Source organism: Juglans microcarpa x Juglans regia, chromosome 2S (assembly GCF_004785595.1).
Source record: "Juglans microcarpa x Juglans regia isolate MS1-56 chromosome 2S, Jm3101_v1.0, whole genome shotgun sequence".
NCBI classification, from domain to species: Eukaryota; Viridiplantae; Streptophyta; class Magnoliopsida; order Fagales; family Juglandaceae; genus Juglans; species Juglans microcarpa x Juglans regia.
Window position 1 is genome coordinate 30,342,762 of NC_054597.1, and position 72,089 is coordinate 30,414,850.

Genomic DNA, 72,089 nt, shown 5'->3' on the forward strand with positions numbered 1-72,089 from the left:
ATAATGGAAATTGCATGATGCAAGGAACAAGGATATCTGATAATTGTTATGGCATTGCCCCTAAACCTCAGCATAGTTGCAATAGTGCTAAGAATGAGGCTACTGACCTCTGGCATCAAAAACTTGGACATGTGAATCACAAAAATCTGTCTAAGATTGCCAAGAAAGAGATGGTGGTAGGATTGCCTGAGCTGGGTAAAGTAGAGACTCCTGTTTGTGGGTCATGTCAATTGGGAAAACAAGTTAGAACAGCTCACAAGAACACAACGGCTATTCTGACCGAACGACCATTAGAGTTGCTGCACATTAATCTTATGGGACCCTCTAGAACTGAGAGCCTGGGGGGAAAGAAATACATATTGGTAATGGTAGATGATTTCACCAGATACTCCTGGGTAGAATTTCTGAGAGAAAAAGGTGAAGCTCCTAATGTGATTAGAACTTTGTGCAAGAAACTTCAGAATGAGCAAGGGAAAGCAATAGTCAGAATTAAGAGTGATCATGGAAGAGAGTTTGAAAACTCAAATCTTGAGAGTTTTTGTGATGAAAAAGGTATCAGTCAAGAATTTTCTGCCCCTATCACTCTACAACAAAATGGAGTGGTCGAAAGAAAGAACAGAGTTATTCAAGAAATGGCACGGGTCATGATTTACAGTAAAAATGTACCTACTCACTTCTAGGGAGAAGCTGTGAACACAGCATGTCATATTGTGAATAGAGTCTATCAACGACCAAACACTTCCAAAATACCATATGAGATGTGGAAAGGAAATAAACCAAATGTGAAATACTTCCGGGTGTTTGGTAGTAAATGCTACATTTTGAGAGATAGGAAAAACTTAGCTAAGTTTGACCCTAAGAGTGATGAGGGAATTTTTCTTGGATATTCCAGAAACAGTCGTGAGTATAGGAGCTACAATCTACACACCCAAACCGTCATGGAATCCATAAATGTGGTGGTCAATGATGCTCCTGGAGAGGAGTTGAACAAGGAAGAGCAAACTCACACACCGAGTGAAACTGGACAAGAAGATTTTGGTACTCTAAATGAGAACTTAGAGACCTCATCAAATAAAAAAGTGAGTTACCAAAGGAGCCCTCTTCAAGAGTAAAGTTAAATCATCCTCAGGATAACATCATAGGACACATTGATGAAGGAATAAGACTGAGGAGGAAAGTGATAAATCAATTGGCTTACTCAAGCTACATCTCACAACTTGAACCAAAAAGAATCGAAGAAGCCTTAAATGATGAGAATTGGTTGAATGCTATGCATGAAGAAATAAACCAATTTGTGAGGAATAATGTGTGGTACTTGGTGCCAAGACCAGAGAATCACAATGTCGTGGGTACTAAGTGGATATTTAAGAATAAGTCGGATGAGAATGGTACAATAGTGAGAAATAAAGCAAGATTAGTTGCTCAAGGGTATGCACAGATGGAAGGAATAGACTTTGACGAGACCTTTGCTCCAGTTGCCAGACTTGAATCTATCCGGATATTATTAAGCATTGCATGCCACATGTGTTTCAAGCTGTATCAAATGGATGTCAAGAGTGCATTTCTGAATGGGATCCTCTAAGAAGAAGTGTACGTCGAACAACCAAAGGCTTTAATGATCCAAAATATCCTAATCATGTCTATAGGTTGAAGAAAGCCTTATATGGTTTGAAACAAGCTCCTAGAGCTTGGTATGAGAGGCTTACTTCATATCTTGAAGATCACAATTTTCTGAGAGGAAGTGTTGACAGAAGTTTATCAGAAAAGTTGGAGAAGACATAACAGTTGCTCAAATCTATGTGGATGACATTGTATTTGGATCATCGGTTGACACCCTGGCTCTTGAGTTTGCTGAAGAAATGAAAAATAAATTTGAAATGAGCATGGTAGGTGAACTAACCTTTTTCTTAGGACTCCAAGTGAAACAGTTAGACAATGGGCTGTTTATATCTCAATCCAAATATGCAAAGGAATTAATCAAAAAATTTGGATTAGATGGGAAAAGCCATGCCAGAACCCCTATGAGCACGAGTGTTAAGCTTAGTACTGATGGGTCAGGCAAGAATGTTGAGCAATCCTTGTATAGGAGCATAATTGGGAGTCTACTGTATCTCACTGCAAGTAGACCAGACATTGCTTTTAGTGTTGGGGTCTGTGCTAGATTCAAGCTAATCCTAAGGAATCACATTTAGTAGCTGTCAAACGCATACTTCGCTATGTAAATGAGATAGTCAATTATGGGATCTGGTATTCTAGAGACTCTAATATTGAGCTTGCAGGCTATTCCGATGCTGATTGGGCAGGTAATGCAGATGATAGAAAAAGTACTTCTGGTGGGTGTTTCTATGTCGGCACAAACCTTGTTGCCTGGATAAGCAAGAAGCAAAATTCCATATCGCTGTCCACGGCTGAGACTGAATATATTGCTGCAGGCAGCTGTTGCACGCAATTGTTGTGGATGAAGCAAATGTTGTGTGACTATGGTATTACTCAAGGTATGATGAGCATTTATTGTGACAATACTAGTGCCATAAACATTTCAAAAAATCCTGTCCAACACTCTAGGACCAAGCACATTGACATTAGACATCATCTTATTCGAGAGCTGGTAGAAACACGTGTGGTGACTCTTGAGTACATTCCCACCGAACACCAACTAGCCGACCTTTTCACTAAACTTTTGGATGGACTTCGGTTTGAATTACTTAGAAAGGCTATTGGTATTTGTGCATTGACCTGAGGGTTGAAAAATGCATTGCATGCTTTACCTGCATTTTTTTGTTTTGTTTTTGTTTTTGTTATTTTGTGATTATTCATCCTCTTATTCCTTTCTTTTTGGTATTACTGCCTTTACACACTCTCCTTGGTTGTGATATTAGTTATTGGTGTTGTTAATTCTAAAAATCTAGGTGCATGTGTCTTTTGAGAATTGTATCATATTTCTATGGCTTACAAAGGTTTGAAACATGAGTATCAGTTGTAATCTGTGACTAGCTTCACACACTTCACTCCATGCTTAGTCAATCGACGTTTCACCACCGTGAGTTTTTGGGGAGGCAATCAAAAGTGTTAGGAAACTCTACCTACACATAGAATTGACCACGGGCTAGACAACCTCATTATTGTTCTCTTGTGCAAAGAAAAAGAAAAGGAGATGATGTTGTTATCAAAGAAAAAGAAAAAGAGATGATGTTGTATGTCATTGAAAAGAAAAAGGGATGTTGTTGCATATATATATATATATATATATATATATATATATATATATATATATATATATAAAGGGTAAACAAGTATCTTAACATTGATACAGATAATCAAACAGAAGCATCTAGGTTCTAGTAGCATTGGGTTTGACTTTCTGCATCTTGGAAGAGTTTCTCAAACACTTGTGGTTTCTTGTACAGCCCAACCCCGCTCACACCTTTTGGTTGAAATTTCTTGATTGAGTAAGGAATATGTTAACACAACTGTCTTTATTACTTGTGATACTTTGTGTTTATTACCTGCGTGTTTTATAAGGACATGATGCCTTTCTACATTTGATGTGTGTGAATGATTTAAAAATTAACTTCATTAATAGTTGGATCACACTGAATTTCTATAGGCAGAAAAGTAAAATTTCTAGGCATCCGCTCGAGCGAGCTTAAAAGCCGCTCGAGCGAACGTGTTTTAAAAACCCAGCGCCCCTTTTCTTTTTCCCCAGCCCGTGCGATAGCTTCTCTCACCACCCCTCTCACCACCCCGTACGATAACTTCTCCCTTTCTCTCCGTGTGGTTTCCTTCATTTTCTCCCAAGAATCTTGCTTCAATCACACTTCTGTCATGTCTCGAAGAGTTCGTTCACGCCAAAATCCTCCAGCCTCCGCTCAAGCACATATCGCAATCTTCGTGCAAGAGAACTTTACACTCAAAATTTTTCTACCTGTTCTTCTATTGTCGAGTGGGAAGTTCTCCTTGGTGAGCTTTCTGAGACTGTTATTCTCCGCATTTTTTAGTCTCGCCAATAACTGACCCTGACCATTGGTCATCCCACTCCTTCTGTGGAGTTGGTTAAGGAGTTTTACTCCAATATTGCTGCCATCTCTGATGATGGCTTTTTTGAAGTCAGTCTCCGGAACATTGTCTTCCGGGTGACTCCGGGCATGGTTGCGAACTTGCTAAATGCCCCGCGAGTGGCAAACCCCACATATCCATATACACGGACTTCTCCTCCTAGTCCGACTGTCATTGTTGAATGTTTAATCGGTCCATTTTCGAGTTGAGATGGTAAGTCACCCATTCTCACCTCACGTTTTACACCCGAGTTTCTCATTCTCAGTAGGATAGTCCTTACAAACCTATATCCTACTGGTCATCAAAGTGATGTCGGTCCTGACCGCGCCATTTTTTTGTATGCATTGATAAATGATGTCTCCATTGATCTGGGGAGTCATCTCTGTCGGGTTATGCTTGAGGCGTTTAATTTCCCGAAATTACGGACTGGCTTGCCTCTCGCCTGCCTCATCACTAGGATAACCCTCTCTCAGGCTGTTATGCTTCTTCCTAATGAGCCTAGAGTTCCTCTTAAGGCTCCTATTGGGCGTAGGACCATGCAGCTGAGTCGTGCTCACATTACCCCTCACCCACTGAATGTTAAGCATCCTCCTGCATCCTCCTCCCAACCATCCACATCTCAGCCATCGAGCTCTCAGCCTTCAAGCTCACAGCCTCATAGCTCGGTACCATCCACATCGGCACCTGGTTTGACCGAGCCCAGCCTTCAGCAGGTCGTTGAGTATCTTGCCCGTCTTGAAGCCCGGTTTGATGCATGGTTTGATAGCCTTGATACTAAAGTTAACAACCTGCAGCAGCTTGTGACTCAACGCTTCAACGATATAGAGGAGCGCTTTGATGATGATGGCAGTTAGCCTGATGGTGATGATGATGGCAGTCAGCCTCATGGTGATACTTGAGACCCTTGGCGTTTGTGACAAAAAGGGGGAGTATAGATTAAGGGGGAGTGGTATAGAGATTTAGAGGGAGTAGCAAGAAAGCTGTTGGGGCAGCTTTTGTTTTTGTTTTGTGGGGGAGCAGCTATTTTTATTTGTATCACATGCTGCTCGTGCTAATATTGTTTGTTTAAATTGAAAACAATGTCTGATTTAATTCTTAATGAAAAGTCTTTTCTGAAAACTGTGCTACAGATGTTTATGCTTATGATTATTTCTTGCATATTGTTATTGGTACGTTTAACCGTTTGCTAAGTGTTTGCAGAAATATCTCAATGTGCTCAAGACTTTTTGCCTGAAAAATGGGAATCCTGATTTGGGTGTGTTAGGATTAGGTCCTATGTATAGGTTAGAGGTTTTGTCACAGAAATGCCAAAGGGGGAGATTGTTGAGGGAAAAATGAGTTAATTGGCATATTCTTATGAAAATCTATGTAAAGTTGAGTTGTAACAAGTGTTGATGCATTGGTACATGAAAAAGATTGAAGTGTGCTCAACATGGCTTGACTGGCGCTCGACTGGCGCTCGAGCGGAACCTTCCAGAGAGGTTCGCTCGATGGGCGCTCGACCTAGCGCTCGAGCGGAACCTTCCAGAATGGTTCGCTCGACGCAGCGCTCGAGCGGAACCCAGGCAGAGTGGTTCGCTCAAGGTGAACTTGACGTGGCGCTCGAGCAGAACCCATCCAGAGTGGATCGTTCGATGTGCGCTCGACTAAGCGCTCGAGCTGAACCCAAACGGAGTGGTTCGCTCGAGGTGAGCTTGACGTGGCGCTCGAGCAGAACCCATCTAGAGTGGTTCGCTCGATGTGCGCTTGACTCAGCGCTCGAGCGGAACCCAAACAGAGTGTTTCACTCGAGGTGAGCTTGACGTGGCGCTCGAGCGGAACCCATCCAGAGTGGTTCGCTCGATGTGCGCTCGATGTTACGCGCGAGCAGAACTCATCCAGAGACGTTCGCTCGACCTTCGCTCGACACCTCGCTCGAGCGGTTTCAGAAGATAACGTGCGCTCGACCTTCGCTCGACACCTCGCTCGAGCTAATGTTCAAGACAACCTAAAGATTCATGTTTTGAGCGCTGTGACTTGCTGGGACTATAAATAGAACAGATCATTTCTGTTCTGTGGTGTGGAAAAATAGTGCAAAACCCTAAGTGTTTCAAGAGCCAAAGAGAGAAACATTTTCCTCCCTTGTGAATCTCTCTTGGACAAACACATATCCACCATACCACACTCAAGATAAAATCTCATTCAAAGTCCATTGAAGTGGACGTGTTGTTGGCTGGAAGGTTTCCGGAGCTGCTGTGATGCAGAGATCGAGAGGTTCTTGTGGAAAGCTATAGAAGGTCGGAGTTCCGACACTACATGCGTGTAGAGATCGAGTGGGTCACTCGTGATGTTGCAAGCCAGGTTTAGGAACTACAAAGGTTTTGTGAGTGTCTCTAAATTGGTTGTAATAAACTTTTTCTATAGTGGATTTTAGGTGGTGCCTTACACCCGGAGTGGTTTTAGAATTTGAAGAAGTTCTTCAAATGAGTTTCCACTTCGTGATCGAAATCATTGTGTTAATTGTTTTTGTCCATTGATTAACTGTTTATTTTTTTCTAATATTGAAAAGACTATCAAAATTGGAATACACCTATTCACCCCCCTCTAGGTGTAGTGATTGGTAGAACCACTGCTTTTTCAAATAGAACACCTACCCCTCTTCTTGGCAGTAAAACTCCATATGAGATTTTGTTTTCAACTAAACCTTCATATCATTATCTCAAAGTTTTTGGATGCTTGTGTTTTGCAATTACCTTATTCCATGGCCGCAAGAAGTTTGATTCAAGAGGCAGAAAATGCATTTTCCTAAGTTATCCTTTCAGGGTTAATGGATATAAGCTGCTTGATCTTGAGTCACACACCACCTTTGTTTCTAGAGATGTTGTTTTTTATTAGGAATCTTTTCCTTTTCTTCATGTTTTTCACTCTGATAACCCTCATTTTATTCCTCAACCTTCACTTGGTTTTCCTATTCCCACTTCAAAACCTGTCCATCATTCCTTTTCTTTCCCTACTTCACATTCACCAGTCATTGATTCCTCTTCACCTTCAATCAACTCAACTGTTGAGTCACCTGTCACCAGCACTTCTCCCCTCTCATCCAGTCCTACCTCCATCCCACCTGTACCTAATTTTGACCCTGCTTCTCCCATTACATCACCTAACATTCGTAGGTCAACAAGAAATAGGATTGCACCCACTTATCTAAGAGACTTCCACTGTCAACAGGTTGCTTTGACTTCAACACCACAATCAATGGCTCAGGTAACTTCCCTTCCTTCTACTTGTTTATTTCCCTTACATAAATATCTCACTTATGAACACTTCTCTCATTCCTTCCAAGCCTTTTCTTCATCTCTTTCTATTGTGAGTGAGCCAACCTCCTATTCCCAAGCAGTCAAGGATCCAAATTGGTGCACAGCCATGGATGCTGAGTTAGATGCTTTGGAGCAAAATAACACTTGGGTTCTTTCAGACCTTTCTCCTGATAAACAGCCTATAGACTGCAAATATCTGTATAAAATTAAACTTAACTCAGATGGTAGTGTTGAAAGGTTGAAGGGATGGTAGCAAAAGGCTACACCTAACAAGAAGGGATTGACTATACTGAGACATTCTAACCAGTTGCCAAGATGGTAACTATCTGTTGTCTTCTATCCATAGCTACAATTCAAGGATGGCATTTACATCAATTTGATATCAACAATGACTTCCTCCATGGGGATTTAGAGGAAAAGATTTTCAAGAACAAACCATCAGGGTACACTAAGGGAGGTCCTAACCAGGTTTGCAAACTTTAAAAAAGTATTTATGGCCTAAAACAAGTTTCAAGGCAATGGTATCTGAAACTCACTGCTTGCTTGTTAAATTTTGGTTCCTACCAATCAAGAACAGATTACAATTTGTTCATTAAAGCTACTGACAACTCTTTTACAACTTTTTAAATATACTTTGATGATATTTTGGAGGCCACTGATTCACTTGATTCCATAGCTACTCTCAAGATTTTCCTCAATGACAATTTCAAGAGTAAAGATCTTGGCCCTCTCAGATTTTTCCTTGGCATTGAGGTGGCAAGATCTTCAAAAGGGATCCACATTTTTCAATGCAAATATGCATTAGAAATTCTTACAGATTCTGGTACTTTGGGATCCAAATCAGTGAAAGTTCCAATGAATCAAAATCTCAAACTTAACAAGGACTCTGGTATTGAGTTGCAGGACCCCTCTACCTATCGTAGGTTAGTTGGAAGCTTCTATACTTGGCAATCACTCGCCCTGATCTTAGTTTTTCTATCCACACACTCTGTTAGTTTATGTCAAAGCCAACTACTACCAATATGTTAGCTGCTCAAAAGGTTTTGAGGTACCTTAAAGCAGCTCCTGGTCAAGGCCTTCTTCTTGCTGCTCATTCTTCACTTCAGTTAGTAGCATATTGTGATTCAGATTGGGCTTCATGCCTTGACACACGTAGGTCAGTCACAGGTTACTATGTTCTACTTGGCAACTCACTGATTTCCTAGAAATCTAAAAAGCAAGGAGTGGTTTCAAGGTCCTCGGCAGAAGCCGAGTACAGGTTTATGGCTGCAACTTGTGCTAAAATTATTTGGCTCAAGTTTCTCCTTGCTGATCTTCAAGTTCCTCATCCACAAGCTGCTCACCTATTCTGTGATAATCAGGCAGCTATTCATATAGCTGCAAACTCAGTTTTTCATGAGCGTATCAAGCATATCGAATTGAATTGTCATATAATTCGAGATAAAATCATCGATGGCACCATTTCTACTTCTCATGTTCCTACTCATCTCCAACTTGTAGATTTTCTCACTAAGGCTCTTCTTTGTACTCTTCTCCAAACTCATCTACCCAATATGGGAATAACAAATCTGTATTCTCCATCCTCTGTGTGTGTGAGAGAGGGGGGGTATTGCAGCATTCTAATCCTACTACTGCTATAAGTCATGCAGATAGAACAGAGGCTACAGGTCGTCTACCTTCAACTGCCTGTCGTGTGCATCCTGAAGATCTAAAAGACACATTTGTTCCTATATGTTGTTTATCTGCTTTGGATGATATGCACAGAGACGCACCAGATTGATTCTTTTTATTCTTTCACTTTCTATTTTTTTCATATTTGTTGAGTTGTACAAATGCTATTGGTTCTGACATTTTATTGTTAGTAGTGGAATAGGTGATTCGTTTATTGTTGTCTGTAGGCAACTAGTCATGTAACTGTATGTATTTTGGTTTCCTTTGTACAAACAAGTTACACTTTTTGAATTCAATCGAATACAAAGAAAAGTTCTTCTCTTTCATTACTTTCTTGGAATCTCTTTTTCTCTGTCTCTCACTCTCTTCAAAACGCATGAAAGCACAAATTTTTTCTTCTCAGAATATGGGTCTAGGAGTTTGCGTGGGTACATGCGTATACTAATTCATGGAATATATGGGCGAAATACGCTAGCTTTCTTGGAATCTCTCTCTCTCTCACTCTTTCCAAAATGCACGAAAATACAAATTTTTTCTTCTCAGAATATGGGTCTATGAGTTTGTGTGGGTACATGATTGTGGGATTTTACAAAATATGGAGAGAATTTGCATCTAGGGATGTATGTTATTTGATAAGCAAAGTAACAAGCAGTTGTTGCAATAAAGTGCATGTAATATAAGGGTGAATGAATGCTTATATATTTGTTTTTGGTGTAAAATTAATTACATATATATTTTTGAAAGAATTTGGTTTGATAAAAACCACACATTTTATAGGAGGATGGCTATTCCAATTGCAAGAACTGTCCTTTGCGTGCATTTTTTGTCACTAATTTTTTATAAGAAATATACTGGTTTTGGTTTAATAACATTTGCACGAATCATTTTGAGTCAACTTGTAGAGTAATGTAGTGAAGCTGTCAAATGTAAAGATTCTCTTGGGTTGTGAATAAGACACCTTTTGCAAAAGTTGATAGTTTGGACTTATAGTTCAGTTCTTACAACGATTTGTTGATTCATTAAGATTTTGTATACAAGTCTGTTCTCATAATGATTTGTTGGTTTCATTGAGTTTCTGTATATTGATGATCGTTCTTTTTTTTATATGTGGAAAATATTACGTTACATTTGGGATTCTATTTCCTCAGTGTAGAGGGTCTGTTGGATATTCAATGATGCGTGTTTGAATGAATGGTTAGGTTAGGCAAGTAAGATATGGATGGAATTTTTGTGTGAAAGTGTGTCATAAGGAGGTCTATGGAAATTCTCCTTTTAGCTCATAAAGATGAGAGTTAGTGGCATTGATAGAGACTGTTTAGGCATTTTTTTTATCACCATGATCGGGATCTATATGACATTATCGAAAGCTACATCATTGTATGCTGGTGGAGCATTATAGAAAATTTAACCATGTAGATCAATACTTTAACTCTTCCTCTTCTATTTTTTGTGTTGTTTTAGATAGAAATTGTCTTCTGATTATCAATGGTCAGAGTATACCCCATTGCTATTATTAATTGGTATTGGTCCTCAAATATTCTCTGGTATATCAAAGAATCAGGGGTCTGCTTCTTTTCCTTCTTCCACATTAGATATTACCTTTGTGAGAATCTATAAATTAAAGCAAAAAAAGATGTATTGGATGTGTTTTTTTGAGAATCTATACGTGCTTCGTGAGAATGTATTTTTGTGAAATATTTATCCTTAGTGTTCTTGGTCCCATTTTATTATTTTTCTTCATTTTTCTTTCCCTGGGCAATATTATTTCCCTTCAATTACTACAAGTCCATTATCTCTTAACTATTATAATAACTCTATCAGAACCCTCTAGTTACACTATCATTTTCCACTTCCATTCCCTTTTCTTGTAACACAATTAGTGGGTTTCCATGTGTATTCAAGCTCATGAGTCCTCCCTCATGTTATTGACAGTTTAGTTTTCTGGATTCAAAGCTCATTTTAGTGGTTTCCGCTAGATTTAAGATCTGGGTTGTGGTTAGATTTGGGTTTTGTGGAGCTCAAAATAGTAACTTGTGCTTGTAAGTTCTCTGTTCTTTGGAGAGTTTTGTAGAGAGACAAAGTTCGACTTTGACTACAAAACAAGACAAGAATATAACATTATGCTAAACATAGTGAAATTAAGGAAATTAATGTTACATCAATTTCCAATTGAAAAAAAAAATGATACTTATTTATTTTTAGAATTAGGTATCAGGCCTTATGTCAATTCCGAAATAAGAAGGGGAAGGAAGAAGGCGAGTCGGTATGCTAATTTCTCATCCTCCAATCAGTCATTCCCCATGGTTTATTGTCCCAACAAATGGTACCGCTCTCGCGGCCCGCACCGAAACAGCGTCTACCAATTTCGCCATATCCCCCATTTTTTGTTTTGTTGTTTTAATTTATATTATAAATTAGGATCTCATTATGATGCCCTTCCCTACAAAACAAATCTAAACATAATGAAATTAAGGTTACATCTTGTATAAAACAAGAATACAACATTAGGCTAAATATAATGAAATATAAAATACAAATACTTAAGATTGACTATATATTTGCCATAAATGTTCGATAAGATCCGATTGGAGTTAAGAATGAAAGCCTAATCTCGAATGTGATGATGATGTTGAATGAAGTTTACACATTCATCTGTATGCTCACGGGACACTGGCTCTTGGGATATTTCATCGTTTTGTTCATAAACGGAGTTTTCTACTCGAAGATAAGAATGTCGTTCATCTTCTATGATCATATTATGCAAAATTATGCATGTCATCATAATCTTCTTTAGCGTTTGTCGATCATAAAACCGTGCAAGTCTGCGTACAATTGCAAATCGAGGTTAAAGCACTCTAAATGCATGTTCTACATCTTTTCTTGTTGATTCTTAAGCTATTGCAAAATGTTTTTTTTTTTATGACCATGTGGCATATGAATTGTTTTGACAAACGTCAACCACGAATGATATATACCATCAACAAGATAATATCTCATCGAGTAGTCATTTCCATTTGTTGAGTAGTTGACCTTCGGAGCATGTCCTTCAACGAGCTCTCTAAAAACAGAAAAATGTTATAGGACATTAATATCATTATAAGAGCTTGGTAATCCAAAAAATGCATGCCATATCTAAAGGTCGTATGACGCTACGACTTCTAAACTTATCGTTGGTTCATGAATGTGACCACAATACATTTCTATCCATGCACTTGGATAATTTTTCCATTTCTAATGCATGCAATCAATACTCCCTAACATCTCAAGAAACCCACGACTTTCTCCAACTTTGAGCAATATAGCAATATCGTTGTCGTTTGGTGATCTTAAGTACTCGTTGGAGAATATGCTAATGACAACCTTAACAAATTTCTTCAAACACTTGGGGGCAGTATTTTCTGCAATCTTTAAGTATTCATCCACAAAATCACCAGATATTCAATAAGCTAATATTTTCATTGCAGCAGTTATTTTTTGAAGGTAGAAATGCCCAAGTCTTCTAGCAGCATCTCTTCTTTGGACGAAGTATGGTTCATATGCTTCAATTGCAGTTTAAATACACAAGAAAAGATGATATTGCATTCGGAACCTCCTACTGAATAGATTTGGAGGATATATGGATGATTTAGCAAAATAATCTTAGAAAAGGCATTGGTGGCCTTCAAACAAATTTCCTCAAATGAATATACGATGCGGAATAGAATTATGACGCGATGTCGAGCCTCTTTCATTATCCAAACGTTCTGCTTCCATAGCAAGAGCTAAATTTATTTCTAACTTCTCGTCAGATGACGAAGAGTCAAATACCTCAAAGAGGGAATCCATAAGAACTATATAGAAAGAAGAACAAGAAGAATTGTGTAAAGAGCTAAATTTATTTCTAACTTCTCGTCAGATGACGAAGTGTCAAATACCTCAAAGACGGGATCCATAAGAACTATATATAAAGAAGAACAAGAAGAATTGTGTAAAGAAATGGAAATGAAGATGTTGGTGAAACTTTATAAATAAATTGTGTTATTTTTAGTTGGAGTTTTGAGAAAATCAAAGGTATATTCTTAGTATATACTAAAGAATATTATTTCACAATTATCAAAAATGAATATTCTCAGAATATACCAAAAAATATTTTAGGAATATTCTTTCATAATTATTGAAAATTGATATTCACTGAATATATCAAAAAAAATCTGAAGAATATTCTTTTACAATTATCGATAATGCATATTCTCATAATATACTTTGAGAATATTTTCATTATATAATCTATTCTTTTTATTTTTTGAATTAATTTATATTTTGGTTTAACTTATAAATTTGGATTAATTTAAAATAGAACATAATTATATGATATTTTATATGAGAGATATTGTAAATATTAAAAGATATAAAGATATTATTGGTAGTTAGAGAAAATATTTGAAATGAATAAAAAAATTAAAAAGTATAATATTTAAATGATATGAAGAAAAAATAGATAAGCTAATTATGATATATTGTAAAAGTTATTATGTAAAATAGAAAAAGTGAATTTTGGTATGTATTTTAAAGGATAGGATGAATGAGTCATTGGAAGTGCTCTATTAATGAATTTGCAAAGGAGAAAGAAAATAATTAAAAGTATTTTAGAGTTGTGAATAATATTCCCTACATGTAGAGAATTACTGTAGCAAAATGTGAAATAAAGATCAAAATATAAAATACATTGGAAGGGTCTTTTGATAAGCTTTCTTTATATTTTACAGAAAAATGTAGTTTACATGAGCCATTGTGAATGCTTTTAGAAGAAATATTTGAAATGAATAAAAAATATTTAAAAAAAATATTTAAATGACATAGAGAAAAAATAGATAAGTTGATGTATGGCCTATTGTAAAAATTAGTACGTAAAATAAAAAAAATAAAAAAATAAAAAAATAAAAAGATTTTGGTGATGTATTTTGAAGGATAGAATAAATGAACCATTGAGAATACTCTTACAAGTCAATATCTAAATATGTAACAACTTTCACATTAGTGTTATATCAAACAGACTTATAAATACTTTTTGTATACAGATCCGCTTCTAAGCAATCCGGCTGTTTATGTCTAAGAAACAACCCTTTTATCAGAAGCAGTCACGTCACAATTTATACCAAAAGTAAAATAGTTGCAGGCACACAAGATTAGTCCTGCCACAATTGTAATCTATTCGTCTTCGTCCCTACCGTGTGCCGTAGAGCGTGAGATTGCAAGATTGCTGATTGGAGGTATTAAATTCTGGTCCCGGTCTACAATTCTTTGGTTACAATCTTCTATGCATTTTCAGATCCAAACTTAAGCTTGGTTGTCGGGTTCAAGGAATTTGCGCACCCTGCAGTAGAAATTTTCCTTACAGTTGCCATGTTCGCTTTTGTTTTTAATATTAGTTCTTTGATCACAGAGAAAGAGCTTAAACTTCGGCAGTTATTTACATTCTGTGGTCTGAACTCAAAATAGGATTATCATTTCCTTCTCTTTGCACTTTGTAGAATTATTCAAATTTTCATTTTTTTTTCTTTATTTTTATACCTACAAGCAATGAGTATGATAGGTCTTTATGATTCTGCTTACTGGCTCTTGTGGGAGGGAATTATTACGCTTCTCTCCTCAGTATTCTTAGTTCTCTTTGGGATGCACTTTCAGTTTGATTTTTTCTTGAACAACAGTTTTGAAGTAGTGTTACTTGTGTTCTTTCTTGGATGAAAGAGAACTAACTATCTTGGACGAAAGAGAAAACAAAGATGAAAGGAAAAGTCAGTAATCGGGTGAGGTGCGGTCACATGAAAACAAAGATAAAATGCTAACGTGTCCAAATATTATTGGTGTGCTGTTTCTAGGGGCTTAGCAGCCCAACCGGTTAGAATGTTTCTCTTTTTTATAAGATAAATAACGTTATTCTTAAGCTTGAAAGATTATATATATATATATATATATATATATATATGATGTAATGGTCGGATCCGACTAAGGATTATTCATAAACTTTTAAATTATTATTATTTTTTAATAATTTAAAAAAACTTGGTGAATTTAAAACATAAAAGATAAACCATGCGGCTAACTTTTAAAACAAGTTAACATTTAATAATTCTTTATAATCATATTCATATAAGAAAAAAGAGATGGCGAGTGTGAAGATTAGTCCTCAAGCTATATACAGCCAAAATGTTAATATCCACCTACCAACATGATTGCCAACATTGGCCAAACAACCGAAAAACCTATATAATTTAAATTTTGGAAAATAAAAATTGAGATTAGACTTTAATCACTTTGCTTTATGAATTAGAATAATGTTATAAAATACAAAATCGTTTTCCAACAATTTTATGGCATTTAAATTTAACTAAACTGAATTGTTCTTTTTCAACAACTAAAACCCCGTTTAGATAGTGAAAGTGCTCATCTCGTCTCATCATTATAATTTTTCTAAATTTCTATACAAAATATAATGAATAATTTAATTTTTTTAAATTCTAAAACAATAATAATATTAAAGAAATAATATTATAATAATATTTTATTCAACTTTCGACTTTCATCTCATCTCAACTCACTATCCAAACAACACCTAAATGTTGCAATCTTTGATACCCACTTCAATGCTTCTTTTGTGGAGTGAATTATTGGCTTCATATAAAGCCAATTGCTCGAGTCATTGCTTGAGTGTTTTGTGGAGAATATAAGCCAAGCGAAGAGATCCATTTTGTGAAGTTGTGCTCCATTATAAAAGTTCATCGTTGGGTTGGATTGAACAAGGAGAGCAATATGTGAAGAGAAACAACAGATTATAAAATGAATTGTAAAATTATTATTATTTTTTTATACAACAAGTTGTAAAAAAAAAAGGGTTGTGGAATAACATATCTTATCTCGTTATATAAGTTCCTGATTTTAAAATTAATTTATTATTAAAAATAACTGTAAATAAGAGATTTATATAACAACAAAAAGATCCGTACTCACATCTTGCTAAGGCCAATTTGAAACTAGAAATGGAGTGTAAAGGCAAGTGCAAACCCCATAACCTTAATACTCGTTGAGGAGTGCAAATTAACCCTGCATGCATGCATCTATCGTCTTCTTTTCAATCCCCAACCTTTTCTTTAGTACAAATGAGTTGGCTTGCAAGAACTCACCCCAATGGCAGTACATATTGGCAACAGTAACGACAAGGTTTGCACTAGATCATAAAGCTCGTTATAGGTTGTTCAATTTCTCACTAAAATATAAGGTAAAAGTGTTAGGGACACTGTCACACTGGTCCATGTACGTGACCATGTCTCTATCATTCTTGATGACGAAAATGCTATAGACACGAGTCCTTGTACGTGGATCTTATTTCTTTATCATAGTTTCATAACATAATAGTGTTAAACCCTTTATGATAAAAGAAGGTAGTGACCTGTGAAAAATTTAAGCATTGTGAATATCTATGGGGCAAGCCAATCTACAATTGCTAAACTTTTTGAGGATCTATCTATGATCATGAGCACACATTTTAAGAAAACTATGAATCATTAACCTATGATGATTTCACTACAAGAAAATTGTTTATTTGTAATTAGTTATTTCCTACGAAAATAATTAGTTTTTGTTAAAATGAGTCTGTTTTTGTCGCAAATAGTCATTCTCGTCGCAAATAATCCATCACAAATGCTCATTTTTCTTGTAGTGTTTGTATGGTTTTGGATGAGTAACAAACTTCACCACTAGATGAGATTGTGCTAATGCAACTCTTGATATTAATGAACTTACTACTTTTATGTTCACGCTTAATGTAAGTGATGAAGATAGCAATCTTATTCAAATCATCAATCTCCTTAGCCTTAGGTGCTACACTAACCATGAATGTCGTAAAATCAGTCTTTTGCTGCTCAATCTAAGCCGATATGGTTTGAAAAGTGATATTTATATTATAATAATGTAACTCTTCTATAAATTACGAAAAAATCTATTTATTATCATATACACCACGTATCAATATGTAACTTATTATTTTTATTATTTTATTTAAACACATATAATAATATATAAATATGTATATTTAAATAAAATGACAAAAATAATAAATAATATATTAATATGTGGTATGGGATGATAAATACCGTTTCTCTCTTAATAATTTGTAACCTCAAATAAGATTTAATTTTTAAAATCAATAATAGTTTAAGGAAATTATCGTGGGCTATTGGCCCACAACTTAGCAAAGGCTTAAGCCCACTCATATTTTTATGTTTTTTAAGGCAACTGCTTTCTTTATGCTTACGAAAACTATCGAGTCCGGAGTAGTCTATATACGTGAAAATTGCACAATTTACAGGTTAAATACACACAGCTACCAAACTGAAACTACATATAGAGTATAACTAAGACGGCCTTTGCATTCAGATCCGAAATCGAATTCAGCGACACTCCTCGGCCTTGACGATGGCGATGGTTGGAGTGGAAACGAAGCATCCGGATGCGGCGGTGGCGGCGGCGGAGGAGACTTGCTCGGCCAAGCCGTCGAAGCAAGGTGAGGGGCTGAGGCAGTACTACCTCCAACATATCCACGAGCTCCAGCTCCAGGTCCGACAAAAGACCCACAATCTCAACCGTCTTGAGGCCCAGCGGAACGAGCTCAATTCTCGAGGTAATCTTTGTCCAGAATCCATTATTACCCTAACCCTAAGTTCATATCCGATGGTTGATTATATTGGGATTGATTGGATTCTACTAGGTTTATATTTGGATTTGGCCGAGGAATTATCGATTATAGCTTAGGGTTTTTGTTGCTTTGATTTGTTTGGTGGTTTTGTTAAGGCGTCTGGTTGTCAATTCCTGAAAAACGTGATAAGACTTTTCGACACTGTAAAAACGATGGTTAGGATTCGCCTCCGGAATGGAAAATTTTAGTAGAATTGTAGGCGGTGTATTCAATTAATAGGATGAAATCAGTAACAATCGATGACGGTTCAGGCAACAAAATTTGAGGGAGAAAAAACAGGAAACGATCAATAAGTCATATCCTTACCACAGTTCCGGCCAAGTTTATGAGCAAAGAAGATGATAACTATGTGTATTGTCAAGGGAATCTGAATTCCACTTAGTTGCAAGTAAATAAGAAGCGACCTACAAATGTGGCCGTGGGTGTTTCTCATTGCAAAAAATACGACAACACTCCCAATTTCTTAAGATCCATCAATACTAACTCGCTTCAATTTATCTCCATAGTCTCACTTTAAATTCTTCCCATCCCATTTCTACTTTGGGCTGCATCTTCAGAATGTGTCTATCATTAAGTTTAGTCCTTAATGCCAAGTTCGATACTTCCATTCAATTATAGTGATGTCAAATAATAGATGGTATAACAGGTGTATTTGGTTGTCATGTGATGCTCTGGCAGTAGCATACTCTTTCCTTCCCTTTGTTACCCAAGTATTGATTCTAATCAATTGTATCACTTATGTTTCATGTTTCTATTTCTTGTAGCTTTTTTTATTTTTTAAGACTTTGATGGAATTTTTCTCTATTGGTCAATGACATGGCAGTGAGGATGCTTAGGGAAGAACTACAGCTACTCCAGGAACCTGGATCATATGTTGGTGAAGTTGTCAAAGTAATGGGAAAGAATAAGGTTTTAGTCAAGGTAAGTAATCATCCTTTGTTTGCTGATGTTCACTGTGATTCTGTATAATCACATTTCATATCTTTATAAGTAAACTTATTATTTACTTTTGGAGTTTGAACTTTTGAACTGACGTTATATGCTCCTCCCCCGCTTCCCCTTTTTCATAACAGTTTATTTGTAGTCAGCATCTGTATAAGATTTAAGACTCTTTTATTCTGTGTTCTTGTGATTGGGTTCAATTTATTGTTTTGCACTTTGTTTTAATATGTGCTTTTTCTATACTTATGTTTAGATACTAAAGATCACTGTGGCACATATATATGCGATTTCATAGGGGTTTAACATAGTGGGTTAGATCAACAGTTCTTTATTTTTCATGAGGGAGTTGGAGAGTAATAGAAAGTTTTGTTGGTACTACGGAGTGAGGAATATAGTATTGATAAATAGCTTGGAAAAATTTTTTTTAAACCTAATGTTACATTTGTTTTCCAGGTTCATCCTGAAGGGAAATATGTTGTTGACATTGATAAAAATATTGATATCACGAAGATCACTCCATCAACAAGAGTTGCTCTCCGCAATGACAGCTATGTTCTTCATTTAATCTTGCCAAGCAAAGTTGATCCACTAGTCAACCTTATGAAAGTTGAAAAAGTTCCTGATTCTACGTACGATATGATTGGTGGTCTTGACCAGCAAATTAAAGAGATAAAGGAGGTTTCCTTCATACCCTTTCTTATTTTCTATGTTTACAGCCTACTTACCACTTTGGCTCTAGTTAAAAGGTTCTGTAAGGTGGCTGATTGGAATGATGGTTTAGACATTATTTTTAATTATTTTTCCAGGTGATCGAGCTTCCAATCAAGCATCCTGAATTGTTTGAGAGTCTTGGGATAGCTCAACCAAAGGTAAGATGATGTTTCCCAGTTGTCATCTCTGTTTTATCTTTTTCTTTTCTTTTTTCCACTTAATAGACATTGATGCTCACAACTTCCACCATCTCTCTCTCTCTCTCTCACATATATATATATATATATATATATATAATAGGGTGTTCTACTATATGGGCCACCTGGTACGGGGAAAACTCTGTTGGCTAGGGCAGTTGCCCATCATACCGATTGTACTTTCATCAGGGTTTCTGGTTCTGAATTAGTTCAGAAGTACATTGGAGAAGGTTCCAGAATGGTTAGGGAACTTTTTGTTATGGCCAGGTTTGCTTGATCTCCTTTATACTCCACATACTTGATTTCTTTCTAGTATTTTCATATCATTACCTTTTTCTTCTCTCCCCCCATGCCACCTTTTTGTGTTTATCAATTTTTTTTTTTTTTGCTTTCTTTGTAGCTGGTTAAGTTTCGTTTATTTATGGAAAACTAGATTAGGAAAAAGATTTTTTTTTTTTTTTTATTGGCACCGGGTGTCCGGAAACAACGTCCTGACTAATCCTGGGGATGCATAGGCCATTGGCAAGGAGTATTCCGCAAGTGCACCTTGGGTTATTCAAGGGAAAAATCCCTCAGTCCAATTGCCCCTAGAGATTGTTTGCACCCAAGGAGATTGAAGTTTGAACCTTAGACCTTGGGGCAGCATACCCCCAAGCCCAATACCTTAGCCAACCCCTAGGGGTTCCAGATTAGGAAAAAGATTATCCATGAAAGCTAGGCCATGCAGTTCTGAAGTCTTTTCATGCATGAAATTAAGGTGGTTTATGGATACATGTATTTCTAGTTTACATGTCTCCGCTAGAGGCACCCCTGAAGATGCATAGAAACCGCTTTGAGTATTGTTTAATTTCTGACAACATATATCTGTCTCCTTTTGGGAAATACTTCAACTGTGGAATTACCTTTAATCATTCATTAGTCTACTTCTCTGTAATCCGAAAGGTCTGAATGATACTGTACGTGATCTATACATTAATAATCATGGTTTTGTAAGTACTATGTGTTTGAACTTCTCCTTTTATGGCAGGGAACATGCTCCATCTATCATATTTATGGATGAAATTGACAGCATTGGATCTGCTCGAATGGAATCTGGTAGTGGTAATGGTGACAGTGAGGTGCAGCGGACTATGCTGGAGCTTCTCAACCAACTGGATGGATTTGAAGCATCAAACAAGATCAAGGTACTGTCTCTTTTTCAGATGCTGATCTGGTATTTTTGTTTTGGGTATTATTCGTCACTGTGAAATCTACCTACCATATCATGCATTGTTGACAGGTTTTGATGGCTACCAATCGGATTGATATTCTGGATCAAGCTCTTCTTAGGCCTGGGAGAATTGACAGGAAGATAGAATTTCCTAATCCTAATGAGGAGGTATATTTCACAGCAACTTCAACAGCCTGAATGTATTTTAGTATCCTTCTATGTGATATATCCATATGTTTATTGATATAAAAAAAGAGATATATCCATATGTCAGTTTATGCTTTTACACTCCATGATTAGTGCTTTTGCTAATCTTACACTTATTAACTTTTGCAGTCTCGTTTTGATATTTTAAAAATACATTCAAGAAGAATGAATTTAATGCGTGGGATTGATCTGAAGAAAATAGCAGAGAAGATGAATGGTGCATCTGGTGCAGAGCTCAAGGTATGCTTCATGTTGGATGAATGCAGTTTTCCGTCTTTAGGCCTTCGATGTTATATACTTCACTCTTTATTAAACCATAGTTTTGTGTGTGCAAATAGATGTTAAACTCATTTGATCAGTACTTGTGCAGGTCAAGTGTGTTGGCTAATATTATCAGAACGTTTCTTTCCTTGTTTTTTTCTTAATTTATCTGCTGCGAATCTTAATTACTCTGCTAAAATATTTGAATTGAACCTGACCAAATCCTGTATGGTTATCCTCAATTAACTTGAGGGAGCCTTTGTTAACATACACAGCAAAAGATGTGAACTCAAGCCCAACCGCTTGTGGTTAGGTCAAACGACCTTGCTTAAAGACTTGAGATTTAGAACTGTTAGACAATTGCATTTTCTATTGTAAGAAATAGGCAACTAATGACAAAATATTCTGATTTCTCATAATGGGGGAAGGTTCTCAGCCTGGCTATTTGATGCAATACTATGTCAATAATTTACCAGGTTGTCACTTTTAGCAACCTCGCTTGCTTGAGCTTACTGCATCTCCAGCTGCTATGTTGTGTTTACTTTGAAGTTGCCTGTTCTTTTGCTCTATTAAGATTCTGGATTATTGATTATTTTGGCACATATGCTGCTTAACTTTCTTGGATGATTTGGAAACTATGTACAGTAATGTTAATCCTATTGGTCTTACCTGCTAGGACAGGCATGTTGTTGGGAGTGAGGGATCGTGTGTGCATGTTCATATTCTTAACACTTATTTTTTCGGTCTGCAGGCTGTGTGCACAGAAGCTGGGATGTTTGCTCTGAGGGAGAGGAGGGTTCACGTCACACAGGAAGACTTTGAGATGGCTGTGGCGAAGGTAATGAAGAAGGAGACTGAGAAAAACATGTCATTACGGAAGCTGTGGAAGTAACGTTGTTCTATGTTTTTCCATGTATTTTTTTTTCTTCCTTCGATAAGATGTTCTTCCTTGTATTTTGCACTGTTCTTTGAGCCTACGCGGATATAAAAAAGGAACTGATGATGCTTGCAATAGTTCAAGTTTAAAACCATTGACATCTCTGTTTGTTTGATTTGATCATATCTTTTCAAATGAGACATCTCTCTCTAATATTGGCTTCATACTCCAATTTATAATATCTCACTTTAGTGTCCCTTTCTCTTTCTTCGCCATTACATTCCATTCAATGTACCCTCTGATCTTTAGGTTAGATGACAAGAACTACCACAATCATTGGCACTCGAGGCTTGAAGTAACGGTTATGATCAAACCGTAGTAATAGATGGGTATGGAGAAACAGTTTACAGTTGACTTAGGTCCCACTTTAAAAAATCCTGCCCTAGACAAAGGTCAAGGCCTTTTGTATATACGACAGCCATTGTGGATCAAGGTTCCTATCTCTTCGCGCTTTTGATTTCCCCCAAGTGCGTAGTCAAGCCTTACATTTAAAACCAAGTCCAGGTCGTTTCCTATCCTTCTGGAATTTCTCCATCCATGGAAGGTGGTGACGTGATAACAGAGTTGCGTTCGATGAATTTTCCAACGTCATTGATAACAGCCTGAGACATGTCACTGGTCTGCCGAGGATCGGATTTGTTCTGAACTTTGAAAGAGGTAATGGGATTTACAAGGCAGCTGTTCTTGTTGAAAAAAATGTGTATCTATATATGCACGTCGAGTTTGGTTCAGCAAGAGAAATAGTCAAATTTACTTCCGGTATTTTTATTTTTGAAACAACAGTACTAGTTTGGATAATTTATAGCTCTCAATTATTATTGAAAAGCTAAGCATAGACAGAGGCTCCAACCTAGGAGACTTGGATTTAAATAGGTTAGATCTAGATTTGAATAACTTGGATATACAGGATTTAGGTAAGAGGAGGTTGCCTTTTTTCTAAATTTATGTGCATGGGAGAGCCATGCAAGTTGTAGATTTGAATACTGAGGTTGATGACACCAGTAGGTGCGGTAGGGGCCGGTGGTAGATATGAAAAAGGAGGGAAAAAGAAAAGAAAAAAGAAAGAAAGGTGATATATGGGGCAAGTAGATTAATATACATGAAAAATCCTTTTTGTAACCCGGTGTGAAGCATAAGATGTGATCATTTCCAATAAGAAAAACAAGCATTTGTAATGGATTATTTGCGACGAGAATAATTTTGTAATAAAAAAGACTCATTTTAGTAAGAAATAATCATTTTTGTAAGATATAACTGATTACAAATAAACAATTTTATTATAGTTTGGAGAGATTAGGATCGGAGTAGCTTTTCGCAATTTTTTGAATTCGGACAAAACATCCTAATATTCAATGTGATATTTTAATGTTATTTGCAAGTTTATATATTGATATACTAATTACATCATTTGCAAGCATAATATATATATATATATATATATATATATACACATATATTTGTAAATTTTGTATTACTATTATAATTTCATTATAGTGATTTGTTTAGGGATGTTACTTGCCCTTTCTCCGCCCATTCATTGGACAGGGGAGGGTCTAATCAAATACATCATTGATTATAAATAAAGAGTCATGCTAGGCTGCCACTCAGTAATGACCGTTGGTTGTGCCACACAAATTTGTATTTGTATTTTTTTCCTTTTTTTCTTTTCATATTTTTTTAACATATTTAAATATTTTTAAAAAATAAAAAAATACATCAATATACTAAAAGTCATTTCTTTAATCATTTAGTAAAAATTTAAAGTGGGACAAACTCAAACAACATATTAATATTTTCCTTGAAGGATTCTCTGCTCCAAAGTTCCTAACACATTTCCAAAAATGTCAAGCACTCCGCCAATTCTTCAACGTTTATCCCTGATCATGATCACCTTCTTCCTGCAGCAGTTCTTTCCTACCTCCCATGGCGATGTTGGCACTGCCGCCGGGTATTCTCCCCCGTACTCACGTAAGTGTATATATAATCAAAGCCTTCTGATCTTCAACAAAGCTACAAAACCTCCATAACCATGCATATATATATATATATATATAACTGATCAAAGCCTTCTTCTGATCATCTTCAATTTCCCGATGAATTTGATATAGCGACGGCATGTTATGGGAGCGACCCATCGCAGTTCCCGTCGAGCAATTTGTTTGCGGCTGCTGGTGACGGAATCTGGGATAATGGGGCATCGTGTGGGAGGCAGTACTTGGTGCGGTGCATCAGTGCCTCACAACCGGGAACGTGTGCTCAAGGCCAAGACTATCCAGATTAGGATCATTGATTATGTTGGCTCAGCGCCTTCTTTGCCTTCTTCTAATGGCACCACCATGGTTTAGTCCAGGACTGCTTTCCTGACCATTGCAAATGCATCTGTCGTCGCCTTTATCAATATCGAATTTCAACAGTAACTTCCCTTTCTCCTTCTTCTTCTTCTTCTTCTTCTTCTTTCACCTTCTTAATGCTAATCTCTCTTAAATTTTGTCATTTCAATCGTATCGAACACCGCATATTTTTTAAGTTATTTCTTGCATTAACTACTTACATGCATGAAAACATCCTTTATATATGAACATCATTTAGAATGATAAAATTAAGAAGGAAAAACAAAATTTCTTTGCCAAGTTTTTCTTAAAATCCAAACAGTAGATCTTTTATTTTTTGGAATTGATTTTGAAAAGTATTGTAAATTATATTTTGTGTAGGGTATGATATGGAAACTGGGCAGGGTTGAATATTTGTGTCGACTCAGCTGTCACGGAACGCATGCACAAGTAGACGACACAGAATTAATAAGAAATCAAATGCATGGGATTAATGTAATTATATGTACATTTGGATAGAGTATGCAGGTCATGTCTAGTAGCTTTTGTTTGGTCTGCATGATTCATTGATTGAACAATTAATATGTAAATAAATACTAATTTTCTTTGTCAATGTCTAACCTTTCATTGTTGCGAAACTTTCATGCGTCCATTCGGATTTTGGAAACTTTCTAAGCTGTCCAAAACCTATACGCAAAAACCTCAATTCTTAAAAACTCAAGGGAAAAATGACCAATCGAAATGAGAGATCATTTCTTATAATTTACTAGTATGCATGTCTCACTTCCTATAAAAAGTATTAAACTCATTTTAACACCTAAACACACTTTAAACTCAGTTTAGATAGGCTCCACATGACTCCCTCAAATACTCAACTCACTACTATTCATAAAGAACTAAACTCAGCTCAACATTCAAACGCAGCCTAAATTGTAAAATTTTAGCTAAAGACCTGTGACCTGATTGACATAACCCCTAGCATCCTAAATGGAGGTCTGGAGTTCAAAACCCCTTCCCCCAAATGTATCAAAAAAATAAATAAATTGTAAAATTTTAGTAGTTGAATATATAGATTCCATTTTCTTCCTTAAAAAGAGTAACATATATTTGTAATTCCAATTATTAAGTTTGATATATAGTTTGGAGAGTAAATTAATAAATTATGATAGCTGAATATATAATACAAATATAATATATTTTCATCCTCTCAATAGGTACTTGAGAAGCATACTTGATCTCCTGCATGGATATACAAAACCTTAATGCACGAAAATAAAAAGAAAAATGTTATTCATTATTTTATTAAACGCAATCCTCTGGATATCTTTTAAGGTGGCGTTTGGTAGCTAGACAAGTGAAACATAACAAATACTATTCCAATCATTTAGTGACATATCACAACCGAGAAAAAGCTCAATCTTTCCCAAGAATTTTTGTGAGAAAATCCTTCTCCAAAGTGGTTCTTTAATTTGTACTATTTTTTCCCTTGTGCATGGAGTGGGATCATGAGAACAACTATCGACTAATAATTTAGCACCCAAACCTATGAATCATGGAAGGAGAAAAGTTGCAGTTGAACTGCCATCGCCTTTGGACGTTGTGGGATTCTCCGATGACTAAAATTAATTGAAAAAACAATTATATATGAATATAATTAAGCATATATTTCCCCCCATAAGAATAGTGATATCGTCTTATCTTAGTTGGTAATAGGGTGTCTGGGATTCTTCTTCAATTGCTGCATTGTTTCAATTTCTGGACAAATCCCATAAAACCAGGCGATTTAAATAGAGCAATTCACTTAATATATTGGGGTGAAATTCCATATTAATAGCCTTGAGCTTTGTGAGTGAAAAGATGAAAACAATGTTTTACTTTCTATTCCGGTGATCATCTCTGTTTAAATATTAGAGTAGAATATTTCAGTACTGTTGCGATCCAATGTACTGTTTTAAGATTAGCTCTATATATATATATATAAATTGATAATTAATAAAAAGAAGTACATGTGTTAAGTGTGTATCATATATGTATTTGAGTGTGTGTTTATATATATAGAAAATATGAATATTTCTAAAATGAATATAGGTTGATTTTTTTTTAAGGTTGATTTTTTTTTTTTTTGAAAAAAAGGTAGAGATATTAGATGCCAAAAGATAATATTAAAAAAATTACAGCGTTGAGTTGAGACACAAAAAAAACATAGAAAAAATAAAGAGCCGATAATTTATCAAAAACAATGAGATCTAAAAAAAAAAAAAAAAAATTGAGAGGACATATTTAAAGTTACAAGAAATGTTTAAATTATACAAATTCCTTTTAGATTTTAAAATTACATGAATGCCATCTAGGTTTGAAATTTATAAAAATATAATTCAAATATTAGAAAATTATAAAATTGCTATTAAGGACCCGTTTGAATGTTGAGATGAGTTGAGTTCTGTATGAATAGTAATGAGTTGAGATGATAGAGTGAGTTTCTCAGGACCCACCTAAGATGAAAGATATATTTGGATGTTAAAATAACTTTAAATATATTTATGGAAAGTTGAAAAAGATTGTGGATCCCATGTGTAAAGAGGTTTTTACTTTTGAGTTAAGTAATGTTTAGTAATTTAGAAATTATTTAAATTTTAGGATAAATTAAAACATAATCCAATTGAAATGAATAAGCCTAACTGTCTGGAGGGGGGGACTTGGTCTGAAATTGGTTGGAACGGACTGAAATTTAAAACGAAACTAAATGAGGATGTATAGTATATCAGAACGAAAAATTCCTACCGTCCCGAACGAAATTTAAAACTATGGACGAAAACTCCCCTCAAAGCAGTCATCCCATTAGATCCAATAATAGCAAACAAACATCAGAACTGCAAAAAAGTGAAACGAACAAGATGACAAAAAAAAACAAATAAAGAAAAGAAAAATGACTTATTCCTCGTCCCAATTGCCGATGTATTATTGAGTTCAAGGGCAAACCATCGAACAAAAATATTCTCCCAACAATTTTTGGGTTCTTCAAAAGACAAAAAGCAAAAAAAAAAAAAAAATTAAAAAAAAAAAAAAAACTATTGACACTAATTGAGTAAACAAAAAAAAGCTCATATATGATAATTGAAGAGGAATTCTATGCATTAACTACTATTCACTATTCACACTCCACGCCTACAGTTTTTCTTTTCATAGGGTGTGAGAGTTTTTTATAGTGTTGGAGGGTATTTTTCACATGATTTGAAATGTGAGATAGTAAATAATGACTGATAAGAAGAGTTTTTCATAGCCGAAAATGCAATGCTCCTCCACTTGTTTTATTCACGCGTCCAGTCGGCCCTTTCGAACTTTTGCAAAGTTCCCTCAATCATGTTGAGCTATTGACATTAGGTACTGTTTGGATAGTAAGTTGAGATAAGATAAGTTGAGACGAAAATTAAGTTAAATAAAATATTGTTATTATTTTGAGATTTAAAAAAGTTGAATTATTGATTATATTTTGTATATAAATTTAAGAAAGTTGTAATAAGAAGATGGGATGAAACACTTTCTTATATCCAAACGGGGCTTCAGGCTGTGAGTCATATAAGTACGGTGTCCATGAGTCATATGAGTATGGGGTTTGAACTTTACTCCTTTGTTGCTTTTAAGTTTTTAAGTATAGTTCATGAGTTTTGTAAGGGATTACTTTTAAAATTTGTTTTGATTTCCAATACCTTGTTCACGAGCATTTATAAGGCAACCTGTGAGTCGTATGAGTAGTTGTTGATTATTAATTTCCAAGGAAAATTATGAAAATACTCTCTTGGAGAGCTCTTTATCCCCTATAATCTTGATTCTTTGTAGTGCACACGAGTTGTCTACTCTTTCTGTAACAGACTTCGTTTCTGCAATATCGCTGTATTTTTTGCATCGGATTTGATTTGTACGCCGCATCACTTGATAACCGCGTTCTGACCAACATCTCCACCCAAGATCTCAACGTAATAGTTCGTAGAAAAAGAGAGACGAGTCCACGTATAGATGAACAAGAAGTACTACAAACACCCATTAAGTCGAGGGTCTTTGCTATTAGATTCTTCAGTTTCAACATAACCAACGAAGATAAGATGATCACCATCTCTTATAGCCTCTATGTCATCAATTTCAGCTCCATTTTTGCTTAGGACTTTACTCGGCGAGACCCCAAATTTCTTAGCACCAATCTCAAGCAACTCCCCAAAACTCCTTGGAAGTAGCACAAGCTTTCCACCAGCTTCTCCCTTTTCCGGACAACTAACTGTCACTCTAGCTGGATCATCTCTGCAGTTCTTAGCACTTACCATCGGGTTAACAGAGAATAGACAATCCTCCCCAGCATGGGCAGCAGATATTATGCCAAATAGTGAGTTGTGGAACTTGTTAGTCCTGCGCCTTGGACGGGACTGGGACTGGATCCATGGTCCATCTGTTGTAGTCTGGAGGGAGCCCTCCAGGGATAAAGGACGGATTGTTGGCTCACTTGTGAACCTCCCAACGAAACGAGCACGATTCTGCTTCTCAGGAACCGCAATGACAGATTGATTTCTAGGCTCTTTAGCAGATTGGAAAAGGATTTTAATGTCTTCGTGTCCTTGCTGGTCAGCTAGAGCCCTCGGGGTCCAACCATCAGAGTCTGGCTTGTCAATATCAGCACCATGATCTAAAAGGAATTTGACTATTTCAGTGTTGGCTTCACTAACTGCAACATGAAGAGCTGTGGTTCCGGTTCCGTTTGCCCTAGGATGTGTGACTTCTCCTCCATAACAGATAATTTGCTTAAGCAGGGTCAAGTTGTTTTGCTCAGCAGCAATGCATGCAAATTGACCAATGTCTCCGCAGTGTAAATTTGCACAACTGTCTAGGAGTAGCTTGATCACCGGTTCATGACCACCCAGAACTGCTTCCCATAGTGGCACACTCCCGTCTGAGTCTGCATCATGCAAAAAATCTTATTCATCACTTTATACCTACTTAAGAGTCACTAACCCACGCCTGGTAATAACCTTGATTCCACAAACCCAATGAAATGGAAGAAATTGCATTCTTAAAAAGGGTGTCTGGTGTTTGGTTTAGTAGAAGTCATAAAAGTCCATCCATACATTTGAGTTTTCTTTCTTGGTATTCTAATAAAAGGGTTCAGTTGACAATAAATTGCACACTGGCATTATGAAAGTCAGCATGTTACTCCCTTATTTACCCAAACAATTAGAAAATTTTGGTTACTAAGTTCAAGTGACAAATAAATTGCACCTGGCAATCCAAAAGTCAAATGTCGCTCCATTATTTACCTAAACTACTAGACAAATTACTTAGTTTGAAGTATTAAAATTTCCGAAAAAAATAATGCTTCCAAGGGGCAACATTATTACAGCATTACTAAAAATGAATGATAAAGATTCCTGATTTGGATTGACTTCAGTAAAGATATCAGTAGACATTCAAATTGGTTGAAAAACAAAACAGACTTGTATAAGATCCTTCTTTGGAAATTTAATAAAGATTCTTTTACTTATAACATAAGAATCAATTATATGGACACTTAACTATATTTTAGTTCTACTAACTGTGTTCTATATTTCTCAAAAATTGTTTTGATCACATTTACAAACTTCTTCATTGTTTTGTGGAATCCCCTTTTGGTTCCTTTTACAAATTTCGGTAGTTTTTCATAACATATGTAGTATAGATAAAATATTTTTTTAAGAACAGAGAAAGGATTGAAAAAGAACACAAGCAGTTACAACAAGAGCACGTAGTTAAATACAATTGACCGAGTGAATGGGCATGGTGTTGGGCTAGAAGGTACCTCTACTGTTAGGATCAGCTCCATAATCAAGTAGTAGAAGCACACAATTCTCATTTCCTCTGGAAGCTGCTATATGCTGATTTTATATAAACAGGGGAAGGAATTTGGAAATAAATTATTAGCATTCATGTTTTAAGAAGAGAAAAAAATCAGAAGCAGAAGCGAAGCATGTCACGCACCAGAGCTGTCCTTCCATTGTTGTCTGATTCATTTGGATCAAGGCCCCGTTTCAACAACTGATGCAACAACAAGCCATCTCCCCTTTGAACTGCAAAGCATAGACTAAGAGGTAGGTCCATTCTTCCACGAGTTAGCATGTTCTCTGTCTCCACCAAAACTTCTGACATTATTGGGTCGTTTAGGTCTTTCAAATGCTGCCCACCAAGAAAAAAGGCATGTGGGTCTGACATTAGCTTTTTTCTGATACATATTCCACAAAAGTCACGTCCACAAATTGTGATCAAAGACTCAGAGAACAGGAAAGTATCATAAGGACAACTTGAAAAATTCTAATCAAATTAGGAAGAGGGTTTCCTCTTGATGAGGAATGATGATGTTAGTTTTAGTTTATAGACCTGAAGGAGATTATTCATGATTATGGTCCCATCTCCAACATTTGACTGGACGATATTTAAGAATGTGGTACGGTTCAGCCGTAGTAGCTGGCTCAGCCTCTTGGTCCGCACAGTAAATAGCTGTGGTCTATAACAAAGTACCCCAATCTCTCCACAGACATCACCAGTTTTTGCCTCTCCAACAATCTGCAACCATTTGCTATGATGTCAGTCAGCATAAAGTATATCAAGGACACAGTACTAACATATGTTTGGACCCCAGATGCACCTGTCCAAAGTTAAAGAAGTATTTGAGAGATCACACTTGCCTGATCCCCATTTTTATGGTCAATTAGATCCTGTGGAGTGATGAAAACATCAGAGGCCATTATTTGCTAAATTTAACAATATTGAAAAAAAAAATGTCGTATTTCAATGGAAGAAAAATAATACTCCATATTATAGCTCTATTCAACTTCACTTAGAGAAAAAAAACTTCTGGATTTCAAGATTTGAAGAAATAAATAAATTGAATAATTACCACAGCCCCGGTGACAAGTACATAGAAGTCTGTGGGTGCTTCATTCTGCAAGATCACATCTTCCTTGGGAGGAAAATACTCAGCTTTCATCTCTGAGACCTTCAAAATTTAGAGGGAAAAGTAACATGTTAGCATTTACCAAACAGTAGGGGGGGGGGGGTGGTCAGGGAATTCACTTCATAGAAGCTTTAGAGGATTAGAAGATGAGCCTGATTTTACCAGCTGAAAAAGCAAGTCATTTGAAACCCCTTGAAACAAATACACTTTATTCATAAGATTGTAGAAAAGATAATGAGAAATGCTTGAGTGGATGGCTTTAGGAAGGGAATCAAGAGTCTCTTGCTGCTGGAGCCCCTCTGAGTCTGTTCTGAACTTCAAACATAAATGTGCAAGCATTTGATCTTGCAAGCGTACAGGCAGTTGGTTCCTCTGTGCGAAACTTGAGGCAGCTTGAATGGTATCCCTCTGGAGATGAAATTAAAAAGAAAAGGGAAAGGGTATTAGTAATGACTACGGAAATTAGCAAGCTTTAAAACAAAATTCCATCTGGCTTTTTATATGTATGTCAGAGTATCAATGAAAATAATTTACTCACAAATTTTCTGGTCCGACTGGTCCCATGGACAACCAAGTTTGTCATATTTCCGATCAAATATGCTGTCAACCCAAGGTTGAAAAGCATAAAGAAGATGTCAAATATCATCTCACTTGTATTCACAGGATGCAAATCACCATAGCCAACAGTCGTTAGAGTAGTGATGGACCAGTAGATCGAAGTCACGTAGCGGATCCACAAGCTCTGTTGAAGGAAGTTATTCATTGATGCTCCAATCCATGTCCTCCTGGGGTCATGATAACGTGCTGCCAGAAAATAATAGAAACATCCAGCACAGTGAACCGCAAAAAGGGTAACCTGGTAAGGAAATCCAAATCCTGATAAGATAGTGTTCAGTAGGAGAGAAACCCTTTTCTTTAACCCCAATAATTCTAGAGTTGTAATGAACTTACACAAATAAGTTTTGCACATCGCACCCAAAAGTAATTGTAGTTCTTATCTTTTTCCAATCTGTATTGAGAGAAAATAAAACCCTAGTTAAGACCGACCAACGCAGAAACTCATTTTCATATTGCTTTCAGTGGATGGAAGTACAGTTAATAAAATGAAAATCCTATTCACCTGGAAAACAAGACACTAACTCTTCGGAGACGCCAAAGGCGAAGCATGTTGAATAAGCCATATGACCTGATAGGTGAAGGAGTGATCTTCTGAGCAAGCTCTGAAGGGATTGTGGATATGACATCAAAGACCAACCAGGATCTTGTATATTTCCATGCTATCTTCTTTGGATCATCGACTAGTAGGTAGGATGCTTTGTCCAGGTATGCTACAAAGAAGGTGACAATGATATCCAAAGCAAAGAATCCATTGACCACGTTATCACTAATGGAGAGAGGTTCCTTTGATTTTTCAAGGAATCCAAATTCAAATGGCGATACCCAAGCGGTATAGACGACCAGTACAACAAGAAAATTCTCCCATATCCTGCAACAACCAATTTAATCTGAGCTAATCTAAGCAAAAATATGTCAATTTTAAGTTGATGGCAAGAGTCTGGTCAAACTCCTCCGAGTTATTGTATGGTTATGGATCACAATGCTAGTGGAATTCAATCTATAAGTAAATAGTGAAGATCATAGATCTTTATGCAGAAATGGATCGGCTCTGTACATGACAAATTTGCCCAATCCGAAATTTAGTTCCTTTGAATTGGTATTGAAACTATTCTTTCTCTACACGAGGCTAGGTAAGTAAAAGAATCTACATATAGGCATTCCAACTAGAGGAAGAAAAGGAAAGACAGAAACTACAAAAGATAGACTCTTTTCCATTGGGCGCAACCAGAGAAAGAACTCCAAGTAGGAGCAGCTCCGGTCTGACTTGTGACGAGAAAACAATATAGACAAAGGAAAATCAATGGGCAAATCAAAATAAACTGCGGCTTACAAAAATTAAAAATCCAGAAAGATAAGCACTGATAGAGAGAACAGGAAGCAAAATTTTTTTTAAAAAAAAAAAAAAAAAAAAGTTAATGCTCTTAGTTACAAACAAAGTATACCAATATTCAATTGTTATCTTTTCCAAATTCTCATTACTAAAAAATGCATAAATAAGCGAATTATAGCAGTTCAGCCAGCACAGCCAGCATTAAATAAATTAATTTTTAGGAAGAGAACAAAATAGGAAACCAGAATTTCAACAAATCCAGCGTCAACCCCGAAACAGGAATGCAAAAATACAATATAATCATTCCAGAGAAAACAATGATGCACATGAACCAACACTCCACAATAATGGAGGCCAGAGTATGAAATATGAAAATTTAAACAAAATAGAAACCAGTCCAGAAAACGAAAACACGAAGAAAAGAAATCGTTTCGGACCTGTAACGGCCATCATATGGCGATATAATGAAACTCCTGAGCTTGACTGTGCGAGTACTTCTTGCTCCGAGAGACGGCAGAATACCCGTAGAGAGACTGTAATGGCTACCATCCCTTGAAAACTGTTCAATCTCTTCTTGGCCGCACATCGAAACCCGAAAGACCCCTCTACTTATGGAAGCCTCCATTGCCGACCATAGAGAGAACACACGCCTCTGTTTATCGGCGAGGACGTTCCGAATAACCAGTTATAATCTGTCAGTGTCTACGCCCTCTCGGACTCTCTCCCGCAATAACTTCTAGTTTATTTTCTAGCTTTAATTTATATCAAGTGTAATGCTGGATAGAATGATTGTGCATGCCTAGTGTACTTCTTCTTCGTTATTACACTTGACAACATTCTGAATGATTTCTTTAACATTTCTAGTTAGGTGTTTATCTCATCAGTTTCTTAAAACAATAAAAAATCCTTGTGTTAAAATCTTAACAATATCAGGTTATCTGATATTGTTGTTCACATAAATATTTACTACAAGAGACATTTTACTCATGGTATTTATGATCTCTTGTTCAAAGAAAGTATCAATATTCCATTCGTAAACCTTGTCAGCCGAGTAAGAAGATTGGCTTTGAAAAACTTTTTCTTCAAACTGTAAATCAAGAGGAGTAGGCCTAGAATACCAGTTCTTCGTCAGACTCATTAGTTTGGATCCTTTTGAAGAGAATCTGGTAATTTCAGGTTTTAAAACAATATCTTGAAATTTTTCAAATAAATCAAGATCTTTCTAATATTAAAAAATAGTAATAGTATATGCAATCGTGAAAAATGTAACTATCATGCAGTTGGTTTAAAAAAGAGAAGTGTCTACTATTAATTTTTTTTTATGTAGGTCTCATATTTATTCATTTTTTTCAAAATTAATATATGGTGCTTGCGCATTCACGACTGTAACTATCATTTCTCTTAAAAAATTAATATTTTCATGTGGCTCTCATGTTTACTTATTTTTTTTTTAAAAGGAACGTGCGGCGCTTGCATAATTTATAACTATAGCTATTATTTATTTTATATATATATATATATATATAAATGTATGTGTATGTGTGTGTAACACATTTCATGCCTGATTAACAAATGGTGAGTGCTGCCTTGGTATTTTCCATTATAGAAATAACAAATATTGGACATACCACGAGTATCCTTTTTCAAAAAATATATCCTAGGAATTTAGGAAAATTCCCAGAGACCACTAGATGAATTTATTTTTAAATAAATCTTAGATATTACTTTTAATTAAATTTGGTTAAATATGGTAAATATAGAAACGATAATGTTAGGCTGATAAGGTTAGATTAGGTGATTAATTTATTTGTTTTTTCGAGAGAGTGATGTTACTTAAAGTTGATATTTAACAAACTTCTTATTGTATTGTATGACTCATAATTATATTTATAAAAGAAATTATAATATCAATATTTATTTATTTATTTTAGCTGGTGTGGCAAGCTTCCATATCAATGATACGTTTGACTTGTCAATAAACACACTTGTAAATAGATTTATACGTTTCAAAATATTGTTATATTTTTGCAAAAGTTCATAAGATTAATAAAAAAGATACAGAATAAAAAATAGATAATGATATCCTTGCAACCGGTATTTGAATTTTTTTTTTTTTTATCATTTTCTTTTAAGTATTTTTTTAACATCTTTAATCATTAAGAAAAAAAATTAAAAAAAATATATAATTTTACTAATAGTCATTTCCTTAACCATTAAGTAAAATAAAAAATTAATAAAAAAATGAAATAAAATAATAGTAAATGAATAGTAAGAGAATAATAATCCTATCATTTTCCATAAAAGATTGATACAAACCATGGTTTTTATAAAGTGTATATGTTGTTTGAAATATTCTCTTTAGCATTTTTATTGATAAACAAAACATTATTTTTCGTTTTTCCATGCAATAAAATAATTCCTAACTTTTATATACAGAATTTACAAGTGGTAAAGTAAAATTAAAAACCAACAAATAGAAAGAAAACCAAATAGTTGCAAAAACTGACATTTAGGTTCAAAATTTCCATATCAATACAATTATAAAACTAATGTAATGAGAAAGATTGTCAATAGTATTTTTTTTTGTCTATTTAAGGAAATTAAATTTCTAGGATGACTTGAATCCATATTATTCTCTCTACAAGGAAACACAAATTTCAGTCAAAAGGGGATTGAAAGAGATTCAGGGAATTTTTGGAAAAGTTTTTCATTGCATATTATAATCATTGAACATTCTCCTTTCTTTTCCAACACGTCGTAATTCTTCAGCACATTTTTCCTTTTCTTCATGAGTGGTGCTATTCTGTCATCAGCAGCTGCTCACTTTGTAAAGAAAAAAATTAAAAAAAATTAAATGTATAAGCAGTCAAAATAAAGAGACAAATTAAAGAAACATAAGCGCATTATTCTTTCTTTATATGCATAGGCACGTCATTCTTTATGTTCCAATAACACCTCGTTGAAATTAGAACTCGATTTTATCCTTACTATAAACTATAAAGGATATATGGCACCCCGTCAAAAAAAAAAAAAAAGAAAGGATATATGGCACAATAGCCGAGAGATTAGATCATTAGAAGACAGTCTCACTCTCTCCTTCTTCTACAAAGAAAAAAAAAAATTACATTTGAGTCGAGGCACAATTAAAAATAAAATAAAATAAATCAATTCAACCCGCTAATAGTTATGAGTAGCGCTATACACCACACTTTTATCTTATTTTAATTATAATATATATGATGTGACATATTTATTATCATTAAATAATGAAGTTACGAATATAACGGCTCTTAATCAGAGATATTTTTGCTTAAAATGCAGAAGGGACTGCATGCACATGCTAATATGATAATATACTTAAATTTCTAGATAGGGAGGTTTCAGCTTTATCCTCATTTTACGGTGGAAGTTAACGCTATAATATTATTACTCAAACAAACGTTGTAAATAATATCTAATTAACGGTTGAGCTCTTCAATTCTATGCCACAATTGGATGATTAAATTTGAAAAGACACAACATGTAGATGTTACAATATTTAATATCATTAATGTGAATGTTACCGATCGAGAGCGTGCAGATCTTACACGAATATTTAATGGTGTATTCTTTTGTTTTTGAATTGAACCACTTTATTTGGAGAGAGAATAGAGAGAATAAGCCTCATTTAGATGTTGAGATGAGATGAGAAATTTGTGAATAATAGTAAAATAGTATGTGAATAATAGTGAAATAGTTTGACTTGAGATGTTTTATGAAGTTTTGGAAAACGAGAGAAAAAAATTGAATAAAAAATTATAAAGTTAAAATATTATTAGAACATAATTTTTGCATATTATTTTTGTTTTGAGATTTTAAAAAATTGAATTAGTTTTTATATTTTATTTGGAAGTTAGAGAATTTTGTAATGAATTAGATAAAAAAGAGAAAATCTAAAATTGAAAAGTGTTTGTATTTGAGTAATATTTGGATGTTAAGATAAAACCAAATGAGATGAGATGGGTTGAAATCATCTCAATATCCAAACATGACCTTAAAGAAGTTAAATATCAACGAGACAAACAAGGCCTAAACCTTTTGTTGTTAAATATAAACCAAATGATAAAATTTATTTAATCCTATGAGTTTAAGTTTTTAGAAGAAGTGGTAATTTGTCCTAAATTTAAACCCTGACTTCAATCCACACATGAAGGCCGAGAGTGTTAGAATATAAATTAAATAATTAAATTTACATATACTCATTAGTGTTTGATTTTTTAAACAAGTTGTGACTTTAACACTTGTATATACAAAGAATAAAACATATATTGTCCCATCTCATATTGAGCAGGAGCAACACTAAAGTCGGATTTATATGTAATTGCCCCATGCATTTTCTACGAGTCCCACTTTCAAAAAAAAACATCTTATAGAAATATGCAAATATATAACTATGGAAAGATTGTATACACTATACTATCATTTTACTATATAAGAAGTGTCATATTTATTACCATTAGATAATAAACAATCATCCAATAAAGAATCAAATCAAATTTTATCATTTAAATGATGTAAATAGTGTACTCTACGTACTGACTTGGGAATTTTTCTTTTTCTTTTTTTTTTTTTACATAAGAGACTAGGGAGGGTTGGGTTTAGTAGAGTGCTCTACATTCTTAATTAAGGACATTACTGATAATAGTTTGTGTGAAAAATGTACCGTTGTAATCTCTTTCAAGATTGTGTAGTCGAGCTCGAATGACTGCTGAGTGGTCGAATTTGATTCTTTTTTTTAATGATATGGGTAGGTTTAAAGTGTGTAAATTCTGTGTATGCCCTTTATAAAAAAAAGTAAGACTCATTTAAAAAAAATATATATATTTTTTATGGCATGTCGTACTTTTTCTTAAAGGGATTGCACCAGTCATGCACATCCTATACTTATAAGAGCCCTATTTTTACTTAAACATGAGTCAGCTTGAACTTTTTATAATAGTAATATTTTATATTAAAGACCGAATGTGAGCTTATTGTTTCTTTTTTCGTTCAACCTCTTTTGTTTTTTTTTTTTTTTTCACAATTATAATTTTGAATGGAAATTTTAAGTTCTTTTGTTGAAGAGAGAAAATATACTTTGTAATTCATGATTTATTACAAGTATAATATGTGCATGTCACGTGCTTGTGCTTAACAAATTGGCAAATTGGTAGAGTAATGTTAGAGATTGATAGAGTGTGTAAGCACCGCACAATCGTTTTAAAAAAGAATGAGATTTATTATTAAAAAATTAGTTATTTTTCAAACGGATCTCTTGCATACTCAGGACTATAAATATCATTTCTCTTCAAGATAACCCTAGACCTCTTAAAATTTTTAATGGAGTCCTACCATACCTTACAACGTTAAACGTTGTTTTTGTGAAAATAATTATCCTGATTAATTTTATTAATAATGATAACATGTTGGAATAGAGGTAAAAGTCATAGATTAACCCAATACACATATATGGGATAACAAATAGTTGATTATATACTCCTAATCGGCCTATCTAATGAGATAAAGAGTTTATCTCTTATTTAAACTAAAGGGCATGTAACAATGTGCCTTATAGGTTGATGAATATGTTAGATATTTTTTTTTTCCCATCTTCAGTTATGTTTAATTGTATTCCTTTTGAATTATTATTATATAAAAGATGTGTTTTATGTAAAGAAATATTATTATGTATATATTCGCCTCCTCAAAAATAGATTCTCAACTCCGCTGGCCATTATAATCCTGTCTTTCAAAGAAAGTGATTCATGGTTTTATAATATTTCACGAGTTGACACCATAAGAAATAATAATATCGAAAGACAAGTTCTACGACCATATATATATATATATATATATATATATATATATAAAAGGGAAATTGTCGTCATTTATTGATTATAGAAATTTACATTCATGATCGAATACATTCTGGGATATCCTCATATCAAACAAGACATGATCATAAACCAAAATAATGCATTTGAAGTTCCAACAGTCCATTATTTTCTTTTATAACTAGTCTGGTCTTCACTATTGCTGATACTCTTTACAGACAAACATCAAAAAAATAACACTCTTTGTCTAAAGAGAAACTCAACCTCACACTTCATAGAAAAATATGACTCAACTTCTACAAGCAAACGTCTAAGAGACGAACTCTTTTTCTTATTTATTTTAAATAACAATAAGGAAACTATAAAAAAAACAGTAAGATAGATGCGAAAAAGAACAGATTACAGTTTGGATCAATTCTCGTAGACTTCAGAATCTGTGAGGACCCACGAAGGCAACACACTTGTCTCTTTTCAGCCACAAGTGTCATATCTGAAAGGTCTGATGGTGGTAAGTTTAGTAATCTAGTGCATGTGTTGAGAAGAGCTGCTGGAAGGGGTGGCACGTGAGGACCACGCATTGTGATGTTTGCAAAACCACCACTTTCCTCAGAACTATTTTCGACCTGTGAATCTATTTGTGCCTCACATCTCTTCCAGAAAGTAAAGTTTTAGATCTGTCTTTTTCGATCTTGAAGAAAAAAAAAAAAAAAACTAGGAGGAGGAACTTTATTTTTTATGAGAGAGAGAGAGAGAGAGAGAGAGAAGGGGAAGGGAAAGGAGGTGCTTAGGATTTTTTCTTTAATTGTCCAAGTTCATCATAAAAATATTTTATAAAAGTAAATACACAAACTGATATGACTTCACACACGCAGATATATATATATATATATATTTATATAATGATATGTAATATCTATTTGGTAAAAAATATAATCAATTGAGACAACCTAGATTCGAAAAAATATAAACACAACGTGGGGATGCTATATTTATTGTTGTTAATAATTATAATTACTCTAGTGTAATATATCGTATGACTTAAATATATCTATATGTGAGATAATTGTGTAACTTAAATTGAAAGCGAAATAAACATAATGTATGAACTCTTTAACATCTACTAGGAGTCTAAAATTCATTTATTGTATTATCATATTTAAACCTCTTACAGCTGAACTCATGACTCGAATCCTAAAACTTAGCAAGAGAGAAAAATGCAATATTTATAATTACGTACTCCTGCAAGTTTTAGCAAGACATTGTTATTGAATGTTCAATAAATATTGTAAGATATATTTTAATTTATTTATCTCTCTTCAACTCTATGCCTTATAATTCATATAAAAACTCTACATAAGATCTAAATCCATATCTATCTCTCTATCTAAATCTTAATTTTGAAGAAATAAATGCAAGATGGATGAGTCTCCCTCCCCACACTGCATGTCTTATCACCTTACGTTTGGATACTGAAATGATCTCAAATGATTTATAAATAGTAATTAATAGTTTATGAATATTAGTAAACTATTTGTGAATAATAGTAAACTACTTCATTTACCAAACATAGCAAGACTACCTTTAGATGTTGAGATGAATTGAGTTATGAATAATATTATTTTATAGATCTCATTGAAATATGTTTAACTTTTTTGATTGAGATGAGTTTAACTTTTTCATAAGAAGTTGAAAAAGTAATAGATCACATTAATGATTAGTTTGAGATGAGTTGAGTTTAGTTCAATAACTAAACACAAAGTCCGTTTGGATACAAGAATTATTTCATCTCATCATTACAACTTTACCTAATTTTCATACAAAATATAATAAACAATTCAACTTTTCAAATTTCAAATCAATAATAGTATTAAAAAATAACATTCTAATAATATTTTATTTAATTTTTAATTTTTATCTTAACTCATCTCATTTTAACACATTATCCAAACCGATCGTAATCTCCCTGGAGCTATCCAAGCCCATGGAATTCCGAAAACCATACGCACAGGAAATTCAACAAACTGCCCTAGTGTTGACTTTTGAGAGAAATAACTTAGTTATAATGCTCCCCATTATGGCATTAAATACATTATTCCATTGGGAATGTGGGGTGACATTTATTTTTGGGTAGTGGTTACTATCATATTACTATCTATTTGTTACTAATAATTTATTTCAAGTTTTTTATTTTTTTATCATTTTCTTTTAAGTATTTTTTTAACATCCTTAACTATTAAGAAAAAATTAAAAAAATATATAATTTTATTAATAATCACTTCCGTAACCATTAAATAAAATTAAAAATTAAAAAAATCAAATATAAAATGAGTAGTAAATGAGTAGTAAGAAGGTAATAACCTTATTATTTTCCTTTATTTTTTATTGAAGTTTTGCTTCAAGGCCGGTAGTGTAAATGTCTTTAAATATAATTATTTCTTTTTTTTTTTTAGATTGTTAAAGACACAAAAATATTATACAAAGTAAACTTACAAATTAATATGATTTCTTAGAATTTATTAGATCTATTTTATAATAAAAATAATTTTATAATTTGACGTACCACATCAATTTATAAATTTATTTTTATGTAATTATTTTATGACTAAAATATTTTTCTATAAGCGAAATAGGAAGGATGCTGCTCGTCCACCGAAAAAGGCTACCGAGTCTTTCTATCGATAGTGCAGTTTGCACAATATATATATATATATATATATATATATATATATATATATATATATATATTTAAACCATTAAGTAAAAAATAATAATAATAATAAAATCGGTAGAAATTCTCGTACTATAAAAAAATTATTTATTTATGATCAATTAATTCTAATAAAATGACTATTTACAGTCAAAATAATCTGTTTTAATCACAAATAATCTTTTCATCACAATTAAATAATTACAAAAATTTATTTTTCTTGTAGTGTCGGTACACATACATCCTCGATAGCTTTATAATTTTCCATATATATAGGAAAGGAGTATAATTTACAATTACAACTCATCTATCTGCGCTCAAAATTATTAGATATATAATTGGAGCTTCCACTTATTATGTCATAAGAAATTAAGAAAAGTAATCATCTGGGGGCGTTTCAACTATGGGTGAATATCGCCTGTTGTCCAAAAAGAAAAGTAGTCGCTTCAAGAAATTCAATTCGTAGAACGATACTTTTTATATTGTTAGTCAAATCTCAACTGAATTGATGAATTAATGGTTGAGAGATAGCTCTACACTTTTTGGATTTATCAGATCTTCCTAAGTTAATTAATTGAGCTTTACTAGGTACAAACAGTACTGACATAATTTTTTTTTATTGAAAAGAAAAATAAAAGAAAAAAAAATTGAGATAAGAAGAAGGTCTTCTATCTCATGAAAATCAGTTTCATCTCAATTTATACCGTTTCATTAAACAGATGTCTTACATGTCAATATCAGTGCGTGATTTGATGCGCGAATTCACTTGCAAGAAGACTTTTTCTAATTCTTATATATGTTTTCAAATTCAGACAACGATCCTATTTTCAACCTCTTATCTTCAAGATTTGTGGAGTTTGACATTTTTTCATTTAAGTTAGTGCAAGTCACTTAAAATTCCTTGTTTCATTTTTTTCAGCACTCAAGTCTAAACGGATAACCCTTTCATTTAATTGGGTTTATAGCTTGGATTTATTTCCCACATAAATCCACAATTAATGTATTCCATCTTCATACGCAATCGGAAAATAAAACCAATAATTAAGTGGGAACATTGTATGGAACAAAACCAATAATACGCAATCGAAATGATACATACATATATATATATATATATAGTGGGACTATAAAACTGAATCTCACTAAGTCCGATAAATCAATCCTAGTAGCCGTCAAAAAATATCGCAATTGCCAAAATACATAAATACAAAATTCAAATTCATCTGTTGATCTTAACAAGGACTTAATCACATAACGGACGGTAAGGATAGTCAATGACCTCCAGCGTGATACTTGCTCACGATATTTGCCCACTACATTAATGTCTCCGATACATTTATTAACTCGCGTGGACAAAGGAATCACGCTGGAGGACAAGCCTAACCAAAAGAGGATATTTATCATACACTACAAGAAAAACGGGTTTTGTAACAAGTTAATTCCAGCGAAATGACTATTTACAATTAAAATTGATTACGAATAGTCTTTTGGTTGCAATAAATTAATCATAAAAGTCCATTTTTCTTGTAGTGATATATATAAATAATGATCGATATACATAGCAAAAGGACTTGAGGAAAAAATTTATGAAGCAAATTATACATTCTAAAATCATTGACTTAGGCATTAAAGGTGTCCCACATCACACCGAGCCTCCCTAATCTTATGGTTGCAGGAAACGAAACATCACTTATATGTAACACATTGGTAGCTAGCTCGTTGACTCGGCATTTTGTAACAATGAATGTAAAGTGGAAAAATAAGATGAGAATGCACATACTCACCCCTACATCCTAAGACATTTTTTTACAATTTGGAAAGACTTAGTGGATCACACTATATATGAAGTTGGGTGCTCACGACTCATGGACAATATTCACTATTGTGGAGTCTGAAAAATGAATCCATGCATGCATGTCTCTCAAATTGTAGAAGTACTTGGGTCAAAAGAATATTGTGGAAATAATGAGATTAGGCTGAAATCCATAAATCCTTCATAAGAGAGGAAGCAAAACTAGTAAACTAGGTCATTGAGTTTTATCGCTCCTACACTTTCTAGCTCTTAATTAGCCAAAAGGAAGCTAGTTTTGTGTAAAAGAGCAAATTTTATAAAATGTTTAATTACTAAAATAGCCCATGAATTTTATTTTTGCCTCTAAAATAGATTAGTAGCTAAGTTTTTATTTTGAATTTTTATACTTTTAACTTTGATCAAATAAATCATTCCGTCACTATTTTGTTAGTCAATTATAAGAAGTGTCAGCTCAACATTAATTAATATTTGATACACGTAAATCATATTTTAAAAATTAAAATTATACAGAAATAACAAAAGAAAAAAAAAACATTTCATCTAAAGATTAAAAACTCTAAAAAAATTTAAAATAAATAACATTTGTAGGATCTACTTTCAATTTAAACTTCTAAAAATATTTAAGAAAATTTTTGGGGGTTAGTATGAATTTAAGATTATAATAGAACCTTGGTTTCGTTTGGTTACACAGATGAGAAGAGATAAAATTTGAAAATTAAATAAAATATTATTATAATATTATTTTTGTTTTGAGACTTGAAAGTGTTGAATTGTTTATTATATTTTGTGTGAAAGTTTGAACAAGTTATAATGATTATATAAGATGAGATGAGACATCTCCTAAATCAAAAGAGGACAGCTAAGAATTTTCAATAAAAAAAATTTCTAAAATGCCTTTTTAGTTGTCAAAAAATGAATTTAGTTTTCAAAAAAAGACTTTCTCTAAACGAAACACCATTCATAAGAAAACATAGTTATTCATTTTAAATTGAAGTTTTTTTTCATAAGTTTTTTCTTTTAATTGAGCTCTAATTATATATATATATATATATATATATATGTTAATATAAAATCTTCCAAACAAGAAACTGCGTCATTCTTGACAACATTTGGGGTTCAATCTTCCTAGAAACTACGCACGAATATAATTAGACAGGGACAGGGAGACACTTAGCCACAGGATTCAAAAGTTAATTCGTGGTTGTTGAAAGCTCCCTTTCAAAATAGTGCAAATTCATTAAGCAAGAAAAGAGCAAAAACGTGAAAAGGACTTCGTTGGCTTCGCCCCATTTTTTATTTGGTGGGACCAATATTTCTTGAAGGTGTGAAGAATGAGTAATAATATTTACATAACACATTTCATAACATAATTTACAATACATATTTTAAAATGGAGGTATTTTTATAAAATAATATTACTTTTATAAAATATTTTACTAAAATATCATTTATTTTAAAACATGGTTGTGTAATGTATTGCGAAAAGTGATGTGTGTTTATTATTTTTCTCGAGAAATAAATTCTAGTCATTAATTTATGAGTTTTATTATACATCAGACCCTATTCACCCCACACCCCATACCTTGACGAGATTTGAAAAATTCACACTTTTCAATTACTGCTCTGTTTTGAAAAATATTGCACACACAGATTACAAGAAGTTGTATGGAAAATAAATACACGTTTACAAGAGCTATTCTAAGTAAGTATCCTAGAATTAAGGCTAACGGTTACAGATTATAAACATAGAAAGTAGTAGCTGTTGCATCCTTGAATTGAGGCTAAGAATCTGCAATCTCTTTTGTTGCTTGATTTGATGATGCTTCCGTTATACACCTAACAACCTTTCTTTTTCTTTTTTTTTTTCTTTTTTTTTTTATAAGACGTGGGATAGTGAATAGTAATTTATGGATAGATTAATTCTTAATTTATTGTGTTCACAAAAGTTTCAGCTCGGTGTCTTATAAGCTTAAAGTTGTAGGTGTATCATGGAAATTCAAAAATTATATTATCAAATCGGTGTATAAAATTTACATAATAAAATATCTATATGACATAATTTTATTTAATAGATAAATTTTAAAATTTAAATTTTATAAATCAAATCTTACCATTTAAGTAATGTGAATGATGTACTCTAAACACTGATTTAATAATAGAACAACTCTTTAAACTAAGAGTACATGCAATCTGCTTCATTGATTAAATGGAGCAAATAGACAACAAGATAATTTTAGTGAATAATTAAATAGATATTCACCTTTTAACAAAGCAAATAAAAAAAATTAATGGATATAAGCCAATATTAATCAGATAGCACTGTATAAAACAAAACAACAGAAGCTCTAATTTGTTTTACACTTGGTGCATGTTTACATTTGAGCGGTAAGAAGAAATGAAAATTTTGTAAATAGTAATAAGATAGTTTGTAAATAGTAATGAGATAGTTTGACTTTAATGTTTTACAGAATTTTAGGAAATGAGAGAAAAAAATTGAATAAAAAATATTATAAAGTTAAAATATTGTTAGAATATAATTTTTTTTAATATTATTTTTATTTAAAAATTTGGAAAGGTTGTAATAATTAATTTGAAAAAGTTATAATAATTAGTTTGAAAATATTTATATCAATTGAGTGATGTTTGAAAAAGAGATGAGATGAAAACTTTTTTCCAAACAAGCCACATTGGTTATTTTGTTAATTTTCAAAAATAAGAAATAATTTATTCTTTCATATATATATATATTATATATATATAATAATTCCACTTCCTGAGGGTTGTCGTGTTGGTGGGTGTGGAGGGGTAATTCACAATCTACTCATCTCGAGGGAGGCTTCCACCTTGATCTTCTCCAACCTTCGCTGCATGAACCAACTTCAAGCAATGCGTGTTTTGTGTTTTGGGTGTGCCGGCCACTACCCTCATCGCTCACTTTGCCAAGGAGAGTGGGTCTATCCGCCATCAACCTCGAGTGCTCTTTTGCCCTACCAAGATTGATTTGACCATTTTCCACAAGAGGGTGGAGGGTAGACCTAAGACGCCCCCATAATCATATGGCAGCCATGATAACGGTGACAGAGTGTTTTGGATTTAAAGATGAATTGAAATGAATTGAGATGGTTTGTAAATAGTAGAATAAAAGTTGAATTATTTATTATATTTTGTGTGAAAATTTAAAAAATTTATAATGATGAAATGAGATGAGTTGAGCTAGATTTTGAATGCAAACAAAGTAGGTTATTTTAACAACGAAAGCTATATATATAGTAAATGGCTTGTTTGGTGCCTCGGATGAGATATAAAATTCTCATCTAATCTTATTTCATTTTATTTCCAAACATAATTCAAAGGAAAATGATAGGGTTCCTACTCTCCTACTATCTATTTATTACTCTTTTTGTATTTAATTTTTTAAAATTCTTTTATTTTACTTAATGATTAAGGAAGTGACTATTAGTAAAATTATATATATATATATTTTAATTTTTTTCTTAATGATTAAGTATGTTAAAAAAATACTTAAAAGAAAATAATAATAAAATAAAAAAAATTTCAATTATATGTAAGTAGTAAATGGGTAGTGATACGCTAATTCAAATATAAAATTTTTAAAGTAATCATTACAATTTTTTCAAATTTTTAAATAAAAAATAAAAAATAATTTCAACTTTTTCAAATTTTCAAATAAAAATAATATTATAAAACTATATTCGTCCAATATTTTAACTTTATAATATTTTTTATTCAATTTTTTCTCTCTCCTATCTCAAAATCCAAAAAATACTTAACTCAAAATATCTCACTACTATTCACAAAATTCTCATATCATCTTACTCCCCAAATCAGTATGCAAATAATTCCGCATATTTAAAAAAAAATAAAAGATAAATTATTAAAAAATAAACTTTTACATATAGATCTCATATTTGTTCATCTTTTTTTTTAAATAACTTCTCCGAATTTACACGCATATAACTGTATAAATAATTTACATTCTTGAGCTTATAAACCGGTGGCAGGAATACTAAAAGAATACCAAATACAATTTTCTTCCTTGAACTCTCTAGATTTGTAGGCACTAAGCAAGCTTAATGATGAAAATTGGAAAGCACATATCTCAGTACAAGTGGACATTGAACATATGCTAGCTCCTACAAATCTCACACAAGAAATGTAGAGGATGCATGCGAAACACAGAATGAATGATTTTAAGGAAAAGCATGTTTCCTGAGAAACTGGATATAAATTCTCATCAACTATCGAGAAAATGGAGACAATTATGGAGAGAAAGGCATAATAATGGCAGGTTGCACTATAGGGCAATGATGGAGATTAAACGCGTTAAGGAAGGTTTGACACACAAGGATTCTTAGAACTTCAAGCTTAAGAAATTCTAACCGACCATGAGAAACACATTCATGATACAACAAAACCATGCAAAATAATTGGCTCTTTAACCCACCTGATCATAAGTGTATCTTATGTCAGAATTTCATAACACTACCGCTCCCCACAACTAGGCCTTGTAGGTAAATGAATACTATTAGATATAGTCTTAGATTGTGCAAATCTGATACAATCTATTTAAAAGTATATAGGATCTATCATAAAATAAAATAAAAAACAAAGTTTTTTCATTTAGGTATTAGATATGCCTAGCTTTTTTTCAAGAGCCTCTGCGAAATTTGTGCCCTCAGACCGTACAAGTCAATTTCTTTTTCGAGTTTTGCTATGTACAAGTAAGTTTGCATACCAATCTGCGTATTAATATTATTTTCTTCATATTCTAAATTCAAATTAGCATTGTTTTCAATAAAATCTACTTTCTGACCAATCATATTGAATGTGTGCGCGTATTAGTACGCAGAATCGCTTACAATTAAATTTTTCCTTTCCTTAATAAATATAGAGTAATGATACCCTTACATATTCTTTACTATTATTTTACTACCTAGTTACTTTTTTTCCTTTTTGCTATTTCAATGTAGATTAAAAATTCCAAAACATGGTCTGCTTGCATAATCTAGAAGAAAATAAATTCAATCAACTAACGTAATGATGTAATTTAATTAAAAATAAAATCAATCAAAAGAAGGTCAATTTTTATAAAATTAAATTTATTTCTAATTAAATTACATGATTAAAAAAATCGATTAATAAAAAAATTTTATTTAAAAGACTAAATTAAAATTAAGTGACTTATTAAATGAAAATTACATAATAAATTGTACAATTATTAATATATACTAGTATTATATATTATAGTTATACATTAAAGAATATAATAACACATTGATCTAAATATATATAGTTATAGACTTAGTACCAATACTATAACTAATAACTATACTAGTAGTAGTACTAAACGAGTTTTGCTACACAACCTTCACCACACTCCACACTCCATATTTTTTTTTAATTTTTTAATAATTTTTTTAGTTTATTCTTTTTAAATTATTTCAAATTTTCTATTCATTATTTATATAATAAATATTTGATAAAAGAAAAAATAATAAAAATTAAAAAAAAATGTGGAGTGTAGAGTGTGGGGAGGTTGTGAAGATTTATTCAGTACTAATATACTATATGTTAGTGATAAATTGGCAATACACTACTATATTAAATAATACTCTATGTAGTTAGTTGTTATAGTGATTTAATACTAACATATTAAGTTAACTCTTATAATATATTAATATATTAATGTATACTAGTACTATATATTATAGTTATACATTAAAGAATATAATACTTATGTAATATTGTGATATATTAATAATTATTTATATAAAATTATTTATATAAATAATAACGTATATTTATATATTTTTTTTAATTTTCATTCGGTCCGGTCCGGTCCGGTCCAGTCTGGGGTGAAAAAACCTTGGACTAGGGATCGGACTGAATTCATTCGGTCCTATATAATTTGGTTCGGTCCGGTCGATTTCTCCGATCCGGACCGGCCGAATCTCACCCCTAAATATATATGTAACAAAATTCAAGATGAGAGAAACACGTAACTAATCAAGCAAGCCGAGTATAAAGGCCTTGTTTGATTGCACAAATAAAATAAGATGAGACGAAATAAAAGTTGAATAAAATATTATTAAAATATAATTTTTTTAATATTATTTATATTTTAAAATTTGAAAAAATTAAATTATTTATTATATTTTGTATGAAAGTTTAAAAAAATTATAATAATTATATAAAATAAAATGAAGTGATTTAGTCTATATAACTAAACCAGACCTAAATGAATTGATCGAGAGATATCCAAATGATTAATCAGGAAATAATAATAATAATAATAATTTCTCATAGCATGTACTATGGGGTCCATGGGGTAGCTTTAAATGGGCTGTGTCGTGACGTGCATTTCTCTTGTACATTACAGCGGCGGATTTAAGGGAAGGCAATTTTTTTTGGGGTAGAATTAAAAACTTGTTTTTTTTTTTTCAATTAATAAATAATGTTATTATCCTCTTAAGAATTTTCAAACAATCTCCCATTAACTATAAAAAGAAATTACAATAATCATCATTATAAAAAATTAAAAATTTCAATACCTAATACCGAGTCTTTTTAAATATATCTAATTTTTCTGAAAAACTCAAAATTCTGACCCTATTTTTTAAATTAAAAATTTATATATATATATATATATTTAAAAAAAAAAAAAAAACTCATAGCATGTAATCTTGCTCTCTTTTCCCTGTGAGGTCTTTTAAGATTTTCTTTATTTTCTTCAAGCTCTATCTTTTTCTACGCACGAGTTTTCATGATTTTCCATTTAAGTTTACTTTGAAGTTTTCATCGTTTACGCTGAACATTCATATGATATTCTTCAGTTCCAATGTTTTTTTTTTTTTTTTTTTTTTTTCTTTCTCTGAATGATATTCTTCAGTTCGTCTAATGGTCTAAGAAGACATATATCACCTGACCGCCTCAAAGTCCAAACTCACCACATCTGGGCCCAAACCCCAATGCTAAGAGTTTGGGGCCTAGATGGAGATTCACACAGAGAAGGTAAATTGGCAATGGCGGTGATAGTCTACAGAATCAGATGTATCCTAGAACTTACGTTGGTGAATAGAAATACGTGGTCAACCAAGGTGAGCATAGACTCGGTTGTACTGACTTGTGTTACAAAGTGTTATGGTGCCCGGCCCGTCTTTTTGTTCGTGTTTAAATCGGGGACGACTGAGGGTGATGTTACCCGGTGTTCATTGAGCATCGTTGAGAATTCTCTTGAAAGCGATCTTCGTTTGCTAATTTTAGGCTTTCAAATTGAATTGAATTGAGTTGAGATAATAAAATATTATTTTTAATATTTTATTATTTTATAATTTAAAAAAATTAAATTATTTATTATATTTTGTATTGAAATTTGTAAAAATTATAGTTATGAGTTGAGATGGATTTAAGAACCAAACGATACTTTTTTTTTTCTGTTGACATAAACATGATTTATAGGAAAAAAAGTAATATAAATTTTTTTTTTCATAAATCATTATTCACTACTATACACTCTACGCCCTATAAAAAATACCCACACTTTATAAAAAAAAAAAATATATATATATATATATATATATATAAGTGCAAGGTGTGAAAGTGAATAATGACTGATAAGTAAAATTCTTCATATATTTAAATCTTGTTTCTTACCGCCCACATGCGTTCGAAATGCAAATATAAATACTAAAAATATAAAGATGTATTCTTGAGTTGCCCACACTTTTTGCTACGAAACAGGACCAGACTTTCCCACAGTTTATTAAAAAAGGGATGCATATAGGTGTCGTTACTTGTGTGATTTTCTCTGCAGACTCGTCTGTCATTGTAAATGTATGCATCCAAACCCCCCCTGTCATCAGCCTGCAAGTATCTTCACATTTTTCTTTCCTTTAGAATGCCTTTTTATCTTCGTTTTTGTTTTTATCTATCTACACGCCTTCGTGCGTCTACACTGCCGACTTTAGAATTTGGATATGCGAATCATATATATAAATATATATATATATGTATGTATGTGAGCGCAGAGTCCCTTGGAATTTTCTAATTTTCCATCGGAAACTTCTATTGGCATGCATCATGCATGAGATATTGTATGGGGAATATTTCGAAAAAAAATAATACTATTTAGAGAATTTTATACCACACATTATTTATATGAAATAATTTAACATTTAAAATCTAAATTTTAAAATTTATTTTACATAACAAATTATTTCGCATGAAGAGTGTGTAATATAATCGTCCTCAAATATAATTATTCTTTAGAAAAATAGGGCGAAATTAATTGTTATATATTCACATAAAGCATATCTATTGACAATTGTTTCGAATAATGATAATATCGATATTTAGCGCTAGTTATCTTCTACCCATACAATTATAGTGGCAATTCAATCTTCCATCAATGGTATTTTTTATGGGTAAATTAAATTCAATATACTACTGAATAAAAGAGAAATATATCCGATACATAAAAAAATATATTAACAATATGTATGCACTTAATTGTTGGCCCTCACTCTCCTCAAACTCTCGATGAGAGAGAGGTTAAGGAGTGAGAGAGAACTTGAGAGAGAGCATGAGGAGAGAGAAAGGAGGGGTTTGATGAGAGAGAGAGGTCGAAGAGAGATAGCTTGATGAGAGAGAAAGAGCGAAGGTGATAGATTTAACATAAAATTAAAAAAAAAATATCAAGTTTAGAATTGGATAATGACTGATATATAACAAAACATTTACAAAAAATATTGGCCCTCACTCTCAATAAAATATGGGCAGTGCAAGAGCCACCAGCTCCCGAGACACTATCCATCGAGAAGGCTAAATGCCTTTTATATATATATATATATATATATATATATATATATATATATATATTTATTCATTTTTCTATATTCTTAAAAAATTAAAAAAATAAAGATTCACAATAACATTAAGAAGTACTTAATTATTAAATTAAAAAGAAAAAAGTAATCAAATGTCAATCCAAAATTGGGATCCTACGCAGTACTCATAAAATATTGTAGAAAATATTTAATAACGAATAATTAATTATCATTTTTTTAATAGATTTACTACTTCTTATCATTTATTTATTATTATTTTTGTTTTTAAAATTTTTTTTACTTAACAGTTTGACTATTAATAAAGTTTTATATTTTTTTAAATTTTTTTAATAATTAAGAATGTTAAAAAAATACTTAAAATAAAATAATAAAAAAATTCAAATTCAAATACATTATAAAATAAAAAAAAAGTGATAAGAAGATAAATCGATCCTTATATATAAAATAATTTTTCCTTTATTAATAATGTCGGAGGCTTATTGTTATAAAAAGCAAAAGGTTGACCGAAAATCTGGAATAGCCCGTAATAAAAGCAAAAGAAACCCCATGACCCTCTCTTATCAACCGCCACGTGGCCGATCTTATCCGTTACCCAATTTCCAACCCTTTAAAATAACAGTAACCCTGACGGTTAAACCACCGTCCTTCTTTTCAATTTCGTTCTCTACGAACTCTCTCTCTCTCTCTAAAAAGGCTTGAGCTTTGTGACCTTTGTCTCTTGAAGTTCCGTTCCAAATGGCTACAACTACCAATCTGATTACTGTCCGACCCACAGGGATCCGAGCGTGTGCAAATTCTGGTCACCGGAGATCCGATCTGGACAGCAGGAAAAGCGCCTCGTCGCCCAACTGGTGGACCCCGATCTTCAATTGGTCCGCAGAGCCCGACTACATTGACTCCGGGAGCAACGAGCTGGTCCACGACGCCTCGGAGAAACCGAAGAGGAGTTCGGACTCCTCGAAGTCTTCGCGACCCCGGTTCGCCCCCGGTAGCTTCACGGAGGAGAAGGCGAGGCAGCTCCGGATGATGACGAAGGAAACCAAATCGTTTCACGACGCCATGTACCACTCCGCCATCGCCTCCCGGCTCGCCTCGGAATTCAAGAATCGCTCCGATCAGTGACCTCCGGAGAGCTACAGCATAATCTTAGATTGATCTTGAGAACGATGTAATAATGATGCAGTTAATGTTGTTGTTGTAGCAATTAATATTTGATTTGTAAATAATAATGTTTTGATGAGAAATAATTATATATGGTAGATTATTCTGTATTAGGGCATTATGAATGTAGTGGATCATAGCTCATTCAACTTGGCTAAATATGCTTAATATTGAATTGGAATCTGACTATCTGGATCTTCAACTTTTTCCATCTTGAAATTAAGCATCCAAAAAGGAATATGCTTTAACGTATTTGGATACTTTTTGAATAATATGTACTTTTCTTTTCACGTGGGACTACAATTCTAGGTGGGTTGGATGGAGAGTTAAAAAGATGAGACGGGATATTTTGTTAAAAATTAAAAAAAAATATTATTTTTATTTTAAAATTTCTAAAAATTAAATTATTTATTATATTTTTTTATGAGAATTTAAAAAAATTATAATAATGAGATGGTATATATTTTTGTTTCCAATCCCACCGGTTTTTAGTTTATCTTTTTGGTCCAGACTCAGAGTCCACACACATCACTAAACTTAAATAGAAAATTATTTTAATTAAAAACTACTATATATGGAGTTAGTAGGACATGATCCGAACTGCACGATATCTGCAAACCAATTCATGTTAGCTTTTTAATTTAGTATTGACTAAATAAAGTATGTCAGTTTAGTTTGGTTGATATTTGGATATGGGTTTTGCAAAGGAGCAATCATTATCAATAAACTTTTTTTAATTTTTTCATAAGGTGTGAATGTGTGCATGAGAATAATTATTCGTTGGATATGTAAGAGGTTAAATTTATCTATTTTAGATAATGAATAATGTATTTTATTATGTGGGATTAGTATTTGACTGGTGATGACGAGATTTATCTACAAGTTTTTTATTGAATCAAGATCAAATATCAAGCAAGGGACAAGATTATCTACACATTCGAAGAAGAAATCGTGCTTAATTTGTTAGCAGCTTGGCACAAATGACTCTCTTTCTCTCTCTTAAAGTATTGCAAACTAGAAAAAACACAAATACGTGATTGGTATTTTTTTGGGTAAGTTAGATTGTTAGAAGAGTTTTGCTATACCGAAAAGTCTTTGCATCCGCCACTCTGCGGCATCAGTCAGTTTGCACACTTTATGTGGTATCATCGCACGCTCTTTCTATCACACGATCTTTCTACCCATTTAAAATTTTATCTGAGGGAGACAAGATGAGAGAGAGAGAGTCGAGATGAGAGTGAGAGAGACGATGAGAGAGAGAGCCGACGAGAGAGAGTTGATGAGAGAGAGAGAGTCGCTGGAGAGAGACGATGAGATAGAGCGGATGCGAGAGATGGTGGTGCGTTTGGAATTTATATAAAAAGAAAAAAAGAAAAAAAAGATTGCCACATAGGGTGTGCAAAATTGCACACCGCTACCGTGGCTGATCCCTATCAAAACTTTTTGTTATATATAAATCGGTATGTTAACATGCAATTTATAGTGAGGTTCATTATAATTTTAAAAAAAATCAAAATACTGATAATTTTGTAGTATAGCTTACGTAAAAATCTTCCCAACAACGCTGTGTTGAATATGTAAAAAATAATATTTATAAATAGGTTGTCTCTTGCTAGAATTCTAACACCTACCGAGTAGGATCGTCCAAGTAGGAATTCTCATGTAATAAAGATTTTGTACAAAGTAATGTTACAAAGGCAACTTTTAAGTTTTATTAACGAATGTTTAGAGAGTGAGAATTTTTAAAATTTTGAGAATTTCTCGTAATTTTATTTCTAAATATCATTTAATTACAAATATTTTTTAATTTTAGATTTTTAACTTTTTTATGTAATAATTACCTAATCATTATTCAAATACAAAAATCAATTGAAAATTTTACAAATTTCAAATCAAAATACAAAATCAAAACAACTTTTAGAAATTTCAAAATAAAAATTATATTCAAACAGTTTTTTAATTTTATAATATTTTATTCAATTTTTTCTTTTTTATTTCTCAAAATCTAATAAAATATTTTCACTGTTATTTACAAAATTTTGAGATTCTCCAAGTATCCTAATATATCCTAAGTGTTTTATTTTCAAAGAATTATTTAAAGAACTTTATGAAGAGGTTTATTGTCTTTGCTTATTCTTTAATTGTTTGAATTTGTTGAAGCTACACATATGTGTAGTTGCTATTGAATTGAAATTTAATTTGAAGATATCCATATAAAAATCTGAGTCAATCAATTAAATTTATTCCTTAATAAGATTTAAATATCTCGTAGATTATATCACACATCTATCCTGCACCCTCTTCTAGTGTGGCATAAGTGTAAACATAAATTTTTTTTAAGCAATAATTGAAAACATAATTTTTTCAACAACAATTGAAGAAGAGATTTAGGGCATTTTTAGATAATAAGATTACATAAGAATTCTGTGAATAGTAGTGAAATAGTTTGCGAATAGTAGAGAAATAGTTTGTGAATAATAAGAATATAGTTTGCGTTAAAATGTTTTTTGAGTTTTGGGAAATGAAAGAGAAAATGTTGAATAAAAATATTATAAATTAAAAAAAGTGTTTGAATATAATTTTTATTTTGAAATTTGAAAAAGTTGTATTATTATTATTATTATTTTTTTTTTTTGCACTTTTCGTGGATTAGGGGTGGGCAGCGGGGCCCGAACCCTGCCCCCCATCCGCCAAATGCAGGTGGCAAGGGCACCCGCCCCGCATTTGACCCCCAGGGGGCGGGTTGGGCCTAACCCCGGCCCGCATTTTCCCCACCCCGTCCCCACTTATATATAGGATTATGGTATCATAAACACACTTTTCTCGATCTAATCAGCTACTTAGATGCAAATTAAACTAGTTGCAAAGTTAATAAAAGAAGTACTAGTGGAACATGTCATTTCTTAAGTCAAGCACTTGTTTCATGCTTTTGTAAAAAAATAAAATTTGATTGCATTATCTACTGCATTACTACAGGTAGTTGTTGTGCTCAAGTTTTATACATGAAGCAACAAATTGAGAATTTTAACCTCATATATAATCACATTCCAATCAAATGTAATAATACCAATGCTATATATCTTTCAAACAACCCAATAAAAGATTCTAGGACTAAGCATATAGAGATTATATATCATTTTCTACAAGATCATGTGCAAAATGGTGATATTGTACTAGAGTTTACAAGCACACATGACCAGTTGGTGGATATTTTCACAAAATCTCTGTCAGAAGATATATTATACACGATTATAAGAAAATTATGAATGATGCATGATATGGATATTTGTAAATATGTTTTATTGCCTCAAAATTATTTACAAAAATTTGAGGTTCTTAGCCTCATTTTTTAAGCACTTTTGCTCTTCACATATCAACATGCTATTATTATCTAAAGAATTATACAATCGAAATGAAGAGTCCAACAAAGACTTCAACTCCTTATTTTCTTATTTTAAAGCTCATATCTCTATGCTAGACTACTGAACAAGCCGTTGGAGTATAAAAATATTCTTATTAAGCTCTTCAATCTCATTTATTTTATACCATAATAACCGAGGAAAATGTGATCATAGATGATGAATACCAAGTATCAAGAGTCACTAGTTCATAGATAGTCTCATCATTTGGCTTATTAGCCAGATCTCTTTCATGTTACACCATGTCACTTATAATAGATACTGAAAAAATTGGTGACTAAGGTGTAGAATACCTTATATATTTTTCAAAATGATTGTTGGAAGAAGATTGTTGAGCCATTGGAGAAAATTTGCAAAGTAAGAATATAGATTGATTACAGATATGCGAAGAAGATTGAATACAAATTGAATAAGTTGAAGACTGCCTTTATAGAGAAAAGCATGAGCACAAGACAGAACATCATATTTCTTTATATCTTACTTGGTCAAAATTACAAGATATGTCGGACTCATTTTGTCAAAAGTTCTTTTTCTAAGCCAACTAGATCAAATACAACTTGTCCCCCTATTTTTTATCTTCTCAAAAGTCATTTTCTACTGTTGTTGGCTTTGGATTTGAGCTCTCTCTCTTTCTTGCTCATCCACTTGTGATTGAAGGTTACGAGCATACCAATTCGTCAAATTTTTCAACTCATTGTTTTCCTGTTTTAACCTTTTATTATTTCTGTCTTTATCAGCAAGCATTCGACACTATTCAGAAATTTGATCTTTAAGCTAATCAACTTCACTCACTCTCGCACGTAATCTCTAATATAAGGTTGTAACAGAAGTAGCATATTGAGTACAGAGAGTCCTTGGTTTTGCAATGACCTCAGAATCAGTCTTACAACACAAATGTCTCTTTGCTCCTATCATGGCGTTAATAGCCTCAGTGGAAAAAACAGGTGGTTGAGACGTGAAGAGTTTTTTTTATTCAAATCTAGAACATTGTTGGAAGAAAGCTACTAAGTCACAAAAATAGTTTTGATAAACAAAAACTAGGTCAATGAACAATGTCAAAAAAATTTCTCATGAGAATCTAATGGATAAGGATGATCTTTTTAAACAAAAACTTAGAGCCTTCAAATCTTTACAAAATCTCATTTGTCAAAAACATCAAACGGATTTGAAACTCTTTTTGCACTAACTCGACAGAGCTAGCCTTATAGCTCTGAAGCACTTGTATGGTCTAAGCAGCTCCAATTATTTAGCTCTCTACAGTTTCTACTAAATGCTCCATTTCATCTATGCACTAATTACTATAATCATTTTTAATGATGTCAAAAAGGAGAGAAGTTTAGAATAAAACATTAACATGTCTTTGCCAATACTTTAATTGATTTAATGTCCCTTGAATGTATATATTGCTTGAAAAACTAATGCGCATTTTCAGGAGGAGCCTAAACATTATTACAAATATCAAAATTTTACGAAGTGTTTGTCATAATAAAAAATGGGAGAGATTTTAGAACCCAAGGTTTTAAGCATCGTATAACTCCATATCTACCTATGGTGATGATAACAAATGAGTTCAAGTATAAATGAAGTCAAGGATATCAAATAATCAAACATGAGCAAGAAATGGAATAATCTTACAAATAAAACTCTTAGAGTAGTTTTGTACATCTTTTTCAAAATGTGAAAAGAGTTTAAAGCTCAAAATGAATCTTTTATAATAAAGCATCGGTTTGCATTTTTCATATGTGCATAATATATATGAAAATTGAAAGTTTGAAATTAAAAAATTGAAAGATGATTTATTGTCATATTTCACATGTGCATATATAATTGAAAGTTTGAATTTTAAAAACTTAAAAGATGATTGATTTTCATATCTAACATGTGTATGATTGGTTTGAAAACTAAAAAAATGATTTATACTCTTTTTTATATATACAAAAGGTAGATGATTTTGATGATTAATTGATACTCTTTTTTACATATGCGAAAAGTAGAATCTTTCATATGAGAATTTTGAAAAATGAATGATGTTATTTTTGACAATTAAAAAAGGAGAAACTTTTGTTTGAAAACTTTGAAAAATGAATGATGCTCCTTTTTGACATTTGAATATTTTTAAATTTGAAAAAGAAATGATCACATATGTCTATAAATAGCTCATTTAAAATCTTAAAAAAGACATCAACTACAAGTTTTACAACATTCATTCAAAATCTTTCAATCTCTCTTTCTTAAGTTTTGATTGAGCCTTAACACCTGTTCATTTTGAGAGATATATAGTTTAAACTATAGTGTTTTCATTTCACTCATTAAGGAATGTACTTTGATAACCTATCAATTATCAGTTCTTGTATCTGCAGTAAAATGTTGTATGTAACACTTGTGAGTGTAGTAGGAGTTCTACACAGAGAATAGTTGAATCACCACTCATAAGGTGATTATAAGTATAGGCGTAACCAGTCTGGTTTTGGACAAAATTTAGAACCAAACCGGTTTGTACTAGTTTTGCATTTTCAAAAATTGATTACGCACCAATTATCCCATAAACCGGAACATCTGGTTTTTACCGGTTTAGTCCAGTTTTAAAGTATATATACTAATTTATATATAGACTTAAAGTATATTAAGTAATATAGTATTAGACTATTAGTATTAGGCCATAAAATGTAAATTATAATTAATATACATTATATACTAATGTATATTAGTATTACTAATTTACTAATTTATTATGTACTTATCAAAAATAATATATTGAGATTTTATTAGGTCATAAAAATTTGGTAATAATATTTGAGTATTTGTTTTTGGTAAATAATATTTTAGTGATCTTATTTACAACTTTAGTATATAAATTCAAATCTTTTGATATTTAGGATTTTTTTTCAATTAATGTGATTTATCAATTTCAATTTAAAGTTTTACAATTTCAGTTTATTTTTAAATTAATTTATATTATTATATATATTATATAGAATAGGTCCGGTCTGGGCCTAAAAAGCCTAGAACTGGAACCAGGCCAGTTTCGGCCGGTTTTGCATTACGGAAACTGGTTTTGGACCGGTTTGACTAGTTCGGACCGGTTTTCCAGTTTTCCCTTTATTTTTACACCCGTAATTATAAGTGTATAAGGTATACTTCACAGATTCTTTGAAACGGTATTACTCAAAAGTGAAATAGGTTTTTATCTCCACCTGAAGCAGGTTGAATGGTGAATTTGAAAATCTCCAAGGGGTAGCTTGAAACAAGAACGTAGGTAGTGTGGTTGAATCTTGTTAAAATATTGAGTTTACATCTCTCTCACTCTTACTTTTTATATATATTTTTGCTTAGTATTTTATTCACATTTTATATTTTATATTTGATTTATAGTTATTAATTTTTTTAAAACAACTCAATTCACCCTCCCCTCTTGGGTTAGTCATTTGGATAATAAATTTCTCTCTTTGTCTTTACTACTATCTGCCTATTTGAAATAGTTGCAGTATGGTAATCCTTGATTATACACAAATAAAAAAGTATGTCTGATATCAAAATTTTGTAAAAACCCATGTAATATCAAGTTCTTTCTCTCTGCCAAATTAATTAAAATTGTTTCTACCTATATATTGTACACACTCAAAAATGGGTTGCCCCAGACTTCTTGGCGTATTTGATGTTCTAAGTGGAGTTTTAAAATTGCAGATGCACATTGGGTTGTTTCTCAAAGTACGATTAACAAGAGAAGATAAAGAAACTGATGATGACATTCTAAGGTCTGGTTTGGATAGCAAAAGCCTCTCATCTCAACTCATCTCACCACATCTTATCTCAATATCCAAATATCACAAATACAAACATTTTTCAATTTCAAATCTCTCAGTTTTTCTCATTCAATCATTACTTAATTGTTACAACTTTTCCAAACTTCCAAACAAAACATAAAAAAATAATTCAACTTTTTCAAATCCTAAAATAAAAATTATATTCTAACAATATTTTAATTTTATAATAATTTTAATTAGTTTTTTCTATCTCCTTTCTCAAAACTCCATAAAACATCTCAACTCAAACTATTTAACTACTATTCACAAATCATCTCATCTCATTATCCAAATCAGGTCTAAATCTATCACTAGGTATTACAACAACTGCATCAAAGCATCTAATGACATTGAGTGAAATGGCGAGGAAAAATAATAATGCCACAAGAAAAATAAAAATCTCTAGTTCAAGTATTTCATAGTGTACACAAGTATTTCTAATTCAAAGATCTGATATTGATATTCGCGTGTAGTTCAAGTATTAATTTCACAGTCACCATACAAGTATTTCTAGTTCAAAGATCTAATATTATTATTCGCGTGTAGTTCAAGTATTTCTAGTTCACAAAGTCACTAGAGAATTAAAAGAGTAGAGCAGTCCATAGAAGATCCACAGAGTCAGTTCAAGTATTTCACTCACCATACAAGTATTTCAAGTTCAAAGATCCATACACGCCCAGCTCTCGGAAGAAGTAAAGTATTTTCAGGGATTACCATATAAAGAGGTGTTTCACAAAGAAGGAAAGAACTAAAATACTTAAACAATGAAATACTAGTGAAATCATTGCTTCATCATGTACCTTTTAACTATGAAATACTTGAACTATGATCGTTAAACATAATTTATCATAGGTTCGAGTATTGAGCTATGCTTCATCATAGTTTATGTAGCACTTCCATCAAAGCAACCTCTTCATCGTAGAGTATCTCGCTAGTTCAAGTATTTCAGAGTCAAATTCACAAATTCATACATACAAATTTCCATTTAAAAAATTGCAGAAACCATAAATTTAAAGGAAAACGTAAAGCCATAAATTTCGCACAGTCCATACATACATACAAAATTCAGCTTCGCACAATCCATACATATAAATTTCAGATTCGGAGATTAGATTTCTCATACATATAAATTTCAGATTCGGAGATTAGATTTTCTCAAAAACTCTAAACAAAATTTACTCATAAATTTAATAAGAAATGAAAAGCCATAAATTTCCTTAAAGCAACTTCCCATTCGAGAAATGGAGGTGATGGAGGCATATGGGGGTGTGGCAATCTCTGTTCTAGCAGGTGGCGACGAGGAAGGGGAAGGAGATTGACGGTAGCTCATGGGCATAATTTTCAATTTCGTTCCATTCTTGCCAAAAATTTCCATTCCAGTATAGTATTTGGGACACTATACATCATTGTTTCGTTTTGTTCTAAATTTCGGCCTATTACAACCTCTTTCGGCCATTCCGGTCAAATTCTGGCCATTTCGGCTAGAATTGCCATTTCGGCTAGAATTGGCATTTCGGACCCTATTCCATTTCGAATTGATTTAGTGGCATTTTTATAATTTTCTTGAGTTTTGAAGTCATTTTTGTAAATTTTAAATCCAGATGATATTTATTTAATTCTAAAATCTAAAATGTATTTATATAATTTTAATTTTTTTCTAACTTTAAATATGTTTCCTCATTCTCTTTTTTTTTTAATATCATTATTTTTAATATTTTTTTGTGTCTCAACTCAAATTTGTGATTTTTTTAATATTTGTTTAAACTAATATCTCTACCTTTTTTTTTATTTAATATTTTCAACGTATATTCATTTTAATCATCGTCAATTCTTTCATATATATATATATATATATATATAGACACATGCATTATGCACACTTACATATAGATATATTTATTCTATTCATTATCAGTTTATATGTACATATACAAAATATAAATGTAGCTAATTACAAAATGGTACACTAAAACATACTAATATTGAAATATTCCAGTTTAGTACTTAAATCAAAATGATCACCAGAATAAAATTTAAAACATTACATGAACCTCGCCACTTCGACTCGTGAAGAGGGAAAATGCTTCACCCAAGCGAGCACTGTAGAAGCATAAGTGCACTTTGCCGAGCACACTGAAAGAGCATTTAGCTCTTCGAGATAACGAGCACCATGGAAGGATGGTGTTGGAGGTGGTGAGCACTTTTACTTTCTATAATATTTATTTGGGCAGCGAGCACTTTGCCTCTATCCCTTATTATGATACTTTTTCATTTTCTAGAATAAGGGTTCGTTTGTTTTCAGATATGAGATGAGATAAAATGAGATTAAAATTAAAAAATTTAATAAAATATTGTTAGAATATATTTTTTAATATTATTTTTATTTTGAAATTTGAAAAAGTTGAATTGTTTATTTTATTTTATGTAGAGATTTGAAAAAGTTGTAATGATGAAGTGAGATGAGATAATATGTTTCTTGAAAATAAACGAGGCCTAACACTTTTATTTTTGAAAACTAATTTGAATAGAAAAATAATAAAAATTAATTATTACCAAGATTGAGCTTTCAAAATTTATTCATGATAGATACTACAACATAAATGATTTTTTGAAAATATCAAATTCTTGGCTTATTTTTTTCAAATTTCAAATGATCTGTAGATTCTGTACAGAGAAAATGGAAACGCGCCCCTCCCACTATTATCTCTCATTATTTATAATTTTATACATATGTAAGCGGGGATATTCTCAGTTAGCCACGTGTACATAATAAAAAAGGGGAGCAAATTGGGAAAAAGCGCATAAGAATCGGACGGCCAAGAGAGATAGTTGAACAGTAGAGAGGAAACTAATCAAAATCTAATGGTTAAGAGAGTTGCGTCAAATTAAAGCCACGAAACACAACGTTATAAGCCCTTCTCCTCTCTTCCCTTCCAAACGCGTCGCCGTCTCCTCTCTCACTCCGCTGTTCTCTCGCGGATTCTCTCTAGCGTCAGCACAAACCCAATGGTACCTCTCTCTCTCTCTCTCTCTCTCTCTCTCTCTGAGTTTGGTGGCGGATGTTTGAGCCTATTTGATGCTCATTTTCCGTGGTTAGGGTTTGGGTCAAAGGGTTTTAGCTCATCGATCTCGTTCTTTCTTTGTTAGATTTATTTTATTAATTTTCTTTTGTAGGCTCTACCAAACCAGCAAACTGTTGACTACCCGAGCTTCAAGCTCGTTATCGTCGGTGATGGAGGCACTGGTAAATCTCTATTTTTTGAAAATTTTGAAATAATTGCGTTTTTCATGATTTAAACTAATTTTATTGCTAATAAATTTAGATTAGGCTGTTTGGTTTCGATTAATTAGTTTACTCTGTATAATATTTAGTGCATGCTAGGTTTGCTTCGAAAGATTATGACTTCTGGGCAGACTTGTAGCTAATTATTATGCTATTTCACGAATGATTCAGTGAAACCGAGAAAAAAAGGATATCGATTGCATCACAACTATTTGTCGTGCTTTGCTCGTCTTTTTTGAGATTATAAGAGTATTGGATTTTTGAGATAAAATTAATTCAAAGAGAGACTCTTTCCCGGGAAAATGTGTCGAGCAGTTTTAAACCTTGGGTTGGTTGGTTCAAGTGGCAAGAGCCTTGATCTTGGTGGTATGTTCCTCCTAAGTTGAAGGTTTGAACCCTTGGATGCAAACAATTTGTAGGAGCCATCGGGCTGGGATAATTTTTCTTGAACTATCTGATTTGCATTTGCGGGAAATTCCTTTTTGAGGACTTGTGAACCTCTGGGATTAGTTGGGATTTTGTTTGACACCCGGTGCTAGTAAAAAAAATAGTTTTAAGCGGTTTTGTGCATGTTTTCATGTATGAAGGCATGTGTTGCTCATGATCATGTATGTATCAGTATTATATATGTGTAAATATTGATATAAATATAGATGTTGGGCACAGTTGTTTTGATTAAGCTGACTTGCTGAGTGCTGGATTGTACAGGAAAAACAACTTTCGTGAAGAGACATCTCACTGGGGAGTTTGAGAAGAAATATGAACGTAAGATGTGCCTTGCTTTTAGTTAGAGCATACAGTTTAGTTTTCAAATTCCTTACTTTGGTTTTTCTTATAAATAGCAACTATTGGTGTCGAGGTTCATCCATTGGACTTCTTTACAAATTGCGGGAAGATCCGGTTTTACTGCTGGGACACTGCTGGCCAAGAGAAATTTGGTGGTCTTAGAGATGGATACTAGTGAGTGAATCCCAGAAAAAAAAATCGTGATTGTTGTTGCCCGTTGTAGTTGGATTCCAATTCCCATTCATATTATTGTTGTTTCCTTATTACTTATCAAAAAAAAATTATTGTTGTTTCCTTATTTAATTTTTATTTTCCCATGATGTTAAAGCCTAATGTTTGACCTTCTATAGCTTGTATGTTATAAGAAGAATCATTTGAATAACCTATAGCTTGAAAAACAGATCCAAGTAAAGAATGAAGGCAAATAAGGTTAAGGATTTGTGATTAGGCACATAAACTGAAAGTCTGCTGTCAGGTGCTTCTGTTTCATTTCATACTGTAAGTCCTTGAAAATCCATTTGGTAAAAGGATTGACGACAATAATCTGTGAGTTGTACTTATAAAAAAAAAAAAAATCTTTTGAGTTGTGGCACTTTGAAAGGATACCCATGAATTTGATTAAGCTGATGTAGGAAAAACTAGGTTCAAAGAACAGTGAATCTGTAGAAGGAAAATTGTTGAATAACTCTATGTAGGGAAGGAGGACGGAAACCAGTGGAAATTTGGTTACATGTAGTTATCGGTTGATATACGATACCACCTAAAGCTAGGGCTTTCTTATCATTTTTCAGAAAGTTTAAATTTCATTTCTTCAAGGATTTGGGGTTGGGTGTTCTAGTAAAGTTTTAGTTCTACGAGAAACAAGGGTTGGGGACCAGTCTGGTGTATTTTGGGTTTTTTTTTTTTTTTCACGGGCTTTTTGGGTCATTAGGGTCTTTTTGGGTCATTTTGGACAAGGTGTTTTCTTGTATACATTCAGTGTACTTGGTTTCTCCTTTGATATATAATATTTTTTAGTTATCCCAAAAAAAAAAAAAAAAAATTGATGGAAGTAGTTTCAATTTCACCCTCCCGATGTTCTTAGAATTTTTTCTTTTATTTTTCCGGTCTTGGAGTTGCTTTCTAATGGTGATTTGCTGAGTGGTTGGTTATATTAATGTTCATTGTATTATTTCTTTCTATTGCCTGGTTGATGGTCTCACATACTATCTTCCATTTCATTTTGCAGCATTCATGGGCAATGCGCAATAATAATGTTTGATGTTACAGCCCGGTTGACATACAAGAATGTTCCTACATGGCACCGTGATCTCTGCAGGTGAGTTATTTTATATTAACTTCACATTTACTGCTTTTTGTGTACCATATCAATTTTCTTTGGATTTTTTATTTGTTTGATGAATTTTGTCCTGCATTTGTAGGGTTTGTGAGAACATACCGATTGTTCTTTGTGGAAACAAGGTTGATGTGAAGAACAGGCAAGTTAAGGCAAAACAGGTTACCTTCCATAGGAAGAAGAATCTGCAGTACTATGAAATATCCGCAAAGAGCAATTACAATTTTGAGAAACCTTTCCTGTATCTTGCCAGAAAGCTTGCTGGGTAATGCAATAGCTTAGTTCCTAACTTTACTATGCAACATTGTGATTGAAACTTGAGATTGACGATTGTTTTTGTAATTTAGGGACCCTACACTCCACTTTGTGGAGTCTCCTGCTCTCGCTCCTCCAGAAGTACAGATTGACTTGGCTGCACAGAAACAGTATGGACTTCACCTTTTGCCTTCTACTGATTTTGCAAGAATCTATTTATACGATTGTGGGTCCATTTTCCGGTCTAAAAGAATTTGTTAAAAAAGCAACTCCTAATGGCAAACTAGGGTCACTAGAATGTTCTCCACTTGCATATTTTCGGTAATATTTAAGATAGTTATTTTAGACTCAAAACATATCCAGAAATGCCTCCTATTGATTGCAAGTATTGCCTGAAATGTGCATTGTAGTACCCCGAATAGTGACTTCTATTTGCTTAGTAGTAATCCTTTGTCAGCTTGACTCACGGTTGGTTGTTACTTGTGCAGGCATGAAGATGAGCTTGCTGCCGCAGCCAGTCAGCCCCTTCCTGATGACGATGATGATGCATTCGAATGATCTGTTAGTAGGTGAGGGATTTTAATCCTTTTTCTCTCGTGCTTTTATGATGCCTTTTCTTCCTTGTGCACCTTCTTCCTTTGGGATATTCAACAATATATGGCAGGGTTTGGAAATCATAGTGACAGTATACTAGTGAAGTTTCCTTTAGCTATTGTTTCGTACGTGGTTGGGTTGGTTTTTGTCTGCTATTGTTGGAGTCCCATGTGGGTGTTTTGAGAGTTACTGCAAAGCATTTATGCGTTACTTCTCTCTCTCTCTCTCTCTCTCTCTCTCAATGTCTTTTAGCATGCCTACTTGCCTAGCAAAGGAGGGAAGATGACGATTAAAAAAAATTCAGAAAATATTAATTTTCCATGATACCAGCTGAAGGCATACTAGCACGTATGGATCTCTCTCGACCCAGAGTTTACCATTAATCACTTGGTACAGTTAAGAAGAATATATGCAGGCACACAGGCTATACACTAAGGTTGTGTTTTTGGCATACAGAACCTAGTTATATTCAGGATTTTTTTGATAATTTAGGCTTTGTTGACTTTGTTTGGATTCAAAAACCATTTATCTCGTGTACAATTTTTCTAAACTTTCAAATAAAATATAATAAATAATTAAACTTTTTTAAATTTTTAAATAAAAATAATATTAAAACAAAAACTATATATGCAGTTACAATTGGATGCTCTGCACATTCCACTAATGTGAATAGTTGTATCATTTTTTTAATATAAAATAACTGTTTTGGCTAATCGCAAAGAGTGACTTGAGATAATTTATGAAGAGCAATGTTATACAATCTCCCTAACCTTTATACATCACATTTTTTTTTAATTTTTTAATATTTTAAAATTTTTTTTGAGTTTATTCTTTTTAAACTAATTCAATTTTTTTATTCATTATTTATATATTAAATATTTGATAAAAAAAAAAAAATTTAAAAAAATGTGGTGTGTGGAGGATGTGCGAATGGTAGGAGATTGTATAAATTTTTTCTTATGAATAGTAGTAGTAGTGAGGTATTTGAGGTGAGATAAGATGAATTAAAAATATTTGGAGTTAAAATGTTTTATTTCTGTTTTGAAAAACAAAAGAGAATAGTTTAATAAAAATATCATAAAGTTTAAATATTTTTAGAATATAATTTTTGTTTTGAGATTTGAAAAATTTGAATTATTTTTTGTATTTTGTTTGAAAGTTTAGAAAAGTTGTAATAATTAGATGAAAAAGTTAAAAATTTGAAATTAAAAAGCATTTGTATTTGTGGTGTTTGAATATTGAGATGAGATAAGATTTGATAAGATGAAAACTTTCATTATCCAAATAGGCCTTAGTATTTTTTTGTTCCCCAAACAAAGTAAGAACTCTACGATTTTCAAAAGAGCAATATGCTTAATATAGTCATATGTTGAGCAAGCGATGCTCATTCATTTTGCAAAAGATAAGTCTATTATTAAAAAATAATTTTTTTCATATAAGTCCTATTTATTCAATTATTTTAAAAGGAATATTTTATGCTTGCGTACTTTATGACTGTAAATATCATTTCTCTCTCCAAAAACAGCCAAAAGGAACATGGATTTAGGCCATGGCCAAGATGGGAACTTAAGCCTTAAACGTACAAAGCAAGCACTAATGCCACGTTTGGATGGTGAAAATGTTTTATCTTATTATTACAATTTTATCAAATTTTTATATAAAATATAAAAAATAATTCAAATTTTTAAATTCAAAAATAATAATAATATTTTAATAATATTTAATTCAATTTTTATCTAAAACTGTCTTATCTCAACATAGTATCCAAACCACACCTAAAGGTAACGAGCCTGGTCTCTCCATTGCACACTGCAATATGAAAAGGCAGTGGCAACATCAACATGCCCAATACTCATAACATGACACCATTGCAGACACTTCAGAACCCTCTTGTAATTTCTCATTTGTTGTCTGTCAAATGTTATGTTTTCGGTACATTAGAGGTATGAACCGTACGTGAGAACACTGACCTTATTAACTATATATTTGGCGTACTGGCTACAGAGAACGACAAAACCAAAACCTGCACTCACCTGTGAAAATTCGTTTAAGCTGTGCATACCGTTCATGGCATGTGAATTTCACATGGCAAAAGTAAGTGCATGTGTGCTGGCAGTGGCACACCTAGAAGACACATTCCCACTTGCACAACTATGCAGAGTACTGTCTCCACCTATCGCAACGCCAAAAAAAAAAGAATAGAAGAAATTCAGGCAGGCTGCTCCTCTGCCGCAACATATGACAATCCTAGTCCTAGGTCGCCTTCAGGCTAAAACTTAGTCCCCCCATCGGTGTCGGTTCGAACAACACCCGAGTGACTCTTTTTGGTCGAACAGTATGGACAGTGCACTCAATGCACGCCCACATCATCCCAACCAAGAGGTGGCTGTGGGGGCATCTGAAAGCTGTTCCTTGCTCTTTGCCAGCATGTCAATAAATATGTGGGGTGCTCTCCGAAGGACACTGTCCTTAATTCTAGAGCTTATTACTAAACAAAGTCCCCATAAGGTAGCAATCAAAAGGGTGGCTTTCGCTGTCGGTCGGTAGTAGGAGTAGCTTGGGCTAGCTCCATTTGATTCAAGCCATTCTCAAGTCAGTTTCTATTGCTATTATCCTGAATGGCCTCCCTCTGCCCCGACCCCTGCTATGTAGCTTCTTTTCCGGTGAAATGGTCATTTTTTTTCCCTTCTGATGTGTACCTTTTCCCCCCCATTTGCAAGTTTTTATATTAGAGAAATATAGAGTGTGCAAGAGCAGCGTATGCTCTTTTTGAAAAAGAGTGAAGTCTACTATTAAAAAATTAATTTTTTTACATGTGTATCTCTATATCTTTAAAAGGAGTTCGACGCTTGTACAACCTATGACTGTATTAGTATGATGACTGCTTTTAATAATTATAATGAATCTCACAATTAGCAATGTGTTTACAAACCAACTTCTGAATACCAGGACATATTTGTTTGTGTAGGGGAATTTTATAAGATGTTCTGCATCATTTATATAAAGAACTCCTAGGTACTTTTCATGACAGATGCCATCAAAGTGCAATAGCCATCAATGGGTCATCCTTTTTGTTTTTTTCTTTATTTCTTTCCCTTATTAATTGAAATGAAAGAATGGCATTATCACCTAATATGTATGCTGTTGAATGATGCGGTCAAGGGGGCAAGAGGGATAAGGCAAGCTAATTTTGTTGGTAAATAAGTCTCATGAGGGAATGAGAATATTGGAGAAACTCTCTGTCCCGAATACAAAAAGTTTTGAAACAAAATCATATGTGATATGTCCCCAAGCAAATCAGATTACAAGGAAATGAAGAGATCATGAGGCCGGGAGGAGTACTGATGACTTATGAAAACATGCATCATCATGTGAATATACGAAATTCAAATACATGAGAAGGGAACACAGATATGGAGTAGTCGTCATGGTAGGGTAAGATAGGGAGCATTATTGTGATAGCTGGGAAATGCAATGCTGCCGCCTGCCTGTATTTCATAAACTAGAGGGCCATAAAGAAAAGGATAGGAAGCAACTGTCCTTGTCTATGCCATATGCTCCGGCCAGTGCTCATGATGGGAGCTTGAGAATAGGGAAACCTGAATTTATTGTCCCCCCCCTCCCCCTGTCTGTGTGTGTGAGAGAGATGGTCTGGATTTTCAACTTTTACACCTTCATTCTTTGGAGTCTTTTTACTTGCAAGATAGACAAAAATCATTGCAAAAAACTACAAATTTCGGCGAGTTTAGTCTGTTGCAAATGTCCAAAAAATTAACGGAAATAGCATTTCTGTTTACTGTTAAATTGTTGAGAAAAGTCAACTGTAACGATATATATCGTCGCAAAAGGTTAATAAATCGTTGCAAATGACTCGATCTTTTTTCCAGCGATTATGAATTATCGTCACTATTATGTATACCCAGCAATAATTGTTGCCAAAATAGAGTTTTTGCGGTGATCAAAAGATCGCCACAAATAAGTTTAAGTGACAAAAAATTATAATTACTGGCAAATTTTAGTTGCCGGAAAATGTTTTTCTAAAAAATGTTTTTCTAAAAATAAAAAAATGAACAAAAACAGAAAATTATCATCTCCTAAGCAAAAAATACAAAAATACTTCCACATAATTTTTGCTTCTACAGTGTAAGTCAATCAACTCATGGTTTAATGGCTAGAGAATTTAGTACTATCTTCTTGTAGTATTAGAACTTCTTTCACAGAGTTAAACTACAGTAGGAAGCTGGATGTTTATGAGATAATATGGGGAGAAGCAGGAAAGAAAGGGAAAAGAAAATCTTCATTATTTTCAATTCATTGTGGAGGATACATGATCAGCCACATTAACGCTGATATGTCAGATTGAAAAAGTTCAACATTAAGAATTCTAAACTTCCTTTACAAACTAGCTCCTATATATCGTCATATCCTTGGCATTGACTTGCAAATAAAAAGAATGTAGATAAGATATTCGTGGCAATGAATTGTAAAAGAGGGTTTCAATGTCCTCCATTCACGAGGGTGGTGGTTGAGAAATATGTATGTAGAGAAAGCTATAGATACAGAGTTTCTACAAAAGTAAATCTACAAACTGACATAATTTTATATGATATGTTAGATCTATTTTACAATAAAAATAGCTTTACAATCTAACTTACTATATCAAAACATGTCAGTTTGTGAGTTAATTTTTGTAGAATCTCTTTGTAGCTAAAACATTTCTCATATATTAATCTGCCTTTTCTTGTT

General features: G+C 32.9%; 4 protein-coding genes, 1 long non-coding RNA gene and 1 pseudogene across 5 annotated transcripts; 5 read left to right on the top strand and 1 right to left on the bottom strand.

Annotated features, from left to right (window-relative positions):
* The first annotated feature begins 17,273 nt into the window (after window positions 1–17,273).
* Window positions 17,274–22,372, top strand: LOC121252503 (26S proteasome regulatory subunit 8 homolog A). Its single transcript, XM_041152196.1, has 9 exons — window positions 17,274–17,679; window positions 18,578–18,675; window positions 19,150–19,374; window positions 19,503–19,565; window positions 19,708–19,871; window positions 20,632–20,788; window positions 20,884–20,982; window positions 21,151–21,261; window positions 22,034–22,372. The coding sequence occupies exons 1-9, from the start codon at window positions 17,475–17,477 to the stop codon at window positions 22,172–22,174; spliced, it is 1,263 nt and encodes a 420-aa protein (XP_041008130.1). The 5' UTR covers window positions 17,274–17,474; the 3' UTR covers window positions 22,175–22,372.
* A 1,654-nt stretch (window positions 22,373–24,026) lies between these two features.
* LOC121252505 lies at window positions 24,027–24,636 on the top strand (annotated as a pseudogene).
* A 3,894-nt stretch (window positions 24,637–28,530) lies between these two features.
* On the bottom strand, window positions 28,531–34,223 carry LOC121252500 (potassium channel AKT1-like). Its single transcript, XM_041152193.1, has 11 exons — window positions 33,905–34,223; window positions 32,640–33,005; window positions 32,471–32,528; window positions 32,058–32,375; window positions 31,682–31,927; window positions 31,463–31,561; window positions 31,251–31,280; window positions 30,943–31,128; window positions 30,547–30,741; window positions 30,368–30,443; window positions 28,531–29,491 (listed from the first exon to the last, which is right to left on the bottom strand). The coding sequence occupies exons 1-11, from the start codon at window positions 34,090–34,092 to the stop codon at window positions 28,578–28,580; spliced, it is 2,676 nt and encodes an 891-aa protein (XP_041008127.1). The 5' UTR covers window positions 34,093–34,223; the 3' UTR covers window positions 28,531–28,577.
* On the top strand, window positions 29,862–42,703 carry LOC121252507. The gene is made up of 3 exons (XR_005938228.1): window positions 29,862–29,873; window positions 34,515–34,518; window positions 42,625–42,703. It is a non-coding gene; the product is annotated as an uncharacterized LOC121252507 (long non-coding RNA).
* A 10,738-nt stretch (window positions 42,704–53,441) lies between these two features.
* On the top strand, window positions 53,442–53,828 carry LOC121253560. The gene has a single exon (XM_041153561.1). It carries the CDS (start codon window positions 53,442–53,444, stop codon window positions 53,826–53,828), a length of 387 nt encoding a protein of 128 aa, XP_041009495.1.
* A 10,097-nt stretch (window positions 53,829–63,925) lies between these two features.
* On the top strand, window positions 63,926–67,566 carry LOC121252573 (GTP-binding nuclear protein Ran-3-like). The gene is made up of 8 exons (XM_041152282.1): window positions 63,926–64,098; window positions 64,264–64,333; window positions 65,081–65,137; window positions 65,215–65,332; window positions 66,387–66,476; window positions 66,580–66,759; window positions 66,842–66,919; window positions 67,238–67,566. Exons 1-8 carry the CDS (start codon window positions 64,096–64,098, stop codon window positions 67,305–67,307), a joined length of 666 nt encoding a protein of 221 aa, XP_041008216.1. The 5' UTR covers window positions 63,926–64,095; the 3' UTR covers window positions 67,308–67,566.
* The last annotated feature ends 4,523 nt before the right edge of the window (window positions 67,567–72,089 follow it).

Bases quoted from the DNA above. Each gene is read 5' to 3' on its own strand.
- LOC121252503 (XM_041152196.1), top strand. From the start codon at position 17,475: ATGGCGATGGTTGGAGTGGAAACGAAGCATCCGGATGCGGCGGTGGCG. The intron at 19,566-19,707 runs GTAAGATGATGT...TATATATAATAG, and splicing joins TTGGGATAGCTCAACCAAAG to GGTGTTCTACTATATGGGCC. The intron at 20,789-20,883 runs GTACTGTCTCTT...CATTGTTGACAG, and splicing joins AAGCATCAAACAAGATCAAG to GTTTTGATGGCTACCAATCG.
- LOC121252500 (XM_041152193.1), bottom strand. From the start codon at position 34,092: ATGGAGGCTTCCATAAGTAGAGGGGTCTTTCGGGTTTCGATGTGCGGC. The intron at 31,928-32,057 runs GTGAGTAAATTA...TTTCATCTCCAG, and splicing joins CCAGTCGGACCAGAAAATTT to AGGGATACCATTCAAGCTGC. The intron at 29,492-30,367 runs GTACCTTCTAGC...TGCATGATGCAG, and splicing joins AGCTGATCCTAACAGTAGAG to ACTCAGACGGGAGTGTGCCA.
- LOC121253560 (XM_041153561.1), top strand. From the start codon at position 53,442: ATGGCTACAACTACCAATCTGATTACTGTCCGACCCACAGGGATCCGA.
- LOC121252573 (XM_041152282.1), top strand. The intron at 64,334-65,080 runs GTAAATCTCTAT...TGGATTGTACAG, and splicing joins CGTCGGTGATGGAGGCACTG to GAAAAACAACTTTCGTGAAG. The intron at 65,138-65,214 runs GTAAGATGTGCC...TCTTATAAATAG, and splicing joins GTTTGAGAAGAAATATGAAC to CAACTATTGGTGTCGAGGTT.